At 39.9% G+C, this 72089-nt stretch overlaps 1 protein-coding gene and 2 non-coding genes across 3 annotated transcripts; 1 reads left to right on the forward strand and 2 right to left on the reverse strand.

Moving 5' to 3' along the window:
- Window positions 1–5423: 5423 nt before the first annotated feature.
- LOC124788689 (UPF0692 protein C19orf54 homolog) lies at window positions 5424–55594 on the reverse strand. The gene is made up of 4 exons (XM_047255973.1): window positions 55083–55594; window positions 47546–47800; window positions 37832–38027; window positions 5424–8105 (listed from the first exon to the last, which is right to left on the reverse strand). Exons 1-4 carry the CDS (start codon window positions 55343–55345, stop codon window positions 8010–8012), a joined length of 810 nt encoding a protein of 269 aa, XP_047111929.1. The 5' UTR covers window positions 55346–55594; the 3' UTR covers window positions 5424–8009.
- Window positions 45868–45942, reverse strand: Trnas-cga. Its single transcript has one exon. It is a non-coding gene; the product is annotated as a tRNA-Ser (tRNA).
- Window positions 46134–46208, forward strand: Trnas-cga. The gene has a single exon. It is a non-coding gene; the product is annotated as a tRNA-Ser (tRNA).
- Window positions 55595–72089: the final 16495 nt, after the last annotated feature.

Raw genomic sequence — 72089 nt, forward strand, 5'->3', positions numbered from 1 at the left:
GGAATGCAAGTCCAGTGTGCTGACCACTACACCACTTTGCTCGGTCACACAGCATGTTATGGCAGAGGTTGCTGCTGTTCTTTTCTGTTTTTGAGCTCATTTCTGTCAACACCCAAAGTGAAATTAAAAAAACATTCCTTTCCATAAACTCCTCTACCACCCTCAAAAGAGATTTTTATGTTATCATGTCTAGAGAACTTTTTGAGACCAAGGATGTCAGGAAGTATCACACATCCCATTTAGTATTGAGGCAGTGTGACATTGAGGAACTGATGTATGTTGTGGTGCCAGTGTAAAGCTCCATCCAACTGGAGCATGGAAAGTTGTGGAAAAAGTCACATCTGCAGCATTTTGTGATAAGTATCTGAAGTCCCCATGTACATACGTTAAGCTGGTTAGTTGGTTTGTGGGATTGAAGGGACCAGACTACTAGAGCCATCGATCTCTCTTTCCACAAACCTGAAACACCTACAAAGAATAAAAACAAACAATGGAGATGACAAGAAATGACAGAGAACAAGAAATGACAGAGAACAAGAAATGACAGAGAACAAGAAATGACAGAGAACAAGAAATGACAGAGAACAAGAAATGACAGAACAAGAAATGACAGAACAAGAAATGACAGAGAACAAGAAATGACAGAGGTCAAAAAAGACACAGACACCCGAAAAAAGGAATTAAAATCGCACCGAGTGTGACAGTGGTTGGCCGACAATAGAAACAAAAATGGAAAAGCCAACCACCAAGAAATGCACTAAAAACCCCAGTCTAAAATCGTAGGCCAAAGGCCAGACTCAACACAAAAACAGGACGAACACTTACATCAAGCGATAAAAATCCCCTGCACGAATAAAACTCAAAACTAAGTCTGCCATCGCAACGTCATCTGATAAAAGTGCAGGAACGTATCAGGCAGCGCAAAGCCTGTCTGAGCGGAGTTAAAAGCGGGCAGTCCAACAAGATGTGGGCCACCATCAAAGCTGACCCGCAGCGACATAAAGGTGGGTCCTCACAGCGCAATAAATACCTGTGTGTCATTCAAGTGTGGCCAATGCACAGCCGGCAGAGGACAACAGAGTCCTTGTGAGAGACCCGCAAGGAGGAGTGCCACGCACCGGTAGCCTCCTCGATGGCCCGAAGTTTGTTGGGTGAAGGAAGTGTGCGCCATTCTTCACCCCAGGTGCGAAGTACCTTCTGCCGCAAAACTGACCTGAGGTCATTCTTCGACAGGCCAATCTCCAAGGCTGGTGCACTGACAGCCTGTTTGGCCAGCGTGTCAACACGTCCATTTCCCGAGATGCCGACATGACCCGGGGTCCACACAAAGACCACAGAGTGGCCGCAATGGGCAAGAGTATGGAGGTACTCCTAGATAGCCATCACCACACGAGAGCGAGGGAAACACCGGTCGATAGCTCATAAACCACTCAGGGAGTCACTACAGATAACAAAGGTCTCACCTGAGCAGGAGCAGATATACTCTAGGGCGCGAGAGATGGTGACCAGCTCGGCAGTGAAAACAGTGCAGCCAGCCAGCAATGAGTGTTGTTCACAATGATCCCCTGGAGTAAGAGCATAACCAACAAGACCAGCAACCATCAAATCATCAGTATAGACAACATCAGAGCCTCGAAACGCGGCAAGGATTGAAAGAAAGCAGCAGCGGAGGGCCTCAGGAGGGACCGAGTCCATCGGGCCCTGTGCCAAATTGAGCCAAAGGCATGGGCAGGGCACGCACCACAGGGGTACACGCAGAGGGGCCTAGAAAAGAAGTGGAAGAGGGATAACCTCAAGGCCAGAGAGAAGAGCTCTGACGCGAACCGCAATCGTACACCCTGACCGGAGCCGCTGTTCCAGAAGATGGACGACAGACTGAGGGAACAGGAGATGGTAATTGGGATGCCCGGGCAAGCTGCAAACGTGTGAAGCGTAAGCGGCCAGTAATCGTTGGCGCTGGAATCGCAATGGAGGGACACCTGCCTCCACAAGTATGCTGTTGACAGGGCTTGTCCGGAAAGCTCCACTGGCGAGTTGGATCCCACTGTGAAGGATGGAATCTAGGAACTGCAATGCAGAAGGGGATACCGAACCATAAGCCAGGCTCCTATAATCTAGACAGGACTGAATTAACGCCTGGTACAGCTGTAGAAGGGTAGACCGATCGGCACCCCAGCTGATGTGACTCAAGCAACGAAGAGTGTTAAGCGTGCCACCAGCACATCTGTTTAAGCTGTCGAATATGAGGGAGCCAAGTCAACCGGGTATCAAAAACCAATCCCAAAAACCGATGCGTCTCCACCACAGCAAGAGGTTCGCCGTCAAGATAAAGCTGTGGCTCAGGGTGAACAGTGCGTCGCTGGCAGAAATGCGTAATGCAGGTCTTGGCAGCCAAAAACTTGAAGCCATGTGCTACAGCCCAAGACTGTGCCTTGCGGATAGCGCCCTGCAGCTGCCGTTCAGCAGCTGCCAGGACAGTGGAGCTAAAGTATAGGCATAAGTTGTCAGCATACAAGGAAGCTGAGACAGACGTTCACACCGCCACAGCAAGCCCATTAATTGCAATTAAAAAGAGGCAGACACTCAGGAGGAACTATGGGAGGCCCCAACTTGCACGCGGTAGGAATGAAGTGACAGACAATTTTGTATGAAAATCAGGAGCGGACCCCGAAGACCCCAACCATGAAGCGTAGAGAGGATGCGATGTCGCCATGTCGTATCGTATGCCTTCCGCATGTCAAGAAAGATGGCGACCAGATGCTGATGGCGGGCAAAGGCCGTACAGATGTCAGACTCCAGGCACACGAGATTATCAGTGACAGAGCGGCCCTTATGGAACCTACCCTGAGACAGAGCCAGAAGGCCCTGAGACTCTAGTAGCCAACTCAGCCTCTGGCTCACCATGCGTTCAAGCAACTTGCAAAGAACATTGGTGAGGCTAATGGGGCGGTAGCTGTCTACCTCCAGTGGGTCCTTGCCAGGTTTCAACACGGGGATTACGAAGCTTTCCCACCATTGTGACAGGAACTCACCCTCAACCCAGATACAGTTCAAAATGGTTCATATGGCTCTGAGCACTATGGGACTCAACATCTTAGATCATAAGTCCCCTAGAACTTAGAACTACTTAAACCTAACTAACCTAAGGACATCACACACACCCATGCCCGAGGCAGGATTCGAACCTGCGACCGTAGCAGTCCCGCGGTTCCGGACTGCAGCGCCAGAACCGTTAGACCACCGCGGCCGGCCCAGATACAGTTGAAAAGGTTTGGGAGGCATCACTGGCAGTCCACCGAGAGGTGTTTGAGCATCTGCATCCTCCCGAGTTCAGGAGAATGGGGTACCGCAAGGACCTGTCTTAAGTGTCTGCCTCTTTTTAATTGCAATTAATGGGCTCGCTGTGGCGGGGGGAACATCTGTCTCAGTTTCCTTGTATGCCGACTACTTATGCCTATACTTTTGCATCAGTGGATGCGATTTGGCTCGGGAGCCGTATCAGGGCAAGTGGTTAGGGCACTTTGGAATTCCCATCGACTGAATGGAGCATTGTACGATTCAGGGTGGCGCGTGTGAAATGAAAGGCTCCGACGTTCCAACCGCTCTTTCAGGGAGCGGAAGGCCAGTGGGTAATTCGCAGAAGCGGAACTCTGAGCAAAATGCTCTGGTAAGTGGTTTGCAATTGTGTCGGAATCAGTACAGACTGCTCCATTCAGTGAAAGTGCAGGTACGCCTAATCTTGGCCCAAACATGCGATGGAGAGGTACGGAGGCCAATACATACCTTTCCCAGCGTTGGCGAATAAGGTGGCGGGCTTGCGCACGGAGCTGTTTAAAGGCAATGAGGTGTACCAATGAGGGATGCTGCTTGTGACGCTGGAGTGCCTGCCTGCGACCTGTAATCGCCTCGGTGATCTCGGTTGACCACCAAGGCACAGTCCTCCGCCGAGGGGACCCAGAAGAACAGGGAATGGCAGATTCTCTGGCAGTAACAATGCTGGTGGTGACCAAGTGAACCACCGCATCAATGGCATCATTGGTAAGAGGCTCAATAGTGGCAATGGAGGTAACAAGTCCCAGTCAGCCTTATTCATAGCCCATCTGCATGGGCGCCCAGAAGAGTGACGTTGTGGCAGTGACAGAAAGATCGGAAAGTGGTCACTACCACACAAGTCATCATGCACACTCCATTGGACAGATGGTAATAGGCTAGGGCTGCAGATCGAAAGGTCAATGGCCGAGTACATGCCATACGCCACACTGAAATGTGTGAAGGCACCAGTATTTAAAAGAGAAAGATCAAGTTGTGACAATACTTGCTCAACAATGCTGCCTCGGCCTGTTGCCACTGATCCACCCCACAGAGGGTTATGGGCATTGAAGTCACCCAGTAACAGAAAAGGTGGCGGCAATTGGGCTACCAGCGCAGCCAAGACATGCTGCGGGACATCACCATCCGGTGGAAGATAGAGACTGCAGACAGTAACAGCCTGAGGCGTCCAACTTAACCGCCAACATGGAATTTGCTTCATCACCAAAAATCACCTGTAGTATAATTCATGTCTTCTTCTCCTCTTCCAAGTTTCTAAGACTGCACTGATGATGGCAACACATTTCCTTCCTTCCTCAACATGAAGAGCTTGCACTAACAGTAGCTGGTAGGATTTGCAGGCCAAATGTCACCTCATCACTCACCAGACAGTCATAGGGGATATTGCAAGTGCTCTGCTTGCATAGTGAATAGACTTTTGTGAACTCTACTCAAAGGTTTCCCAAATAAAAAGCAAGAGGTCAATCTTGAGTCTTAGCTTTGCACTGAAAACCTCTCTCTTCAAGCTGGCAAAAGAAATGACAATTTACTTCTTTTTTCCCTGCGGTGGGGGCAAACCATTTAAAAATCTAATAAAACAGAAACTGGATTGTAATCACCAAGTTACTCATTGAACTACATCAGACACAAAAACTTTTTGTTGACTCGACACTATGCCCCTTCAGATTGAAGTTATAAATATGATAAATGAATAAACTGGCATCTAGCAGTATTTCTCTAAAATTATACGCCACCTCATTCTATCAACACACATTTTCTTCCCACACTACTCATTGCATTGTAAATTTATATTGTTTTGCAATTGAATTTACAAACTGATCATAACACAGAAAAAAACTAAGATACGGTATTCTGGAATTTATCCTTGTTGTACAGCATGTATCAATAGATATAAATGGCTACAATCAGTTAATTCATTTTGAAACACCCTGTGCATCTGTCTTACGTATTTCTAGTTTTTGTTATTCAGTGATGGCTGTTTGCAGTTATAACATTACCCACTGCTTACCAGTGCTCTTACCTTATTATCATAAACTCAATGTCCAAAGAGAGTCTTTCAGCTCTAATAAGAAGTCAAAGTAGTAGACACCGACAAAAAAATAAAATATTTATTCCTTATATACATTTTCGAAGGATAATATACATTCAATATCAAGTATTAACTACAGTGCGTCAAATTTTCTTCCATTGTATTCTACAAAAACTCAAATATAAACAATCCAATACAGTACAGTACTTTGTTATTTTGGAAAGAAAGCAAATACTGTCCACTTGAATACCTTCTAATGCATGTATACAATGTTCATAAAACTTTTGTATCACAGACTGTTAATTATGAAAGGCAGATATGTTATAAAATACACGTATCATGGAAGAACAGTAACAATACAGGTTACACACACATCACAAATTCAAAACTAACACCCTGAAATTACACACAGCGAAAACAATTACTCGTCCAGTTGTCACAATAGGTAACATCAGGAAGATACAGTGCATATATTCTGTAAAAGCCAATTCTTCTAAAATTAAAATTGCTTTCTCTATGTGCGTAGGCCAGATTCATCAGCAACATCTTCAGATCACTTCCTGGTAAAGTAAAGGATATAGCCAATGAAGAGCTCGGTACTACCTCATCCCTCTAACTGTATATTTGTAATCGAAGTACTTGGAAACAAATAATTAACAAGTCAAGGAGGGGAGCAGGGTCAGAATGAAATGTAAATCACACTAGCCTTTAAACATATGTGGTGAAAGAGACCCTCAAGAAGAAGCAGGATTTACTATGTTGCACCAGGACACACAGCAACAGAATTTCTTGGTGCAGCAAGACGTGAATGTTCACTTACAAGCTAAGTATAGCAATATATCTGGACAATGATCCTGCAATTCAATTCTTCAGTAAAAATCTTTTGTCAAGTACAACCCACTCCTCCTTATGAATGACGAATCCAAAAACCCAAAAGATAGTGAAAAAGGATTTTACATGATCAGACTGCCGATACTCCATTGATGGAAGCCTTTAAAATGTGGCACAAACTGGTACTTTTAGTGTACAATATTATGACTAGAGTATGCTAATTTACAAATGGAAAGCAAAGCTGCAATACAATAAAACTCAGTACAGTTTTATATATTTTCTGTAAATAACATAAATGAGAATCAAATGCATTTTTATTCAACTCTACCTTAAATTTGAAACTAGCTTTAAATGAAGAAGAAGAAGAAGAAGAAGAAGCACGTTAACACCATCAGTTTCAAGGTGGTGGCATGTTCATTTCGTAAGGAAGAACGTGAGCTTAATTGACACCAGAGTATTTTTCTATAATGGTTCCACACCACTGAGAGCAACTGAAAAATGAGACATGCTCCAGGTGTAAGTAAAAAGTAAAACTGTCATCAACCTGAAGGTTGGTCTGAACACCACAGTACTTTATGAAGCATGGTCCTATTGGAGGTGATAAGTTGTTGCCTTCCTCAAACCTTTGAACTGACTTACAAATGTAAGGAGGCAATTAAAAAAAAGTAAAGAGAAGTTAAATGCAGGCTGAAGAACTGTATGGTTATGATACTCAGTGGTGCACAATTTCAAATCACATTATGAGAAAAATGTATTTCAACAGGAATACAAACTTTGAAGTAATTCCTTTTCATATATTTGCAAGTTCTCATTCACAATGACAAAAACTCTTGATTGCAGCATTGCAAATGTTAATGGTGATGCAAACCAAAAATCACTCAAGTCATCACATTCATGTGATCCCAGAAACCAAAAAAAGAATGGCCAAAAGAGAAATTTTTGCAACAATATAGTGTCACAGCTAGAAATGCTGCTTTTAATTGCTATTCGGTGAGTATTATACGTCTATCAATGAGTCCAAAAATTCCATTACACACGACTATTCAGTTTCATACTGCACAACACGTTGAAATATTACAATACACGACTTAAAAATCTGCAAATTGCAGTATTGTCTTCTAATCGACCCAGAAACTTTTTTACATTTAAGACAGATGAGAAAATTACATACCACAAAATAAAAAAGAATATTTTAGTTTACATGTTTGTCGTCATTAACTTGTAGCATCAGACTAGTTCAGTTTAACAATGTAAGCTGGTTTACATTTAAGTGTTCACAAAGTTGGCACATACAGCAACTAAAAAAATTAAATGACATTAAGCTGCATGTGAAGGTAAGCCATTACCTATCCCAATAATCAATGTACCTGCAATGCCTACTACACATAGTGTAACTGTACTTATTTCAATATACCCAAAATAATGCAGCCACAGAAGAAACAAGGCAACCAGACAAGTGACATCAGTACCAAAATATTACATGATAAATCCACTGTCTAAATGCCACAAATTAACGCCTGTGAGGTAAAAAATCTTGATCCATGATAAGAACAGAAATAAATTCAAATAATACCTTAAATAATAAAAGCATGGTTCTGTAAAGAATTCATTTTGCCCCTATCTTTATCTCTCTCCTTATAAGCAGGAAGTTAACTCTAAGCAACACACAACTGTGAATGAAGAACTTCAGTGAACACTAATAATTTAAAAGAACTACTATTTGTATCAGTAACATCAACCGTGACAACCATCAGTAAGCAGCAATGCCCAGCACAAAAGGATGGATTATGGCACTGGTGTGCACAAAATATCTAGTAAACTAATTGAGGCCATGTAAGAGAATGGCACGTCCACGTAATCCTGCTGCGACACCACCATGAGGCAATACATATCCACGGCCATCAGCTGCTCGTATCTGTAACAGGCACATATCCAAGTGTAAGCTTATACGACATCACAAATGCTGTTTGCAATCCAATTTGAAGAACATTTAAAATGGTCAGCCCAAAACACAGAACCATCAGGTTATAGTTAAAGGCATTGTTGTTGGTCATTTTTTAACTACTCCAGCTTTATTTGAAGTTGAAAAGCTTTATTCATAACTGTATCAAATTGGCTTTGGTCATTACATTTGCAGCATTACGGCATTTAAAATTACGGAATTTTTTAGGTGTCAGTTGTCTTATATACCAATAGTAGGGTTAAGTGACTGCCATACTAAATCTTTAGTGCAAAATAATTTGAATATATCTCTATAGGTTCCACTGCTTTCACAAAAACTGTAAAGACTCTGCAATTTGATAAATTTCATTATCTGCTACACCATCAATCACACAGTAGCAAAATGCACATTTTTAAAATGAATAATGGCTGAGTAGCAGTGAGTACTGCAACTAGCTGTTGTTATCCTCCAACTTAAAAGACTTTTCTGGGTATACTGTAATGGGAAGTTATGTACCACATGTTTAGTTGTTTGCTCTTATCTTCAAACAAAATGTCTAAAATTTACTTGCTACCTTCTTTTTTGTTGCCTTATCCCATGTCTTCAGGGGGTCTGCTTGTTATTCTGAATTTGGTATTGTCTGTGGAAGGGGGTGGCCATATACCTTCCACCCTGGGATGGAATTCGTGTACCCAACCTGTTTGTATCTAGCGTTAGCCTGCGCAGAAGTGTGAGAACGTTTTTGAAATATTTGTGAATTGTGTAACATGCGCGCCAGCTGGATATTTGCATAGCTGGATGTGAGACACTGCCTAAAAATGACATACAGTGTGGCCAGCACAGTCCTCATCATTAATCCGCTAGGCGAATTTGATCCAACATCTGTGTGCCTCTGTAAAGCCTGGAAGCGGCATGCTAAAGCACATGGTTAACCACATGGCTTCACAATTGCCTTGCTATATATTACCCAAACTGTGCTGCCTGACCATGCCTATGGATGCTTGTGTAATTCAGTACTGAAATTAAAGAAGACGCATTTCACTAGCAGTAAATTTTTGGCTTGCCATTTTAGCACAAGACTCAACTTGAATATGTTGCTGTTGCATCTCTATCACTGTAAATTTCTTTTTTCAAGTTGCACCCACCAGTAGCAAACATTACACCTTCTGCCAACATTTTTTGGTACTACTACACATGTACTTCTCAAATAATGTAAGCTGCTATAACCTGACATGATATATTGGACAGTATTTCTTAAACATCCTTCAGTGAGTCATGCATGGAACTTCAAGAACCCATACGTGATTGCTGTCAATCAAAGGCTTTTTTTTTGTGGGGGTGGCTGCATTTTTGACAGTGCGATTACCTGAAGCATCTTACCACCAGTTTTTGTGTACCACACTCACGGAACTGTTTGACCATCAGCTGAGTGCAGTAGCTTCTGGTTCCACTGTGATGGAGAATCAGCATATTTCAGTGTTGATTCATAAACACAGTTTACTGTTTTTGGATAATGGTGGATGAGACTAGCAAGACCTGTTGGCGAGGCTGTGTGTTTAACTGATGGAAACATATTCGAATTTTTTTTCTTTGGGGGCATCCCAAGAGTTGGTTACGCATTACTCAAATCACCAACAGAGTTGAACTGGTCACATTAATTAGTGCTCCCTTTCACAAAAAAAAAAAAAAAAAAATAAAATAAAATCCTACAATACTCAATAAATCTGCACAACTACTGTGCAAAGGTTTTCCTTGACAAAGGCTGAGCACCTGTAGTGAATTGATTTAGATATGCCTTAAAAATGTAATTTCTGTGTGAAATTATTCATTCTCAGTACTTTTTGAACTAATTTTCAAAACAAAACATGAACAGGGCGTATCAATCTGCATCTACAGATACAAACATACTCCACAAGCCAGGGTATTGTGAATGGTGGTGGGTACCTTTTACTATTACAAGTAATTTACTTTTCTGGTCACACTTTTTTTCTGTTTTTCATGAGCAAAAAAACCTGTTACAGCTCGGAACTGAGTGCACAGCAAATCAAAGTTGTGAAAAATGGTACTGGGTGCCGCCACAACAAACTTTTGCCGTTGAATACAAGAGCGCTACATATGCACGCTTTGCAGGAGCGAGGCTAAATACTGGCACCAAAACTTCTACATTAGTAAAAATAAATAAAAAAGTAGAAGACGAGACTACTTTATTCTAGTTTCAATCATTGAATTTTAATAGAGCTTTCAACAAAGAAACATAAATTCAGTGTTGCTCATCTTCAAGTGTCAATATGGATGACACTACATCCCCGTGACAAGAGATGTCGCCTATGAATGTTGAATCGCACACACTTTGTGCTATAAGAATGTAAATGTTATGCCATGTAATTTTACATACTAACTGTTACCTCATTTAAATCCTGTCCACCTAACAAACTAGAGTGAGAAAACAGCAAACACAAAAGAAAATACATGTCATTTAATGTTTACATTTGTATTATTGTTATGCTGAATAGCGATATAGTCACGAATGTAGCATGACAACTGACTTCTCGCACTGATTTTTCAATCTTCTACGACTGGAAATTCTATGCAGACAATTTAAGTGGTTTTAAATGTCTGAAAGCGTAAATTAATCTACGAAATAAGTTTCGACTGCTAAACTTATCAGTCAAACACAACTATTGTAGCTCTACCTTGATCCATTCTATCTAATTTGTATCTTGTGTTAGAATGAACCAACTTTGTTTTGGTTTTGAAGTGTGGCCCATAACTTTCTCCCCCCTGAATTTCGAGTCTTTTTTTTTATGCGGCTTATACTCAGGCATTTTTTTTTTCCTCCTTCAGGTGCAGCTTAGATTCGGGTAAATATGGTAGAGTGAGGGAAAAAATGAATTTACGCCTCAAGGAAATGTACTCTGGTAGCATTACAGTCATTCTGCAGTCTGCTTCAAATGCCAGTTCTTTAAATTTTTCCAGTAGTGTTCCACACAAAGATCATTGTCTTCCCTCTAGGGATTCTCATCCGAGTTCACTAAGCATATCCGTAACATTCGCGTGTTGATCGAACCAACTGGTAACAAATCTAACAGCCCGCTTCTGAATTGCTTCTATGCCTTCCTTTAGTCTGACCTGCCGGGAATCCTCAAAATTCTAGCAGTACCGAGGAATAGGTCGCTCTAGTGTTCTACACACAGTCTCCTCTTCTAATAAACATTAAGTTGACAATATGCCTTCCCTACTTCCATCCTTAGGTGCACATTCCATCTCATCTTTCTTTGGAGCATAATGCCTAGACATTTAATTAACGTGACTGTGCCAAGCAGCACACAACTAATGCTTTATTCAAACATTATGGGATGTTTTTCATACTCATCTGCATTAACTTAAGTTTAGAGAGAGCTGCCAGTCATCACAATGAATTTTGCAAAAGTCATCTTATATCCTCCAACTGTCACTCAATGACGACACCTTTCTGCCATTAAACTAACCCAATGAAGATGCAGTTTCCAACGGGTGTTGCAAGTAGAGTGAGGGATGGAAAGAGTATCAGAGATAAGCATCAGTTCAATGTGTGTGTACAAGTGCTGGCCACACAGCTACACTAATGTAGAACATGCAGATACTGTGTGCGTTGGGGCTTCTACAATGATAAGACTCCTGCTGCTGTCGAAGAACACCATTGGAGCTTTCAGCCATATTGAATCCCTTATTACAGAGTGTTTACCAGACTTTTGAATTTTGTCATTTGTTAAATAACAATCATTATTTGCTATTCACTGATGAAGTCACATTGGAATCAACAACACACTTAATCATAAAGGGCCACAGGAAAATCCATGCACTACAGTGGAAAGCAACTTCCAAGTTCATTTTTCGAACAACGTTTGGTACAACACGGTCGGTAACATGTTGACAGGTCCAGCCATTTTCAAAAAGGGAGTGATGAGACAGAATTACATTTTTTTAAGAGAATTTGTACATTGTGGTAGTACAATTAACAGGCCACCAAGATTGCAAGATTTTACACGATTAGATTTTTGTTTAAGAGGTTGGATAGTCTGCGGTGTACAAACAAATGCTGACTATGTAAGATTAATTGCTTGGTCACATCATGGATGCTGCTGCCACCATTAGAGAATGTATAGAGGCACTACGACAAGCAGCTCACCATATTCTCCCAAGATTGCATTGAATTTATTATTGATTGTATGCGTATACATACAATTCATGGCAATATTTTCACACCAAACTATAAAAGAGATATGCAAAAGCTCTAGTCTCAATTGACCTTACAGAGTGATGTTCAAGAGAGGTTATCCATTCCAACGTTGCTGGAGAAGCATCAAACATATCCTCTCAGTCTCCACTGAAACATCTCTTGGGACACTCCTCAAAAATGTGGCCAATAATGGTCTGCTCTGAAGCTTCACACTCACGTAATGCAGAGTAGCTATTTATACATGGAGGACTTAGTTCTTCCAAATCAGATTCTGTTCCGTTTACACCAAGTTGTTCTATGTAGTTGCAAGCCTGATATAAGCGTAGCGTGTTCTACTTTGGAAACAATTCAGAGTGGGGCATATGTCCATATGAAGTTTTTTTTATTTCAAATTATTGTTCCTGTCATATTCCTGAACACTGACCATTCCTCCTGGGACATCCTGTACATGTAGATGTAGTAGGCAAATGCTGAATTTGTATAGTAAAATTACCTTGAGTAATGAGAGTAAATCACATAGCAGCCAAATTGTCCAACCATTTAGACTCAATGGTACAGATCTTATGGCGAAAAATCACAATTTGTGAACATAATTCAGATTATAGTCCTTCCTTTACTTCAGGAACTCTGCAGTACTTAAATCTTTGAGGGAGGCAGTCTGTTCTGTGGTTGAACAAAGTAGGAAGCATGCTTTTTTCAACAATTATGAATCCAATTCCTTTTATGGAACATGGAAAAGATTTACTGAGTTTCCTGTTAGTTTTATATCCCTTTTTTCTTATCTCTACTCTGCCTTCTGTTTCTATCTGAAAGTGTTTCTTCTTTCTAAATAAACTTTGTAAACAGTTTGTATTATTTTGGTTGCAGTGAGATTTTTATGTATTAGTAAATCTGTCAAACCAGCAAAATCTTTCTCATTTTAAATGCTGTTATGTGTACAGGCCACTTTATAGCAAAACAAAGTAAACTGCAAATTTATGAAAGAACCAAACTTAATAAAATAATATGAACTAAAATGTTTCCGTAAAAAAAAATTTATGCCTAAACTGCAATTTTCAATATGCAACTACAGCACAATGAGTAATTCTGGTTGTTTTCTACAACTATCTTCTGATTAAATTATTTCTTTTGGAATATTGTTCTAGGAAAAACAGCAATCTATTAATATTTAAACTTATTTCGATGCACACTATCACAATCATATTTAAGTTGTCTACTTTCATTTTTAAATGACCGGTTTTGATCTATCTTCTATGAGATCATCTTCAGATCTTACATTCCTTTATGACTACAGGAACTGTTGGTGGGGAGCAGCTGTGAGGCATGGAGAACACTGCCAGAACTCCAGTCTGCCTGGCCTACACATTTTTTGCCAGGCAGAATGAACTAGTGCCATTTCACATTTTATAAAGGTGACTATTTCATGACCCATGCTGGATCACTCCTTTGAATGCCAGGCTGTGGAACAGCAGACAATTCTTGTACCATTGCATATATTGTTCTCACTATAATTACAACTGTACAATTACAAATCATGGGCATGTGATGCAAGTTTTAGTAATGCAACCAGCAATTTTCATTCTCTATTACCATCATCTTGCAAGATTATCATTCACAAACTGGCTTGCTCATGACGAAGTTTCTGATCACACACTGTCAGTGTTGTTGGCACACATTTTGAATGCATTTCATTGTGTGACTACAGTTAATGATGATGTTCTTCATCACTTTTTTATGATTTGAACAATCTGAAGACAGTTGTAGAAAACAACTGAAACTAATTGTCATTCTATAATTGTACACTGAAAATTGTGGTCTAGGTATAAACAGTTTTTTTGCATAATTTTTTTATGTTAATAAATTACATTAAGACTGCTGTCTCCTTCCTGACAATATCAGACTTCACTAACTTCATGTTGGTTAATGTCTCTAGCGAAGAATTTCACTTTCTTTTCCTCCTACATTATTCTGCAAAATATAAGCAGAAACATGCGCTCACACACATTAAGTCTAATAAAATGCAAGCTACAGTACATTAAGAAAAATAATTAAAAATCATGTGGAAGATAAATTTAGTTGCAGGCTTACTAGGCAGAAAGGGGTAGGCCTGCCACTTGTTAATAAATTAAAGAATTTACTCCAACAGTTATGGGGCTGTTAAGACAGGTATAAAACTTTTAAATATGATTAACACTTATATGATCTCATCTCATCACATTCTGTAAACCCCAATTCAGTTTTAGAATTGCTCTCTTATCCAAAACAAATAAGCACTTGTTTAAAATAATTTACCTTGGAATGTTTACATTGTAAGTACAATGAATTGGTGGGAAATAGATCAGAGTATAATGCCATGTTTTGAAGAGCAGTACCGCATATAAAGACAAATCATGGCACATCTGACAATCAAGAGTATGCTGTGGTAAGACTGTGTTGGTTTTACTAACCTCATCTTCTTGTTCCTCACCTCCACTCTTCCTCCAACAGACACATGGCTTTCTGACAACACTGATATATTATCCTGCAAGGGAATGGCAAATTGTGCAACAGTGTTTCCCTGGAAGTCTCCTTGGTTGATATATCATTTTGCTCACTTCCCTGGCTTACAATATGTCCTGAAACCCAGCAAAACCACATAGTCTTAGCCTCTTTTTGAAGCAAGAAAAAGTTGTCCATGGTGTTTAAGACCATTTTGTCTGCTGGATGAATCTGATGAACTTTGAGGAACAGAGAGAACTGAAGTAGGTGAAAACATTGCTCCATACATCAATTCTCATTTATTTCAGATTGTGTGATCTGGTACAGCTCCTCATTGTACACTAAACTGATTAGGAAGGAGATTCTTAAAAACAATGTAGCTAAAATGTCTTACCAACAATTAGTTCACAAGAAATAAAGCACATTAATTAAAGACAAATAGCAAAACAAACCACCTATAGCTTGGAGGAAAATTAATCCCATAATTTGCCTAATATGATTTACATTACCTATTTGAACACAACTCCTCCTAAATTTGCCTTCATTCTCACGAACACTGTATTCCATCTAGCTCTGCAGTTCTAGCAGGCATATTCAAGGCCAAGAACTAAACAATTCTCTACATAAACCATATTCCATATATTCAGAAGAAAAGAGAGACATAAAAACAATAACAAAGTTCACACTCTGTTACAGGGTGCACACTGAAATGAAACTACCATTGAAATGAAACTACCTACACACTGTGACAGGGTGCATACTGAAATGAAACTACCTGCAAACTTCAGAAGAGAGCCATAGTGTAACGTAATAGGTTTACATTGGATATAAATTTTGAATGTGCCAGGAACTTCACTGCAGCAGACAGTCCTATTGCGCAGTGAAATATTTGTTGAGAAAACTGCACCTAAGTGCAGCTAAGTCATTCTACGTCATAACCTCCAAGTTTTAATGTCAGAATGTTCTTCATGAATTAAATATTGAATGTATTCCTTTGTAAGACTGTCCAGTTTACAACATTTCTGAATCTCTCTTGCGGCCAGAGATTGTTAGTTCAAACTTCATGGAAATATCAATGTTTTCTTCATCTAATTCTACAATGTGCATATTGAAGCAGACAATCTCGTGATGTACTGACCAGGTGACACAGCACTCCCATACAATAGCCACCTAAGAAAGGCACTGGTTGCACCTTTTGTAGGCACGGGCCCAGGGCCGAGGGGCCCCTGGGACATTTCACCCGGTCACTATTGTATGGCACGAGAATAAACATTCTTAACACTCTTCGCAGATGTCTTCCTGCTATGATGAGTGTGGGAGATGTAGCCAACTCAAACAAACATTGTCAGCCTGGAAAAAAAGGGAATTATCAGATGCAGAGGTGGAGGTGGCAGCTGGGCAACTCCACAGGATGTGAGGCATCAATGTTAAATGGATGACTGCAATTTGCCAGGTGAGAGGACACCTTGTCAGAAATAGCCTTTTTAGCATCTGCATGTACTCTCCTGCCAAGAGAATTCTGAGAATTATTGCAGAGCCAAAACACTATCAAGCTGAAGTGAATAGAGATGTTGGCAGTGGCAGAGGTGACAAATGGGTACGCTGGCAGGTCATAGGACGTCCATTCTTGATTGACAACTTGCAGTTTGATAGGCAAGAGGAATTCCAGCTACAGTAATGTGCATGTGGTTGTCCAGCCATGGGAATTGTGGTGGTTACAAAGCTTTTAACAATGATACTGAACAGTAATTTGACTGGCCATAGGATGAGTTAGCCAATCGAGTGTATGGCCACACCCAGGGAGAGAGCTCTGGAGAACAACACAAGATTGCCCTGGAGGACACTTTTCATCGATACAGCAAAGAACACACCAGTTGCTGAGACAGCAAAGGAGACATTTTCCTGGCAGAGAGACAAGAGGGGACATTTGGCCTCTTGAGTGCCACTGTTGCAAAGTGGGACATCCAAGCCTGGTCGCTGCCAACAGACATGTACTGCTGCTGCATCCATGCCACCACTGGTACACACACACACACACACACACACACACACACACACACACACACACACACACACACACACATCCTGCCTTCACACCACCACAAGATGTCACGAACCTCCAGTTCTGCTGCCAGCAGCCTTATCATCACCTGGTAAAATGCATTTGAAACCCAGGTAATGATGATCAGAATCTTTTTACTGAAAATAGGCAAGCTATTGTTTCATTTCATTAATAATAATAAGTTATAAATTGTACCTGTAGAGCTGCATTCCAAAAGCACTTTTGTTCCTAAAAAAATAAAAGTTCATGACTGATCATCATGCATTCTTGTGGCTGGCACTCTCAATCCTTTATTTAGTGTGCAAATGCCACACTAAGTGCAATTTAATATACCTTCATTATCAAATGCCGAGGTACTTTATATTGGCTCACCTATTATTGAACATGCTAAGGTCAGGTGTTGGTAAATCCAAGTATATGCTTGTCAAATGGGAACTTTCCAAGAAACTGGTTCAATTTGAATGCAGAAGAGAACAGACAATAGATCACCAGTACCAATTTCCATGCTGTCTTGTGTCATGTGGTGATAAAGAGTAAACTAAGGATGAAGGCAGTATTGTTGTTGTTGCTCACTCCTGTGTTAATATCATTTAGTTTATTATGTATACTATCTACACAGTAAATGACAAATTATTGTTTTAGTAGTATTCCCATTAATATTGTAGTCACATGATTTAGTTTTGTGCTACTTCTGACTCATGTAAATAAAATAAAATTACCGAATGCTAAAAAAATTTTATCACTACTTAAATTGTGCCCAACATGAGGCACGTTTTGTTGTTAGCTGCCCATTGGTGATTTTGTGTTTTTATGCACATTTCTTAATGCTTTGAAACACTGTTTTTCTAAAGTAATGTAATTTTTGTGTAATATTAACATAAATTACCAGAAAAACATGGCAAGTAGTTATCAACATATTTATGGACAAGATGTATAATTGCATGTCGTATGTTATCCGAAAGTGGTTATCATCTGAAGTACTGTTTCAATTGTAATTTGCTGTGTTTGTGTTTGATATTCTGTACGATTTGTGTCATTTCAGCATTGCATATCAGCATTGTGTTGATTTTTTTTTTTTTTTTTTTTTTTGAGGAAATTAGCAACCTTTTTGTGTTTAATATTTCCAGTAGCCTAGCAGAACATAGTTAATGATTATGAGACATGGAACTGAAATCAACAAGCATTCAGACGAAGCAATGCTTGACATGAATGTGATGGAGACTCAGTATTCAAGAAGTTTGATGGACAGTACAGGACAGAAAGAGTGGCAAGAGTAGAATTAAATAAATCATGGGGATACAAAAATTTAATGTGGAACAAAAAGTTACGAGAGTTGTTTGCAATGTTGAAGGACAATGCTGATCGTAGGGATGCACAGTTCATAGAACACAATAATTTGCAATACGTAAAGACAAAGAGAGACTTTGCCAGAGGTATGAAAGATTTCTGGAAGAAACTGACAGGAACTCTAAGCAAGAGCAGAAGGCAAATCTACGGGCGGAAACCCAACAACAAGAAAGTGAACACACACTGGCGACTGAAAAGAAAGAAGAGAATTATGATAGAAGTGTAAGAAAGACACAGAGCAAAATCGCTGTCAGTGTAAATGTACTTAACAAAGCCTCTGCATATATTACTGTAGCACGAGATTTTTATAGGCCCTCACAGAGCTCCAATAAGAGGTCTTTATGATGGAAGATAGTGTTGTGAACGAAAATAACTATGATGGAAGACAGTGTTGTGAACAAAAATAACCATAGATGCACCCTTTTTAAGTATCCCAGCAATTTAAATTCGTTTACCTAGATACAGGCGTACAGAAATTTTAACCCAAAAGCACTTCTCATAAATCTTGAGGCATATTTTCACTTAAAAGGAATTACTGAGGAATAAGATGTTAGTAATCTAACAAGCATTAGACTGCAAGGTATGTGCGTGGTTCGCAGCCTCATCTTTAAAGCAAGCAATGTACCAAGGACTTAAGGTTAAGTTCTTGGCAACATATTGGAACATTTACAAATTTAGACAACATAGTCTAGAGAGAACAGTGACCTGATTCTATATTAAACTTAGAATGAACACTAATGATCACAGTAATATTTGTTTATTTACTGATTTCAACTTACGTAAAAGCCATCTTCAGAATTTTTGGCACCCCAAGGCTGGTGGTGGCAGCTCCTCGGTTGTCTCATGATACCATAATCATACACTCAATTGTACGACTGTGGTATCACAAGACAACCGAGGAGCTGCCAGCACCGGCCATAGGAGCTACGAATTCTGAAGATGGCTTTTACATAAACCGAAGCCGGTAAATAAACAAATATTATTTTGATCTCAACTGCTCATTCTAACTTAATTATATTGGAACATTTCTGCACAGTTAGCCATAAAACGGACAATACAATGCAGATTCAAGGCAGAATATGGCAATCTATGTCTCTTCACTTCGCCATTCTTGCAGGTCATTTGCATTGTAAAACATCTGAACAAGAGTGATGTGATGCTACCAGGTCACTTTTCCAGACAATGTGCACTTGTTGGCACAAAACCAATCAATGACATTATTGAAGAGCTTAGATCTTTGGATGGCTTGAAGCATACAAGTGGTCAGTAGTTGCGAAATTACATAACCAAGGAGGACGTACAAGACTACAAAGATTCATCCACAATAATAACAATAGTTCCCGTAGCATCTCTTGTGACAGAAGACAGGAATTGAATGGAAGTGTCCCGCGAAATTTCAGCAGAGGTTATAGAGATTGAAACATGACATACAGAAATCATCAGTCTATGAATACTAAGTGCAGACAGGAGGGATGTGACGTGGAAAAATACCAGGGGTTCGCCTCTACATGAAGGAGGCAACAGTTTTCTGTTCAGTCAAAGTAGAGTATTGAAAGGGGACATCCAGGAAACACCATTAGTAATGCACATAACAAGAGTGAAATATTGGAAAGCACAGGCACAAAGCAAAGATATAGGTCATCTAGATTGCGAAACAAATGAAGTGGTCCAAAACTAAATGTCCTCAGATTCAGATGAACACCAATGGCATTGAAGTAACAACTTACAATGACAATAGATCAGACATGACAGCAATATCCAAAGCTCTTTTAAGAGAATAAAGGTTACATACCAGACAAAAAACAACACACACTTACAAGAGGTATAATACTGCTACCAGGATTAGGAGATAAAAACAGTACGACAAGTTTGCAGCACTGATTAGATTAGAAGTCAGGTGGAAGTGATAGCACCAGTATACATGCAGTGAAGAGCAGGGATGGAAAATGGACTATGGGAGCAACATTTGCTTAAACAAGGTGATCAAAAAACACCCACACAAATTTTCATATGTACCAGGAAAAACTGAGGGAATGTCACACAAATTTCATTTTATTGAAGGCAAAGATCTACATATCAAATCGTATTCTTTTACTGTCAAATAACAGAGAAACAGCCTGAGACACAATACAGGTAATGGAGCAGACAATCTCTCATGCCACATAAGGATATGTAAACCTGATCACAGTTGTGTCAAAAAAGGATGGGAGTGTCCGATGTTATTTAGATGCAAAAGAACTGAATGAATGGTTATAAACATACAGCATGCAACCTGAACCTTTACAACATATCCTCCATCAGTTTTAATGAAAAGTACGGTTGACCACTCTAGACATTATGCTGCATTCAACCAAGTGGAGTTGGACACATCATGCCAAAAATACAATGCACTTTTGTTCTTGAATGAAACCAATGTGTGTACAACAGAGTTCCACTGGCATAAAAGACTAGAGTTGGACATCTGAGTGAGCAATAATGAAATTCCTAATATTAGAACTAAAAACATTCTGCACAGTGTATATTGATGACATTGTAATTGCATTGCCTACTTTTGACAATCATTTGCACCATCTGGGTGAGATTTTTGACATTCTCAGAGCATGTGGAGTCACACTGAGACCACGTAATCCCAGGCTATGCATTAACATTTCAAATTCCTCAGATTTGAAATTTCACAAAAGGACATTAGTCCTGCAAAGAAAAGATCACCAAACTAGTTAACATGAAAAGACCATTGAGAAAGGAGGGCATCGCCAGCTTTTAGGATCATGCTGTTTTTATCCAGAACATGTGCTGAATTTTACTGTTATTGACTCTACTGGACGAGCTACTCAAACAGGGGAGGAATTGGACATGGAGTGAGGAGCAAGAGGAGACTTTTAGTAACACCAAGGGAGCATTTAAGGACTGTGTGTGTTTGGGACAGCCACACTACACAAAACCTTTCCATCTCTATTGGGATGCAAGCATTACAGGGTTTGGTGTGTGCTTACAACACATTGATGATGTAGGAAATTTGTTGGTAGGAGTGACATGCAGGCAAAAACTACCAAGATGTGAAAAGGCAGTATTCCACAATAAAATTAGAAATACTGGCCACAGTGTTTGCTATCAAGCAATTCAGAAATTATATGGTGGAAAGAAAGATGTATCTTGATACCAACCGCCATGAGCTGATGTTTATAAAGTCTGTCAGATTCACAAGCAGCTGTGTCACGCATTGGGTAATGCTGATCCAAGATTACGACCTAGAGATTTTATTCTCTGAAGGTAAACAAAACAAGCTAGCTGACTGGCTCAGCTGTAACCCAGTGCAGGGCACTGGTAATAATAAGTATTTGTGGCATAGTGATGAGGTGTTCATGGTAATGACAAAGTGGGACCATACCTGCTTTCCATAATTAGGGAAGGAAGAGTGTTACAGTACAACACCTACAGCCAAACATAAGAAGGATAAAAGACTTCATTCACAACTGTGTCTGGTGGTGCAGATTTATGGCTCTAAAAATGGCTTTAATGTGCAAAATTAAGAGATGTACCTGCCTCACATAGAATGTGATGGATCGAAGCCACCAGAGGAATTAGTAAAGGATGTTGAAAGAATGTACCATCGTCACCTTTGTCACATCAGTACCAAAAACTTGTAAGAACTATTTGTATTGAAAGGGAATGCAAGGCACTACAAAACTGGATCGCAACAATCATTAACAGCTGTGACCTGCATCAGCATATGTAGCATACACTGTGATTTGTGGTAAGTTTCAGGCTACAAAACCATGTGCGCCGAAAGAGTTTCTCTGCTCGGATTTCTATAGACCACTACCAAAAGGGCAATTTGGAGGACATCACTTCTTTGTATTTTGGATACATTCACTAAATACTCACAACTGTATGCAACTAACTGTTCCACAATGACATGGTATCTCCAGATTCTGAAACTGTGCATACCAGAATGCAGGACGCCAAAATGTAGTTTCCAAGATTAAGTCACAATATTTACACAGTCAATGTGGAAGAATGACTTGGCAAAGAATGGGATAAAAGTAAAATTTTCATTGATTTACATCATTCAATTGAATATGGCTGAAAGATATACACATCATTTGGGTGTATACTTTAGGATATTACTATGGGACAAGCACTCAAGCATGGGTCACATTTCTTCCAGAAATCAAGAGATATTTCAATAAAGTGTTCATTGCAGTACCAGATATGGCCACTCTATTTGCATTTCTTGAGATGAAATCAAACTATGGGCACAAAGCTTATAAACGGAGAAATGGGAAATGAAGGTGAAAATTTTGACGAGAGAATTGAAAAAGCATGACAATACATACTAAAGAAGGCTGACAAGAGAGAGAAAAGAGGGGGGAGGGGGGGGAGGGGGGGGTGCAGAAGATGACTTTCAAAGTGGGAGATCGTGTCCTCATCAAAAGTCATGAAGTATCTAAAAAATGCAAACAGAAATAGCAAAGTTATTCCATTTATGCACTGGGCCATATACAGTCCAAAAGGCTGTGGCACTGAATGCTTATCTGTTGGTAGAAGGTATGAGGCAAGTAGAAACCTTTAGTGCGAGAAACATGAGATAATATTTCCTAGCATAACGGCATATTTACGAAAGGCAGGTTAATATCAAGTAGAAATGAGGCAGCATTATATCTACTGATACTTTGTAAGTTCATGATATGAAGGTTGTACGTTTGCAGTATTAAACCGATGGATGAATAAAGTTTTGTAAGTCTATGATTGCCGCACATGAAGAGAGCAAAGCCCATCAGCAAATAGTGTAAAGTGCAATTCCTTGTAACAACTAATACACTGAGGTGTCAAATCACAAAACAGCTCCTCATATAGTGCCAGATATCCTTTTGCCCAACCCTGTGCGGCAACTTGACATGCCATGGACTCAACAAGTCATCTGAAGCCCCTGCAGAAATACTGAGCCGTGCTGCCTCTATAGTGTCCGTAATTGTGAAAGTGTTGCTGGTGCAGGATTTTGTGCACCAACTTAACTCTTTATTACGTCCTATAAATGTTCAATGGGATTCATGTTCGCCGGTCTGGGTGGTCAAATCATTCACTTCCATTATCCAAAATGTTCCTCAAACCAATCGCGAACAACTGCAAGCCAGTGACATGGCGCACTGTCATCCATAAAAATTCCATTGTTCTTTGGGACCATGAAGTCCATGAATTCTGCCAGTGGTCTCCAAGGAACTGAACATAACTATTTCCAATCAATGATAGGTTCAGTTGGACCAGAGGACCCAGTCCATTCCATATAAACACAGGCCACACCATTATGGATCCACCACCAGCTTGCACAGTGGTCTGTCGACAACTTGGGTCCATGACTTTGTGGCATCTGTGCCATACTCAAACCCTATCATCAGCTCCTACCAACTGAAATTGGGACTCATCTGACAAGGCTACAGTTTTACAGTCATCTAGAGTCCAACCGATATGATCATGGGCCCAGGGAGCTGCTGCAGGTGGTGTCATGTTGTTAGCAAAGGCACTTGCATCAGTCTGCTGCCGTAGCCTATTAACATCAAATTTCACCACGCTGTCCTAATTGATACGTTCATTATACATCTCACATTTATTTCTGCAATTATTCCATGCAGTGTTAATTGTCCGTTAGCACTGACAACTCTATGCAAATGTTGTTGCTCTGGGTTTTTAAGTGAAGGCTGCCAGCCACTGCATCATGTGTGGTGAGAGGTAATGCCTAAAATTTGATATTCTCAGCACACACTAGTCATTTTGTATGTCTGAATACTGAATTCCCTAATGATTTCCGAAACCAAATGTCCCACAAGTCTAGCTCTATCTACCATTTCACATTCGAAGTCTTAATTCCTGCCTTGCGGACATAATTACATTGGACACCTTTTCAGATGAATCACCTGTGTACAAATGACAGCTGAGTCAACACACAGCACTTTTATATCTTGTGTACATGGTACTACCGCCATCTGTTTATGTGCATATCACTATACCATAACTTTTGTCACCTCAGTGTGTAGATCAATAAACATTTTAAGTAAGAAAACAGTACAAATGACAGCAAAAGGACTGTTACTTGTGCTTACTTATGAGTGTTAATTATTAATTAATACGTTTAATTTTTGCTTGAATTTTGTTGCATTATTGTATTTATTTTCATTTACATATCTTTATTTTTGATTCTTATTGTGTTTCTTTCATTTCCATTTTATAACAAAATGGTACGTATGTAAACACTGGGGGTGAAAATGTCGCTACAACACATGCAAAATATTTTGATTCAATGTAAACTGTATCTAGACCTTGGGCCATGGAACTTAGGAGCATTCTTGTTTTCACGCTGTACGTGTCTACAGCTACTTCTACATACACATGCTGCAAGCCACCAAATGGTGCATGGTAGAGGGTACCTTGCACTATCATTAGTCATTTCCATTCACAGGAGAAAACTACAGTCTGTACACCTCTGTACTACCCGTAATATCTCTTCTCTTCATGGTCCGTATGCAAAATGTACATTGGTGGCAGTAGAATCATTCTGCAGTCTGCTTCAAATACCAGTTCTCTACATTTTCTCAATAACATTCCATCTTCCCTCCAAGGATTCTCACTGAAGTTCACGAAACATCTCTGTAATACTCACATGTTGACTGAAGCTACTGGTAACAAATCTAGCAGCCCATCTCCCAATTGCTGCAATGTCTTCCTTTAATATGACCTGGTGGGGATCCCAAACAATCTTAACACCTCTCAAGAACTGGTAACACTACTGTTCCCAACATAGCCTCCTTCACAGACAAATCACAGTTTCCTAAAATTCTCGCAATAAACAGAAGTTGATCACTGCCTTCTCTACCACCATCCTTATGCACTAGTTACATTTCGTATGACTTTGCAACATTACACCTAAATACTTAATCAAAAAAATCTACTCACCACGCAGCGGCAGGAGAAGACACATGTAAAGGTATTAAAGTTTGCAAGCTTCCAGAGCCAATGGCTGCTCCTCCTAGAACAAGGGTTGAAGAGGAAGGAAGAGGAGTGAAGTAGAAGGACTGGTGAGGCCAAGGAAAAGGGACACAGTTCAGAAGAGTCACGCAGAACACCGGGTCTGCAGAGACTTACCAGACAGGATGAGAAGGAAAGACTGACTGTCAGCGGCTGCACCGACAGAGATTTGAAAACCTGAGAAGCTTAAGCGTGGAAGATACGGTACTATGCAAGACAGAGATTACTGCCAAAACATCGTGTATGAGTTAATAAGAGCATATAGGTGGGAGAACGGCAGTGAAAAACAGACAAGTCAGAAATATTTACACACACACACACACACACACACACACACACACACACACACACACACAAAGTGTAGCTGGAGTCAGCCCACACAAATATTGCTCATTCCTATGCCCATTTTACAGAGCAGACTCAAAGTAATCCAGTGTGATATTCACTTTATCCGTACATATTAACAAGGACAATAAAACAAGAAGTATCACCAGTACATTAGTGGCACTCCTGCATAGCGTTAGTAGTCAGCGCACGCCAGGGCAATGCTGTCACAGCTGGAGTACTGGTTATTCTCCATGTTTTATTGCCACTGTTAATACATACCAGTTAAATAAATATTGTACTAAACAGTTTTAGGACTGCTCTGTTGAATTGGTACATAAAATTCCACTTCAAAACCCAGTTTCTTTATAACAAGAAACAAATCTGTGCTTTCTGTTGACAGTAAGTGACTTGATGAGCAGAATTTGGGCAGACTCCAGATACACATTGCAAAAACAAAATTGCAAATATCTGCCAAAACACCCGAGAAAATGTGCCCATTATCTCTTAAGGGAGGCAGGGAGAGAGAGAGAGAAAAAGAGAGAGGGAGAGATGGAGAGACAGAGAGAGAGACAGAGAGAGAGAGAGAGAGAGAGAGAGAGAGAGAGAGAGAGAGAGAGGGTGGAGTCCTCTCTGACTTTCCTGGGGCACTTCTGATGACATCCGTATCTCTGATGATAACTTGCCCTCGAAGACAACGTACTGTGTTCTATTACTTAAGAAGTCTTCAATCCACTCACTTATCTGGTAACTTATTCCATATACTCGGATGTTTATCAACAGGACAAAGGAAGCACCATGTCAAATGCTTTCCGGAAAGTTATGAATATGGTATCTGCCTGTTGACCTTCATTCATGGTTCACAGGATATCATGTGATAAAAGGGAAAACTGAGCCCAGAATGAATTTTTCACTCAGGTAGCAGAGCATTCACTAATATGACTTTCTGGCAGTTTAAAACTGTGTGCCAGACCAGCACTCGAACCGATGATTTTGGCCTTCCATGGGCAAGTTTGTAAACTGAGCTACCTAAGCACAACACACAGCCCAACCTCACAGCTTTATTTCCACCAGTACTTGACTTCATCTCCAACCCTCCAAACTTCACAGAGGCCCTCCCACAAATCTTGCAGAAGCAGTACTCCTGGCAGAAAGATATTGGGAGATGTGCCTTAACCACAGCCTGGGGGGAGGGGGGGGGGGGGTATTTCTAGAATGAATTATTCACCCTGCAGTGGTGTGGGCAACGATTATATACAGATGCACTAATCGGCCAGAACATTATGACCACTGACCTACTATCAGTATAAACCGATCCAGGCGATAAGCAGTGTTACCTGGCAAGGAATGGCTGCTAGTCAGACACACGCACGGTGTATGTAGTATCATTGAGCGTTCTGTGCATATGTAGTATGAGGAAGGTGTGAATTCTATCCGGGTTTGACCAAGGGCAAATTGTGGCAGTCCAAAGGCTCGGCATGAGCATTTCAGACACTGCACAACTTGTCGGGTGTTCGAGGAGTGCGGCGATAAATGTCTCCAAACAGCAAAATCAAAATGAAATCATGTCCAGATGTCATGGGGTCGGGCAGCCACCACTCATTAGAGATGTCGGACGTCGTAGGCTAGGCAGACTGCTAGAACAGGATAGGTGGCGAACTGTGATGGAACTAACATCAGACTTTAATGCTGGGAAGAGTACTAGTGTGAACACACAGTGCACTGAATGCTCCTAAAAATGGGCCTCTGCAGACAATGACCCAAGCATGCACCAATGCCGATGGGAGTGCGTGAATCTGTCCTCTTCCAGGAGAGCAGCTCCTTCATACCTGAACAGCAGGACGGAGACTAGCTGGTGGTGGCTCCATCATGCTCTGGGAAACATTCATGTGGGTGTCCACGGTTCCAGTGGAGCTTGTGCAATGTCCTAGGAGTACCATACAGAGGTTGCAGACCACATACACCCCTTTATGATGCACATGTTTACCGAAGGCAGTGGCATTTTTCAACAAGATAATGTGCCATGTCACAACACCAGGAGTGCGATAGCGTGGTTTGAGGAACACAGTGGCCAGTTCCCACTGACGTGCCGGCCCTCTCATTCGCCAAGTCTGAATCCAATCAAACACAACTGGGATGTGATTGAACATGGCAGCAGAGCTCGTCACCCCCCTTCCCCCCAGAATTTACAGGAATTAGGTGTGGCTTCTGTGTGTAGATGTGGTGCCAACTACTTCCAGTGACCCACCAAGGCCTCATTGCTTCCATGCCACGATTTGTCACCGCTGTTACCATGCAAAGGTGGACATACTGACTATCAGGTACGTGGTCATAAAGTTCTGGCTGATGGGTGTGTGTATACGTTTTTTTATGTATTTCTGACGATGTTTGCCTAAGACTCATGAATGGCTGACCATTTATGTATTTCTAAGAATGTTCAAATTTTGTGTTGCTGCACAGGTAAACATATAATTTTCTTTATAATGCTACAAACAGTAAGAGATGCCCTAGTTCAGAGACATATCTCCACAATGGCTATGTTAAGTGCAGACCTGGATCTCTTTTAGACAAACATGAAATGCAAATAGTTACATGTGAGTTGAAAGATAATTTACAATTTTATTTGCAGACCTCTGCAGCCTAAATGGAAGATATTTTGAAGTCCTTAAAATTAAAGTTTAGAGTTGTTGGATACTATTTATGTAGTGATACTTTTTTTAGGATTTGATAATAACAGTATATTAAAATGCATTCGAGTGCATCATTTGGACATTAAATTATGGATTGGGAGCACTAGCTGAAATAACATATGGAGTCTCATCATGAACCTTTCTTTTTTATTAACAGAAGTGCTTTTGGACGACAGTTCTAGAAGTACAATTTACAAATTACTATTATAAATTAAATTACATATTAGTTTTCCTATTATCAGCAAAAAAATACTCAGCGTTACCAGGGTTTCAAGTTGTGGTTGTTAAGACACATACTGAACTGGCAGGCAGACTTGGATGACAGACCTGTAGTGCACTTTACCAGGTGATGATAATGCTGCTGGCAGGAACTGAAGGCGCATTGGAGTTGGTTAATAGCATCTTGTGGTGGCATAAAGGCAGTGTGAGTGTGGGCTGAGGTTGGATGTCATCATCTGCCAATGGTGGCATGGATGTGGTAGCAGTCCATATCTTTTGACAGCCGCTATCTTGGATGTTCTGCTTTTGGAGCTGTCACACTCAGAAGCCAAGTGCCCTCTCTCAACTCTCGCCAGGAAGATGTTCCATTTGCCAGGGTGTTTTTAACATATCGATGAGGATTGTCCTCCAGGACAATCTCTTCTTGTTCTTCAGAATTCTCTCCCTGGGTGTGGCCATACACTCAGCTGACCAGCTCATATTCTCCTATGGCCTATCAAATTATCGTCCAATATCATGTTAAAAAGTTCTGTACCACCCACAATTCCCACAGCTGGATGACCACATGCACTTTACTATAGCCAACGTTTCTCTTGCCTATCAAACTGCATGTTCAATTAAGAGTGGATGTCCTGCAACCTACAACTTGTCTATTTGTTTCCTATGCCACTGCTATAATCTCTTTTCACTTCAGCTTGACAATTTGTTTGGTCTGTGATCAATCCCTTTTTTTTTAAACACATACAGACGCTAAAAAGGATATTTTGAATATGTGTTTCCTAACCTGCATACTACCCATTTAAGTTTGGGTCTGGCCAGGAGTGGTGCAGCACGGATAGCCAAATGGTAAGGCGCCTGCTCGCAATAAGTGGGAAATCTGGATTTGAGTCCCAGTCCGGTACAAATTTTCATTATCATCTCATTCTACAGCTGATGGTAGTCATTATTTGCAACTGTGAATTCATCTTATGTATTTAACATTGATATCCCGCAGTCTGTGGATTTGCCCAATTGTCACCTCCACCCATCAATATGATAACATCCCCTTTTCTCCAGCTTGACAATGTGTGCGTGAGTTGGCAACTTCTGCCACACTCCTCACAGCAGAAAGACATCCATATGCGGTGTTAAGAATTTTCACTTTCCTGCTGTCAGTGGCAGCTGGGTAAATCACACTGGGGGTCCCTCACGTGTGGCTGCAATACGTGCTGCCAGTCCCTTTCTTCAACAGCTACTGTATGTTAGCACTGTATCATCTGGTCAATAAACCACAACCTCTATCTAGTCGATATGTCCTATAGCCTAAAATTTAGAATTTTGGACTGCTTTATGGCATCAAGTCTGCAGATTCTTTTGGTTTGATACTAAGGGAAGCATACAAACATGTGATACCTAAAAACCTCACTGAATCTATAAACAAATGCACAACTTTGCAGATGATAAAGTGAAACTAGTTCTGTCTATCCAGTTCTCCTGACTTCTAACTGTCCATGGTCACTGACATGTCACTGCTGACAACCTGATGTGGAACAGAACATATAGTTGTTCATAAATGTAAACAATGGCCATTTACCATATTTTACAAAATTCACCGCAACAGCAGAAACAGTTACAGATAAAGTACTATCTTGACGTATCATTCTCAAACAAATCTGAAAAGGTATTTTAAATTTGGGGTATCTAAAATACATCTGAGATAGAAAAACCACAGAAATATGCAAAGACAGTCTTCAATGATATGGATGCCAGGTGTCTAACGATACTATGCTCCAGCAAGTATCACAGAGCATTTAAAGGTGAAAGGAAATACTTAACGGTTAACCCCTGCATAGAAAATCATGTAGCACAATGAAAACCAACTGTCTACCAATACTGTCTTAATTTTTTATCATTACCAGGTGGCCACAAGCATCTAATTTGCCTTACTGAGAACTAATTTCAGTTGCTCAAAATGGTAAGTGAGAAGTGTCCAGTGGAATATCACATGCTGAATGCACTCGTGAATGAAATGTCAGTTACAGTAGTAAGTAATCTCCTTACTTGTTTGTAATACATCTTTCACTTCAGTGAATATGCAAATTTCTGATGTATACACTCCATAAAACAGTAAACAATGATCAGGCTTTTATACCCATCAGTCACTATACAGCCATCTTGGCATCCTGAACAGGACTGAGGTCAAATGAAGCTAAGAGCCAAACAAGTATCCTCATGTCTGAGTGTTTGCAGACACATAATGTGGTGTCACCGCCAGACACCACACTTGCTAGGTGGCAGCCTTTAAATCGGTCGCGGTCCGTTAGTATACGTCGGACCCGCGTGTCGCCACTGTCAGTGATTGCAGACCGAGCGCCGCCACACGGCAGGTCTAGAGAGATGTCCTAGCACTCGCCCCAGTTGTACAGCAGACTTTGCCAGAGATGGATCACTGACAAATACGCTCTCATTTGCTGAGACGATAGTTAGCATAGCCTTCAGATACGTCATTTGCTACGACCTAGCAAGGCGCCATTACCAGTTTATATTGAGATTGTAATTAATGTATCAAGAAGAGCGATGTTCTCCAATTGTGGATTAAAGTTAAGTATTCCAAGAGCTTCGTACTTTATTTATTAGACTCAACTCCTTTAACTGTTCCAGACCTCACGCCAGCCTGTGTGAGCTTAAACGCGTGCATTTCGGCCTCCTCTAGCAACACGGTGTTGGCTCTTCTGCCAACACATCACATAAGATAGGATTGAGTTGTGCATTATCTTGTTAAATCCATTTATCTAGGGCAGTGTGTTGCAGACAAACAAATAGTGTGTTTGGTCTGCCAGTTGATTCCTATATTTTTCACTACTGACTGATGATAGCAGATCTACTTTCCCCGCAGTTTCTTTGCCACATTGAGAGGAGAATGCAAGGAGCAAAGTGATGAAGTCTCATCCCAATTTACAAAATATTGCACACAGAGATGCAGTGTGGATGGGCAAGGTGCATATTGCTCATATACTGATGGTAACAAAAGTTAAAATGACATACAGAACTTGCACACATTTGCCTGTCAATGTTACTGATGATAGAAATGCCTTTTTAATTAGCATAATGTAATATTGTTATACTACATCCTCTACTGTCAAAGTATTACTTTGCTGCAAATGTCGTCAGTTTCTGGTGCAGGGGTGCTATCTGTAAGAGATAATTTCTACTGTCAAGAACTGTTGAGCTGAAGCACATAGAAATTAGAGTGCAGGTAATATCCTTGGTACTCTCTCATCTGATATTAAAAAAGTATCGAGTGAGGACACAACTACTAATCTGTGCTCTCCTCTGCTTGCAAGAGAAATCCATCTCCTCGTACTGTGTCATTCACACATTTCAAATGATAACATGATATGTCCATCTAGGCAATGTTCTCTCTCTCTCTCTCTCTCTCTCTCTCTCTCTCTCTCTCTACACGGCAGGGTTCCTGTACTCGTGCTTAACTCTGCAAGCTGTAGCATATGATGAATGCAAGTGCTCATGTTGTCTGTCAGTGGCTTCCATGTTCCAAAGCAAGCTGATGTTTCTGCGTAGTCTAGTTGCTACCACATTTTTGTTATTCTTCTAGTATAACACTTAATTAGCAAATAATTTGTCAGGGTGTCTGACTCAATCAACTGTAGTCACTATAAGAGCTATGTAGTAGCAATCAATATTATTCACATGCTTTTCACCAAGGCACCTGACCTGTTGGTAGTAGTTCCAGCAGAAGGAAAGTACTTGTGGCAGACCCTTGACACAACTGCCCATGGACAGTCCAGTATTGGTGATTTAGCCATGGTCAAATGCAATAAAATCTCACATCTTTCCCATCCTACAGATCACTGTCATACAGCTGGTCAAAATAAAGTTTTACAACACCATTTTGCTTTGCTGCATTAACTATTCCATTCATCATGCAGATACAAGAGATCCCTCTTAATAAAGAAACTATCTCCAATGCAACTGTTCATCAATTTAAATCTGACATTTTCCTTTGTCCACTGTTTACAATCATAATAATGTTTTTCATTCCCAAGTCACTTCCCCTCTTTCCCATTTTTGTTTTCATTTATTAAGAGAAAGTCAGTAATTGAATTTTTGTGAAAAGATCTTGCTGCAATGGAAAATGTTTGCCACCCCAACTAATGTATTGTATTTGTGCCACACTTTCCCCTATTTCACTATAATACAAAATGAGCTGCCCTTCTTTAAACTTTTTCCATGCTCTCTGTCAATCCTATATGGTAAGGATCCCATACTCCAGAAGACCGACAAGCGCATTGTTGCAGCTCCTATAAGTTCTGCCAATAGAACACAGTCTTGGGTTTGATTTCCACACGACATTTTCCATGTCGTCATTCCAATTTAAGTTGTTTGTAATTGTAATCCTATTAATCAAAACAGATACATTTAACCAAAGTTCAACATGTAGTGAATGAAGCAAAATGATAGTAGAGGGAGCAGCACTAATAAAGTCATGGAATTGTCCTGGATACATTCTCAGAAGGCATTCTTTGACAATATGCTCACTGGTTTGTTATTGCAAACTGCAGGCTGCAAAGTTTTGGAGCCCCCACTTGTGCTGCATAGCACTGAATCTGGTGCAACCAGCTATTCTGTCTTGTCCACTCCTCTTCAGATCAAATCCTGGTACGCTGGCTGATGGATATTTTAACTCTTTATTGTTTTATTGTTGAAGCATTCCATCTCTTGCACCACATTTCTTTAAAGTAAAACTACCTGTTGTTTCTTCCATTATGCCACAGGTTGTTTCTTCCATTATGCCACAGTGGAGTGCATGATATCAAGCAGTCAGGAGGGGGAACATTTAAGACTGTATGAACTGGAACATCTTGGGAGTAGTAAGGGTTATGCAACTTTCTCAACTGTTTGCTTCTTGGCATCACAATTCAGATGGTGAAACTTTACTGATGGCTTGCAGCCAAGACATCAGTGTGGATTTTAGTGTACCTGTAATAATTCTCACTGCTCCATTCAGATGCATGTCTAGTTTCCTTACATGAGCACTGTGTTGCCATATTAGGGCATGGTATTGACTATGTGCTGACAGATTGTTTTCTTCAAGTTAATTCATGATGTTTGAACAAAGTATATGTTCTAAAGTTCTAATACAAATCAATGTCAGTGATATTGTATTTCAGCAGATTACTTCTGTTTCCTTTCTTGTATACTGATATGACTTTTAAAACTTCCTAGTTGATACATATAAATCTTTCGCTAAGCAAGCAGCTTTACACATTGTTACATCAGCACACTGTGAAAGAAACCTAATTGGTATACAGTCTGAAATGGAAGATTTGTCCTTATTAATTAATTCACATTACTTTGCTACAAAGAGGGTGTCTACTTCTGCTGTTCTTGGGCTTTATAAAGCTCCATCACAGCTGAGCAATTATGAAGCAAATTAACTTCTGTCTCTGTGTAGCCCAGAAGGGAGTTTACTACTGTGTCATCTTGCAATACTCCAAAAATCTTCCTGAATGTATTATAGCAACACTTATTTCCACGATTTTGTACTTCAGGTCCACCAAAATTTCATCAGCAAGATCAAGTGTGACTGTCTCTGCACAGCAGCCTTTACACAAAATAAACTAAGAAGTTGTCAACAATGTATTGACTGGGATGTATCACAGTCCATTTTCTCAACTTGTGATGGCTGTAATGACATTTCCCTATCCTAATTTCATCCATTTCAACTAATGATAGTGTGTGCACTCACAAAATTACCGTATTTACTCGAATCTAAGCCGCACCTGAAAAATGAGATCCAAATCAAGGGAAAAAATTTTTCCCGAATCTAAGCCGCACCAGAAATTTGAGACTCGAAATTCAAGGGGAGAGAAACGTTTTAGGCTGCATCTCCAAATCAAAACAAAGTTGGTCCTTTGTAATATGAGACACAATTTAGGTCGTATGAATGACAATACAGCTACAATAGTTTGGTTCGAGTCGTAAGCTTAGCAGTTAAGCTTTACCAGGTAGCCATTGCTATGCGTCAGGCGGTCCATCCGTATTTGTACGGGTACCCTTCCTTTTTCACGTGCTTCATCTGGTTTGAATTGATTGCTTATTTTTCTTTGATCTAAGAAGCGCCATTTTCTTTGTTATAGGTGTTTACGTCACTCTAAGCTGAAAATGCATTACTGTACTGTGTCTTGCATTGTTTATCGCATTATGGAATTATGGAAACAATGGCAAGAGACTGCTATTTGTTGTTACTTACACTGCTGCTTTCTTTGATAATGATCAACAAGAACCAAATAATAGACTGCGTATGATAGAAGATGTTCTGAACGAGAGTTTTGCGAAAATTTTTCTCCTTTTGAAAATCTTTGCAGGCGCCTCTTTAGAACATTACATTCTGCACAGAAATTAGAGTCATCTTAGATTTAAAAATCTAGTCAATTGCTGTGCTTCATTTCTGACTGTATCACTATTAGGCATAAGAATAATACGAATATAAACATGACATGATACATATATTCTTCCGCATTTGCTGTTGACTCACTCTAGTTTCGTAGTTTATTAGGCAGACAGGATTTAAATGAGATAGCAGCAAACACGAAACAATACATGGCAAAATGTTTATATTCGTATTATTCTTATGGTGAACGGAATACTGCATGTGATTCACAATTCATAAAAGTTCCTATTAGCAACCATCTCTTCTCACAGGTAGGAAAAAATTCAGAACGTAGAGTTGGCCATATCGACAAACATACCAAACAGTCTTGCCAGTCGGATTTTCGTAGTACATTGAAATGCTGCTACATTCGAAGATAAACAATATGGAATTTGTATTCACTTCATTGGATAATCTATGAAAATGCAGTGGTCGAAACTTGGGGCAGAGAAAAAAGCTCGTCTTCCGCCTTTGTTTTTTTTTTTAATTTATTTACTAAAGCTGAGGATTTGGTGTCAGTATTTATCTTTGTGCCTACAAAGCATGCCTGTGTAGCGCTACATATATTCAACGGCAGAAGTTAGTTGTGGCGGCACCCACAAACATTTTTCAGAACTTCTGCTTGCTTTGCACTCGATTCTAAGCCGCAGGCGGTTTTTTGGATTACAAAAACCGGAAAAAAAGTGCGGCTTAGATTCGAGTAAATACGGTACCATGAATTAGTATGTTTAGTTAATTTGGAACTACAATGGCCTGAAAGTAAAGAATCATACTTTAATACACAGAGCAAAAGAACTGACTTCATCCTCACTGAGAAAACTTACAGTTCAGATTAATATAAGGGTCACTTTTAAGTTTTTAGAAATACCCACAAGATAGTCCCACTGAAATGTGGCACAACTATCATTTTAAAATTTGTCATTTGTTATTGTTTCAATGATGATAGCTTAAAACACTGGGTAATTTGTTTACAGTGAGTTTTTAATGTGGAAATTTCACAGGAAAGTTGCTTCTGGATTTGTTTTTACAATTTTCGTAAAGGCCTTACTGAACTACAATGCCACAAATTCATTCGTTCAACTTTTGGTAATCAGCTACTTATAGAAATGACTGTTTGCAATTGGTATACATGATTTCGTCACAGCTGTGCTTCTGTCAATAATTAATTTCATGAAACAAGGAAAGAAGATTAGAGTTTAACACCCCATCGCCATCGAGGTCATTACAAATGGAGCACAACCTCTGACTGTTTCAAGGATGGGGAAGGTAATTAGCTGTGCCCTTTCAATCATCCAGCATTTACCTGGAGTCATTTAGGGAGATCACGGAAAACCTAAATCTGGATGGTCAGACGCGGAATGGAGCCAGCATCATCACAAACGTGAGTGTGCTAACTGCTATGCCACCACACTTGGTAACTCTACCAAAATCTGTGGCTGTTACAAAAAATATGAGTGTTGGGTGCAAGATGATTGAAGAAGATCAATGCATGACTCACCGTAGGGGTACAGGTATACTTCAGCATATTTAAGACTTGCAAATTTGTTTGCCACAGGTCATCAACAAAATCAGTAAAAACAACCTAAGATGCTGTACCTTTCTCCACAATGCTGTCACATAGCATGTCAAACAACTGAATATTTAACTGAAGACTTTGTTGGCAATTTAAATTCTTTTGGCTCTAATCGGGTACAGTCATTCATACTACACAACTTTTCAGGTGCCATTAGTTGGCCCACTGCTTATTCCTCTTAAAAAAGGGTACACAAATGGCCCCACTCTCCCCATTCCTCAGCAGTTCATTGAGGATGTCAGCAAGACTTCTTGTTGAAAATTTGTATGACATTAATGACTACTGGCTGAATACCCAAGAACAATTAAAATGGTTACTTGACAGATAAAAATGACACATCAGTAAATAATTGCTTTCTTTTGTTCCCTTATTTAAAAAATTGTGGACAGTGAGATTAACCATACCAGAAAGCTGCTGAATCTTTTCAAAACAATGTTGTTATGTACCATCATCAGAGTAGATAAACTCAGAGTATTTTTTAATGCATGCAAAAGTGTGTAAATTTTGAAGGCAAATAGGCTGAGAAATAATTTGCACCAAAAACATATTTTATCTACACCTTCAATCTAGAGACGATGGAAATGTATATCACAGGGAACTGTCCACTGTACCACAAAGTACAATTTCTCCCCATTCCACTTGTTTGGCTCATCCTTTAATGTTGCTCAGTTGTGTGGAACCAAACAGGACTAATAGGAGATATTGAACAGCTACATAGAATACTAGGACGAATGGTCACAGGTTTATTTCACACTAGGGATAATGTCACAAACATGGTAAAAAAAAAAAAAAGAGCTGGCAGATTTTTAACGATAGACACAAACTATCCAATGAAAATCAATTTACATATCACTTCCACAGAGAACGCGAAGACAAGATTAGATTAATGTGTGAATGGAACTAATAACTGGTACAATGGGATGTACCCTTTATCATGCAATTAACAGTGGTTTGCAGAGTAAATATGTACATGTTGTGGAAGTATATGTATATGGAAATGGAAAGAATGATTGCTTAAATGCCACTATGCACACTGTAATTAGTCTAGTCTTAATTTCATGGTACCTGCAGGAGCACTTTATATAGATGGTTGCGGTATATTCCTGACTTCACTGTAATTATTTTTTTTTTTAATAACTTATAATATAACCCTCATATTCATTCTCTTATATTCTCTATACACGAACAGCACATGAAAACTAAATTTCTATGGATAATATCATTTCACAATTTCAACTTTTTTACACAATCTGAAGCAACAGTTATATTGTAACATGCAATTAATGTGTTATTTAAATGGATGTAGCATGATGCACAAGACTAAAAATTCAACAAACCGGATCAAGCTCAATGAGGTTCTCATTGCTGAGGCGGAGTTCTTCATATGACCACAAAGCCAGTCGACGACTCTTTCCCTGTCGAGCAACTACATAAACAGCAGATGAGTCCAGTCTTACTGCCCCACACACAGCAGCCCAGTGAGCTTTGTGTCCACGTCTAAGACATGGTGCGTGGTTAGCATCTGCATCATAGCTAGGAGAAGGTAAGGATTACAACTTCTTCACAGGCAATAAAAAAATATTTTTCAAACTTATTGTTTGACATTTAGTTTAAAAAATGGGGTGGATTTTTAATCCATCTGAAAATGGACAGTTACTTACAAACAACACAAAATAGCTCACTACTATAAACACTGTGCATTAACTCACAACATTATGGGATCATAATAGAAACAATGTGCTCAGAATATATTTCATTTTTTAATTCCCTGAATTCCTCTTCACTGTCATCAGTTTTATTGTGCACCACATATTCTGTCATTTTAGATTCTACACTGTGTCACTTTTACGATCACAGCATAATTCTATAACGCCCCATCTAATTTCACAGAAATGCTATTTCATGTAGCAGTTGAGAGAAATCTACTGTGTTCATGTGAAAATGGTAATGCTGGTTTATCTTAACACGTACTAGTGACCACCACTATGATCTGGTGGCTAGTGTTACTGGTGCCTGACGCAAAACGAAACAGGGTCAAATCCACAGATCCACCTCAGCTCAGAGAGAGGTCTGGAAGCGACCAATGACAAGTTGCTTCTGGATCGAACACAAGTGCAGTGGTAATGTAGGAAAGATTGTATATGGTGTGGGTTCTTTGGCAGGTGCTCTGCTTCTGATGAGGCAGAAAACAAAAGTGACAGGGCTGTAATAGAAGCCAGTGGGCAGATCAATGGAAGATGGCTTGCACCTGGGTCTGCCACAAGGATATGACCCATGGATCAAGATTTGAGAGTACGAAGGACATTATGACAGAAAATGATATTCCATAGGTAGAGTGTAATAGCACTTTTACAGGGATGCAAATAAAAGTTATGAAGGACATACACCAGGTGGGGAGGCTATATGCCAGAGATAATCAATGCCTAGCAGAGTGTATGGTTTAGCGTTTTCAGTTGTAACATTGCATGTATTTAGGTGAGAATTGACCATCCAGTATTAATTCAAGATGAGATGAATTTGTTGCACGACTGAACACTAGCAGGCCTAGGTTTCAGGGCATGCCATGGCAGGTCCGACTAGGTGACTGGTACAGTTAAAGAGCTTGGAGACTTAGGAGAGAGCTGAGAGAATCTGAGCAGATTACGTACTGTATCCGCTGATGGCGGCGGATGTAGTGGACAGCCTGGAGAACAGCGTAAAGCTCCGCAGTATAAACCGAACACTGGTCGGGAAGCCGAAAGTGATTTGGGGTGTCGCCAACAATATAGGCACTCCCTACACCTAACGATGTTTTGCGAGCCGTCGGTGTAAATAAATGTGGCGTCAGTCATTTGTGCACATAGAGCAGCAAATGCCCGACGGTAAACAAGTGTAGGGGTACCATGCTTGGGAAACTGACATAGGTCACGGAGCAAGCAGATCCGGGGACGGAGTCAAGGCGGTGCTGTACCCCAAGTTGTCAAGAAGGTTTTAGGAAAGCAGAAGGAAAGAGAATGGAGCAGTCACCTGCAGTTGACGGAAGCGGACTCCCGGGGGTAGTAGGGAGGAGGAGCGGCCTGCATACCCTACATCAAAGGAGGCGTCGAAAAAAAGGTCATGGGCTGGATTAGCAGGCATGGAAGACAGATGGCTAGCATAACGACTCAGAAGGACTGCCGGCCGATTGGACAGCAGAGGTTCAGCAGTCTCAGCATAAAGGCTTTCCACAGGGCTGGTGTAAAAAGCTCCAGACACTAAACGTAATCCACGGTGGTGGATAGAGTCGAGACGCCGAAGAATAGACGGCCGAGCAGAGGAGTAGACTATGCTTCCATAATCCAATTTCGAGCGCACTAAGGCGCGATAGAGGCGGAGAAGGACCACTTGGTCCGCTCCCCAGGAGGTACCATTCAGGACACGGAGGGTGTTAAGGGAATGCAGACAGCGAGCCGAAAGATAGGAAACGTGGGAGGACCAGCACAGTTTTCTGTCAAACATAAGACCCAAGAATTTAGCGACGTTGGAAAACGGAAGGTTGACAGGACCTAGATGTAAGGAGGGCGAAAGAAACTCCTTACGTCGCCAAAAATTAACGCAAACGGTCTTACTGGGTGAGAAACGGAAGCCGGTTTCGATGCTCCACGAGTGGAGGCGATCGAGACATCCTTGAAGACGTCATTCAATAAGGCTTGTCCGTTGAGAGCTGTAGTAGATCGCAAAATCGTCCACAAAGAGGGAGCCCGAGACATCAGGAAGGAGACAATCCATAATTGGATTTATGGCGATGGCAAAAAGTACAACACTTAGCACGGAGCCCTGGGGTACCCCGTTTTCTTGGGAGAAAGTACGGGAGAGAGTAGTGTTCACCCGCACCCTAAATGTGCGCTCTGCCACAAATTCGCGAAGAAAAAGGGGCAGCCGGCCTCGAAAGCCCCAAGAGAACAGTGTGCGGAGGATGCCTGTCCTCCAACAGGTATCGTATGCTCTCTCCAGATCAAAAAATATGGCTACCGTTTGGCGTTTCTGGAGAAAATTGTTCACGATATAAGTGGAGAGAGCAACAAGATGGTCAACTGCAGAACGATGCTTTCGGAATCCGCATTGGGCAGGTGTTAAAAGACTGCGGGATTCCAGCCACCAAGCTAAACGGTAATTCACCATACACTCTAAAACCTTACAGACACTACTCGTGAGAGAAATGGGGCGATAGCTAGAGGGGAGATGTTTGTCCTTTCCAGGTTTCGGAACGGGAACGACGATAGCTTCCCGCCATTGTCTGGGAAAAGAACTGTCGGTCCAAATTCGATTATAAAGGCGAAGGAGGAAACGCAGACTATGGGTGGATAAATGCAGCAACATTTGGACATGGATACCATACGGACCTGGGGCGGAGGAGCGAGAAGAAGAGAGGGTATGTTGGAGTTCCCGCATGGAGAAAACAGTATTGTAGCTTTCGTGATTTTGAGAGGAGAAAGCAAGATGTCGCACTTCCGCTGCACGTTTCTTCGGGAGAAATGCTGGCGGGTAATTGGAAGAGCTCGAAATCTCAGCAAAGTGCTGACCCAATGAGTTAGAAATTGCGACGGGGTCCACTAAGGTATCATGCGCGACAGTGAGCCCAGAGACCGGGGAGAAACTAGGCGCGCCTGAGAACCGTCGAAGCCGACTCCAAACTTCCGAGGAGGGAGTGAAGGTGTTAAATGAGCTAATAAAGAATTTCCAGCTTGCCTTCTTGCTATCGCGGATGACGCGACGGCATCGCGCACGGAGCTGCTTATAGCGGATACAGTTGGCCAAAGTAGGATGGTGACGGAAAATGCGAAGAGCACATCGTCGCTCACGTATTGCGTCATGGCATGCCTCGTTCCACCAAGGAACTGGGGGGCGCCGGGGCAATTCGGAGGTGCGTGGTATTGAATGTTCCGCAGCTGTAAGAATAACAGCGGTAATAAGTGTGACCTCATCGTCGACGCTGGGAAAGCGACGGTCATCGAATGTCGCTAGAGACGAAAAAAGTGTCCAATCGGCTTGGGCAAACTTCCAGCGTCGCGGGCGCATATATGGCAGTTGAGGCTGCAGTCTAAGGACACATGGAAAGTGGTCACTCGAGTGTGTATCATCAAGGGCGAACCATTCGAAGCGCCGAGCTAGCGGAACAGTACCGACCGCAAGGTCCAAATGAGATAAATGTGTCGTGGAGGCAGACAAAAATGTGGGGGCCCCAGTGTTGAGGCAAACTAGATCCGCTTGGTGGAAGACGTCTAGCAATAGGGAGCCACGTGGACAAGGATGTGGAGATCCCCAAAGCGGGTGGTGGCCATTGAAGTCCCCAACCAGCAACTAGGGGGGTGGAAGCTGACCAAGAAGATGAAGGAGATCAGCTCGTGCCATTGGTGTGGACGATGGAATGTATACAGTACAAAGAGAGAACGTGTATCCAGAAAGAGAAAGACGGACGGCGACAGCTTGGAAGGAACTGTTTAAGGGGATTGGGTGATAATGGAGAGTTTCATGGAGAAGAATCATGAGTCCTCCATGTGCTGGGGTGCCTTCAACAGAGGGGAGGTCATATCGGACGGACTGAAAATGAGGGAGAACAAAGCGGTCATGGGGACGCAGCTTTGTTTCCTGAAGACAGAAGATGACCGGCGAGTAGGATCGTAAGAGGATCGACAATTCATCCCGATTGGCTCGAATGCCGCGGATATTCCAGTGGATAATGGACATAGGGTGAACAGAAAATTGAGGACTGTGACCAAGGTCGCTGTCAACTCAACGACTGCTCAGAGCTTGCAACCGACAGCATGGAATGGCATTCAGCCGAAGGCAGAAGATCCTGATCCATAGGTTGGTCAGGAGCAGCTCCTGCCACCAGCGATCGGCCGGTTGACCGGCCGCCAGCAGTGCGCCTCGGCGACACAGAGGACGACCGAGGGCGATTTCCGCCAGGTGGTGCTGTAGATGGGACACGCCTTGGCGGAGAAGGAGAGGAACTGGGTTTCTTTGTAGCCTTCTTGGAAGTATGATGTTTAGATGAAGGAGGAACCGATGGTTGTGAAGTTGCGGTACGTAAAAACTCTTCACGAGTATGCTCTGTTTTCGAAGACTTCGTGTCTGACTTGTGGGCTCGAGATTTAGCAGAACCCGACGAAGGGTGAGCCATAGAGTGGGCAGGCGAAAGCGGGAAGGTTGAACGGGCGATCTTTGCACTGGCCGATCTGACGACCGTGGCACTAAAAGTGAGGTCGCAAGTCTGCGTGGCTGCCTCCTTTGTTGGCCGAGGAGAAGCAAGGACAGTGCTGTATTTTCCTTTCTGAGGCACGGTGGGCTGTCGACTGGCGAATAATTTTCGAGCAGCAAAGGTCGACACCTTTTCCTTTACTCTGATCTCCTGGATGAGCTTTTCGTCCTTGAAAACGGGACAATCTCGAGAGGAAGCAGCGTGGTCACCCATACAGTTGATGCAGCGAGGGGATGGAGGTGGACAAGCACCCTCATGGGCATCCCTGCCACACGTAACACATTTGGCCGGATTGGAACAGGACTGGCTGGTGTGATTGAACCGCTGACACCGATAGCAACGCGTAGGGTTTGGGACGTAAGGGCGAACGGAAATTATCTCATAGCCTGCCTTTATCTTTGATGGGAGTTGAACTCTGTCAAATGTCAAGAAGACAGTGCGGGTTGGAATGATGTTTGTGTCAACCCTCTTCATAACCCTACGAACAGCCGTTACGCCCTGGTCAGACAGGTAGTGCTGAATTTCTTCGTCAGACAAGCCATCGAGGGAGCGTGTATAAACGACTCCACGCGAGGAATTTAAAGTACGGTGCGGTTCCACCCGGACGGGGAAGGTGTGTAGTAGTGAGGTACGCAGCAATTTTTGTGCCTGGAGGGCACTGACTGTTTCTAACAACAGGGTGCCATTCCGTAATCTGGAACAAGACTTCACAGGACCTGCAATTGCGTCGACACCTTTCTGAATAATGAAAGGGTTGACCGTGGAGAAGTCGTGACCTTCGTCAGACCGAGAAACAACAAGGAACTGTGGCAACGATGGAAGAACTGACTGTGGCTGAGACTCAGTGAACTTACGTTTGTGAGCAGACAAAGTGGAAGGTGAGGAAACCATTGCGGAAGAATCCCCCATGATTACCGGCGTCTCCGATGGTGCGCTCCTCCCTTGTGGGGGCCCTCTCTGAGGGCACTCCCGCCTTAGGTGATTGTTCACACCTCAGGTCACACCTCCCGACAAACGGACGGAGGGACCAATCGGCACTTTCGGAAGGTATCAGCTCGGGTAATCACCCCTCCCTGGGCCTGGCCGTTACCAGGGGGTACGTACGTGTCCTACCTGTCTACCCGGGGCGGGGAATTACGCGTTACCCCGTCACCGGCTACGCATGGAAGTGCGTGGGTCGGCCTTCAGACACGCACAGGGAGGAAGAAAGAGAAAGGGAAAGGAAAGAAGAGAGGTCTCAAACGCCGCAGCGGAGAAAAGGGTAAAGAGAAGAGGTAAGGAAAAGAGAAGGACAAAGGAAGGAAGGAGACATACAAGCAAGGAAGGCGAAGAATGCGGTACATTTACAAGCGTCCGTCTCCGGACGTAGGCGCAAACCATACTCCCAGAGGGGGAGAAAGTGAAGGAAAGAGCCAGAGGTTGGGGGGGGGGGGGGGGGGCGAAGACAGGGGATGGGGAAGGATGCGGAAAGGGAAGGTATGCAGCCCGGAAAGGAAGGAAGGCCACATTAGCTCGGGGCCCCGTGCTCGCTACGCACGTATCCACAAAAGAGTTGTGGATCCCCAGGGGGGACCAGTAGTCCTGCCATCATATTCAAGTCTTTTTTTTACTTTCTATTCTTCAACTTTCTACTCCAGCTACGATTACAAACTGTGAATCATTACACACATTAATGTTTCAATTCAACTTGTGAAACTGTATGCTTTCGCTCCTGCTTTCACTTGTGCTTATAACCACATAAGAAAATGTGTTCGCAGCAACATGTTTTGGGGTCAAAACTATAAAGAGAAGACAAGTAAGAACTCTTGGAAGATGTGAACAGATGGCAGTTGAAAAGGATGGAAAAAATATGAAAACAGTTCTAAAGATATAACTACGTTTGACTGAAGATAACTACAAAGGGAAAACTGTAAGTTTGGTATGATATGTTTCTGAAGATATAATCCTATGCAAATAAAATCAATGATAAGTGTTATCACATGGCTTAATGGCTGCATATAACTCTAAAGTATGAGGTGTGACTATAAAATAACAGGACTGAGGCTGCCATAGAGTATGTATGCATGTACCAAAGATTTACAAACCAATAGCTGAGTAGCATGAAGCTTTCTCAGTCAAATGCAGCATCACTGGTATCTGTAGACAAATCAGTGTGGCCATGGTCTCCATTTGTGTGAGAGCTCTTACTTTGTTTTCCCAGAAAAATGGTAAATGTAACAATAGAGCAATGAATTGTCTTGAAGTTTCACACGAAACTTTGAAAAAGGGTTACTGAAACATTTCTTTTACTAAAATAACTGTATGCTAAAGACTGTTTATCACATACATAAGTTCCTGAGTAGTTCAAGTATTTTCAAGATGACCGCCGATCGATTGATGAAACCGTAAGAACTGATACAGAATGCATAAGGCAAATTTTACATAACCAATTTAAAATAAGAAAAATGTGTGCAAAACTGGTGCCGAAAATTCTCATATTGCACAAAAACCTCCTGAAAATGTATCCAGAAACTTCACTGAGAGCGAGAGAAATTCAAATGAGCAAATCAAGATTCAAAGAGGTGGTGAATGATTGGGGTTTTTTTCCCCAAGACTTCAGTGTTCATGTAACGGTATCTCCACTGGGTTTCCGAACGTCAAACTATGAGGTTGTTGCTCCATGAGAAAATAAGAACAACCTGAATTGTGGAAGGACAGGGCATCGTTTCTGCATTAAGACACAACACCAGCTCATACTGTACTTTCTGGTAAGAGGTTCATGGTGAAGTACAGCATCCCAATGTCAAACCATCTACCTTATTTGCCTGATCTAATGCCACATGACTTATCTATCCCCCAAGGTCAAATCTGCTTAATCAGCCCACTGAAGCAGTGAAAGAAAAAATGACAGGTGTCATCAAGACACTCACATGGGAGGATTCCAGCACTATTTCCAGTAATGGAAAATTCACATGAAGTGTTGTAAGGGTAAAGGTGGGGTGTACATTGAGGATGACAATAATTGCATATGTATGTTTTTGAAATTAAATATTTTACCACAATAGTCCCATTATTTAATAGCCACATCTCTTATAGCATATAATTCCTTCGCTTTTAAAACCAATGAATACAAACAGAATAAGAGGTGAAAACTTCCTGGCAGATTAAAACTGTGTGCCCGACCGAGACTCGAACTCGGGACCTTTGCCTTTCGCGGGCAAGCGCTCTACCAACTGAGCTACCGAAGCACGACTCACGCCCGGTCTCACAGCTTTACTTCTGCCAGTATCTCGTCTCCTACCTTCCAAACTTTACAGAAGCTTTACTTCTGCCAGTATCTCGTCTCCTACCTTCCAAACTTTACAGAAGCTTCTGTAAAGTTTGGAAGGTAGGAGACGAGATACTGGCAGAAGTAAAGCTGTGAGACCGGGCGCAAGTCGTGCTTCGGTAGCTCAGTTGGTAGAGCGCTTGCCCGCGAAAGGCAAAGGTCCCGAGTTCGAGTCTCGGTCGGGCACACAGTTTTAATCTGCCAGGAAATTTCATATCAGCGCACACTCCGCTGCAGAGTGAAAATCTCATTCTAGAATAAGAGGTAGTTAACCAAGTCTGGGGGCCACCTCTGTAGCTTGAATATCAGCCTACGACTGATAAGTGGGGGACTTCAATTTGAATTCACTTACTTATGAAGACTGGTACTTACTGGAAGATTATTCGCTGGGTTTAATCAGCTTCACATAGATTAATAAAAGAACTACCTGAAGGAGAAGTAATGGCTCTGGTTTGATGAAGATGGTATTAATTGCCAGGATTGCAGAGTGCTAACAAAGTGACATCCAATGATATTGCTAGATTATGACGAAGTGACCGACTGACAGCACAACACTGGTCGATTGTCGATGTTTTTAGTTCTTGTGTGCGAAGTCGATGGTATGCTACAGGAACAACAAGTTCATCAAGTGGAAGAAAAAAGCAATACGAATTACAAATTAAACAGACTATTGAAAATTAAAGGAAACCACACACTGATTGGATGAAAAAGTTGAAAGAAGCAAAAAAGCGACAGAAGAAATAAAAAACAGAAGTATCAGAGGAGAGGACAGAATTTATGCTGTAGGGATTTTTTTTATGATTTCACATCTTCTGATACAGTTATTATAACTCTAATTTTCCTTGTGCTTGGCAAACCATCATTTAATTAATACTATAGTCAGTTAAGTCTTTCACCAATACATTTTTCATCAAATGTATCCCAGAAAACAGATAACTCTTCTATTTCCTAATACCCTAACATACCACAACCAGGTTAGCATCACTGCCTGTAGACTGCGGGGTCCCAGAATCGATTCCCAGCTTGTTTGAAGATTTTCTTCATCTGGGTACTAAGTGTTGTTGCTGTCCTAATAATTTCATCCCATCTTCATCACAATGACGTGGACATCACCAGAGTGGCATCAAACAGAAAGAATTGAACCAGGCAACCGAACAACCGAAAAAATGAGGTATCCTGGTCAATAACACCATAAATATGATCATTTCAGCTTTACCTCCTCTGTTACTTTTATTCTCGGTTTTCTCTGTCATCACATTTTGGGAAAAGGAGGCACTGATTATTACTGTTCTTCACCATTTAAAACTCCAAAACAGCATTCTGCAGAATGTAAGGATTCTTGAAAACCCAATAAATATTTCACAAAATGTGGCAGATGCCTATCGTAGAAGCCTACAACATTACTGATGACAAAATTAAGACAAGTTACATGTAGTACAGATGCATTTCATATTTCAAAACTTACACTAAATACATACATAAAATGTCTTAACAAACAAATTCAATGAATTGAGAAAAGGATACGGGACAAGAAGAATTGCACCATGAGCAAGATGACCTAAAATGTATGTCACATCATGACCAAGTCCTCTGTTCAGTACCTCAACTTGCTGACAACTGTCTTGCAATGTTTCTGCTGCTAGTGCTGCCATATTGTCCACAGAAAACATCTCTCCATGGTGACTGAAGCCACGATTAACTGCCTTCCAGAAAAGTTGCTCCACAGACAGCGGCTGCCTTGTCAAAGTCGAAGCCATACTGAGAGCGACAAGCCCACATCTAAGGATTAAATAAGTTGTTATACTAACAACAACAACAACAATGAACAACCACCACCACCACTATTGAAATTATTTTTCCCTGAAGCAACGCTACATTAAAAACATATCACACAGTCCTGCAAAATTTCTGCAAGTGTTGAAAACAGTAAAATGCAAACAAATATAAGGGGCCATCAAATAAAAATAATGACAGATGGAAAGAAGTAGGCAAACTGTTCATTATTTTTAAAGTTATCGCCGTAATTTCGCACTGTGAGACAAGATGGTCAATGTCTTCATACAAAAATGCTTGAGGTTGCCTATGGAACCATGATTGTATCCAGGCAGGCACCTCTTTGTCTGCAGTAAATCGACAACCATAATCGTCTTTCCTCAGGGCTCCAAAAATATGGAAACCGCTTGTGGGGAGATGGGGACTGTATGGAGAATGTGCAAGTGCTTCTCAGCGAAACTTCTGCAGCATTGTCTAAACAACCTTGGTGGCGTGGGCCCGCTAACATTTTTATATGAGTGCACTGATTATCTTGTCTCTAAGTAAGACAAATGTAGTAACAGTTATGTTGATTATTGTAGAAATACTACACAGTTTACTTAGGTTTTTCCCCATCTGTCTCATTTTCATTTGACTGCCCATTATGTCAGATAATGGTAGGTATTATTGTAAAGCCTCTGCTGTATACTATGACAAAAATGAATTGTGTAACAACTATCAACTCCTTTGATTATTAACTTTCTTCTCCATAGTTTGGAGAAAGGTATTGTATTTAAAGCTGGTTGAGCATATCTGCAAATATAACCTTCCGGGTGTCACAATTTGTATTACAAAAGGGCATCACCACTGTACATGTCATCTACCATTTCACTGATTATGTATTAAAACATCTGAATGATAAGATTTCACCTACCAGCACATTTTTGATCTGTCTACAGCACTTGACTGCACAAATCACAACATCCTTTTATAGAAATGTTAACGTTATGGATTTTGAGCCACTGTGTAATTGTATGTGATTCACTTCATAAATAACCGATAGGAAGAGCAAACTGTCATGTTAATTACCTTACACAGCTCTTGAGATGAATCTTCTTCTCAGTGGCAGAAATCACAACTGGTATTTCAAAGGGCTTAATTATGGAACCATTCCAGTTCTTTGTACATATAAATGACCTACCATCTTATATTGATAAAGCAGGAATAGTGCTCTCTGTTGTGATGCACGTATCATAACTACACCCACCAGGGCATCAAGAACAGGAGGTACATTAAACAAAATTATTCGCAAGTATTGACTGGCTCTTGATGAAAAGCATATCACTTAAGATAAGGAAAACATAGTTCATTCAATACTGTAAAAGGTAATTTGTTCAGAACTTGAATTGGGAATCACACAGAGCCTATCACAAACACTTTGGTCCAGCAATATTTACTGTACATGTAACCACTGATTTTTGGCAATGACAGCATTACAAAGTTAGCTTACTCTGCACACTTCCGTTCATTGTTGTGATACAAAATGATTTGCTGAGTCAATTTCACAAAGAGAGAAAGTATTCACTGCATAGAAAGTTACTGTAATATCTGCCATCTATCTTGAATGAAACTGTTCTGGCCAGCAATTCTGTCTCATAATGCCCAGTACATTTACAGGCCTATAAGGTTCGTTGAGAGGAACAAGGCACATGCTGATAAAATATCATTCATAAATTCAACATGAGTGACAAAAATAGCCTCCACTACTAACAACTTAACGTTAAATTTTCAAAGAGATAAGCTGATAATGCTGTCATAAAAAAATTTGACCATCTCCTTTAAGAATCAATCTAGAAAGAATAGTGATTACAAAACACTTGGCCACCTCATCCTAGACTACTGCCCAAGTGTGGGATGCTGAAAGAACTAAATTGGCAGACACTCAAAGACGAATGTAAAGTATTCCATGAAAGCTTACCTAGAAAGTATCTAGGAACAACTTTAAGTGGTGAATCTAAGAATATGCTGCAACCCACTACTTATCATTCCCACTGGGAGTGTGAAGAGAAGATTAGACTAATTGCATCTTGCACGTTAGATATGTATGGAATATGTAAATCAGCCTATCTCTGATTTTGTTGCTATTTAAGAAGAAGAATTTAGAAAGCTTCCTAGGCTGCTCAAGAATACAAATAAGGATTCCACATCATCTGCCTCAAAAGCAAGAATTCGAATTGTTTGCAGATGATGCAAGCATTGGTGTGAAGCTGAGCAAAGAATCAGCAGAAGAAATTGTAAATAATATTTTTTTGTGAATGTTACTGACTGGTTTTACACAGATTGGCTATTTTTAAACTTCTGGGAAAAAAATTGTCCAGTTTTATACTGTCAAAAATATCCTACCACATATTAACCTAGTTCACCAACAAGAAATAATAAACAGGGTAGAAAGTTCTGAAGTGTACATACTTGCAAACTTAAACCTGGAAAAACCATAGAGTGACTATTTTTGCATGTAAAATATGAGCTGAGTACATACAAATGGTGCCATTAACTGAGCATTAATTTCATCCCAATTAAAATTTTTTTGAAGAAGGAATTAATCAGTTCACACAATTTGCTTGGGTGCCAGCTCTGATTTTTTGTTCAAACCTTGTTTGATGTAATGTAACATAACTACAATAAGACAGTTGTTTGAATGGCTATACAAATGTTCGTTGGTATGGGCTAAACCAAAACCTTTTTACTTCGTGTTTCTAGTTCAAATAGGAACCAAGCACCAACATCCTTCCCCTAAAACAATGGTTTCAGACACTCTTGTTTCAGTACTTTCATGCTGTAGTGATACATATGATGTAGTTCATGATTCATTAATGTGGGAAAAGAGAAGAAAGAGAGCTTCATTTGATTATTGAAACAAATCGCCCAGGAAAGAGATGTAATAAGGAAACTAAGAGACTGCTATGCAGGGACTTATCTGACATGAAAGATGTTAAATTAAATGAACTACTGGTATGCATATAAATGAAATGTATACAGACTAATTCAGTTTTTTGTGTGTTATGTGGACCAATACAGATTCTTTCTGTTCTAACATTTATTTATAGAGTAGGTGGTGTTGTCATGCAGGTTTGATTTCATTTTGTTTTATTATCTGCTGGTGTTTTTATTCCAATTCTAGACTTTAATCTGGAAACCACTGTAAAGTGTTCGATACTGGGTACTTCCCATTCCACCAGTTATTTGGACTTTTTTGAGTTCTGTTCACATATGGTATGTGGGAAGAATGATTGCTCATATTTCTAATAGAATATTATGAGTGATACAATCAACGACCTTCAATAAGTCACAGATGATCTCAACTAGTGATATTTTATCATTTACATACGCTTACATATCGGCCATCACAGACCCTGAAGATCAAGTACTGACCTTAAAATGTTCCTCCATAGAGGGCAATCTTATACACTTTGGACCCACTTCGCATAGAAACCCAGTCACTGAAGATCCTACTGCAGTTTGTCCTTTCATCAGTTCCCTAGTTTTCTTGCTGGACGGGTTCCATGACGTTTTCGTGAAAGCAAAACTTTGGGGTAGTAAGTGTCCGGCCCCCTGGCAATGTGTCCCCAGTCTTATTCTACGTGTTCCCATTTTCAGCATGATGTTCAATTGTTTCATCAAGTTGCACAATTCCTAGTTCTTTCTACATCTCCATGTGTCCTATTCATGGGTTGGACAAAAGATTTTTCTGTTCATAAATCAAGAGGTTTCCTTCATCTTTTTCTGTTCAATATAAAAACACTAGTATTATCACTGCATTATAGGTTTCAAGTCTGGTTGTAATATATTTTTGATGACATCTCTGCTCCAGACAGATATAAGTTTCAGACTCAATGACAGTATGTTATTAACTTCTTGTTTTATGTAATTACGCCTGTTGAACCAGATGCCATCTACTCTGGCCACCTTCCTCACTCCTATGTGTAATGAAAGATTATTAGTGGCTTCCCTGAATACTCCATTTCTGCCTTCTTCGCATTAATGCTCAGTCCAACAATGGCATTATTTGCCAAGTCTACTATAGTTCCTGTCATCTCCTCCTCCGACTCCACTATGGTTGCAATGTCATCTGCATATTCCAATAGCTGTGTTCTTACATTTAGCTTCATTCCTTCGCCTTATCTTTTCATTTCCCAACTACTTTCTCCACGACCAAATTAAAAAGCAATGGAGAAATGGCATCACCTTGCCTCACAACTATACTGATGACAATTCCTTGGGCTGGTTCCCCTAGTATTTCACCTTAGCTTTTGTCTCAGCTGTACACACCTTCACCAAGTTAATTAGCTCCTTCAGTATGCCCTACTTCTTCAGGACATTGTACATACTTAATCTGTTTACAACATCATAAGCCTTTGAGAAATTTACAAATGTTACCAGAAACCAGTAGGTTAATTCCAAGTACTTCTCACAAATTTGTCTCATGATGAAAAATTCATCCACAGTTGACCTTCCTGCCTGAAAACCTGCCTGGTACACTCCAACAATTTCTTCAGCAAAAGGCTTCAGTTTTCAAGAATTATTAATCATAACACTTTGTTTTGTACAGTCAGCAGAGATAGCCCTCTATAATAGCTACAATTCATTTTATTGTTCTTTTTGTGCAGTGAGACAATGCCCACAATCATTTCCTTGTCTGTCAGCATATTTCCATCCTGATCATTAAAAACCAACATTGCATTGTTATCATTCATAGATCTTACTATGTGCTCATCAAATGTACAAATACCTGTCTCAGTAGAGTGGCCCTTTTGAAATCCAGCACTGACTGGCTAAGTATCTCATTACTACACAGGTAGGTGATAACCCTGGTGTCCATTAGTTTCCAGATATTCTAGTAAACAATGTAAGGAATGACACTGGGTGGTAGTTACTGATATCTGTGGAAAAATCTTCTTACAGAGAGGCCCAAGAATGACGAATTTTAACCTGTGTAGGAAAACCCCTTGAATTAATTGCATTACATACATGACTAATAACATGACATGTTATTGGGACACAAGTTTATAGTGAGTTATTGGATCTGTTGTGCACCCCATAGCAAAAATTTATTTTTTAGTGTCCTGGTGACCTTTCTTGTTTCAGATGCGGAAGTGAAATTAATTTTTATTTCATTAAATGTTCTCTGTATCACTTCATTGGTTTTCTGTTTGTTATATCTCCTGAACTACTTGCACCAATTTTCTCACTTATTTCTAAAAAGTGATTATCACATCTGCTACACATCACACATCAACTGCCTTTCAATATGTTCCCACTGTCTTTCATAGAAACAGTGTCATATTCTATAGCTTCTTTCCCTGTCTTTCTTACCAATATTCCATATTAACCTGATTTTACTGTCTGATCTGTTGATCTCAGACAAAATGTTAAGCAACACAGATAAGCAGTAGAAACAGCAACATAGATAACAACTCTCTCTGCCACAACAATTGACCAGATATATACAAACACAACTAAGACGTATGACCATAATCTTGATGACTGGTTTAGAAGACCACACTGCTGCCAAACATTTCTGCTGAATTAAATGCTTATTTCGAAACACAGTTACGACACAGACCCGGCCACCACACGAACCAAAACACCCTCCATGAATACCACCCAATACAAAACAAAAATACATTTGATTACAATGTGCATGCATGCCATGCTCATAACAAAACAGCTCACACACACACTTTTTTTTCTTTGGATCTGTATTCTCAGGGATGTAGGTTAGGGTGACAGACTGGTCTGTAGCACAGCCCAATATCTAGATTAGGTTGAAATGTGAGAGTTTGGTTGAGAGCCGGCAAAGCATAAGTGATGGGTTCAGTTGCCCAAATTATCAATCCTGTTCAAAAAGTATTGAATTTGCATATGATACAAATCTACTAATTTAAAGGAAGACTGTAGATCCTACTGAATGAACAGTGGTGTGTGTATCACAGATTGCTGTGTGGTTATCCTAAAACTAGCCGTTTAAGGAAAAAAGTTGCAACGTGTTTGTGTCTCTCACGAAGGTTGAACCATATACCATAAATAATAAATTAAGAACCAATCGGTATTGTATGAAAAAATGTGTACTGTGCACAGACAAGACTTCTTGTTAAGATGTTGATTTATTTTGTTTACGGAAATTTTCATTTCAGTGGATGATTTTAACACAAAAAGATAATTATTTGAAAGAGACCATCCAGAAACTCGTGCAACCATTGTTTTAAAAATTACAATTTCTTACACTGCCTTGCTTATGTATCTTGGAGATCACATAATTTGTGAAAATAATTATGAGGAACAAACACAGCCTTGTTCATACAAAACAAGATGTTCACACATACGATACTGTGTGAAAGATGCATTTACACAGACAACACAAACAAAAATTAAGGAAAAGTACCACTGTAAACAAGTAACCAGTTTTATAAAAAATATTAACTGACGAAATTACAGCACTACATCTACCTTTCTAAATAAGTTCTATAATAATAATAATGATGATTTTTTAATGGAACTTAATAGGCTAATTGATATTGGTGACCTTCCAGACTTTCCTGTATATCCTAATGTTTCAAATAGGCTACTTTGTAAATTTTTAACCTTGACACAGTATATTTTTCTACTGGCTGTAAAAGCTGTAAAGTGGCAACTGGAATTTCCAACTGTGATTACAAAGGAAGATGCTACAGCTGTGTCAAACAACAAAAACAATGATACACTAACAGAACACGGAAGGATACCAGCTGTTAATGATTTGGTTGAAACACAGACAAACAAACTTCTGCATGAAAATTATTTTCAGCTATCATATAACGAGGCAACAGTTTATATATACAGACACAAGTATCAACAACAGCTGGATTCATCTGAGTTACAGCTTTTGTGTCGCTTTTCACAATCCACCACAAAACCAAACAACTTTATTGGTTAGTAATCAACTACTATTCAGTCTAAATTTATTTATAATTCCTGATAGTCCTTTGAGCACAATGGTTGGTTCAAATGGCTCTGAGCACTATGGGACTCAACTGCTGTGGTCATAAGTCCCCTAGAACTTAGAACTACTTAAACCTAACCAACCTAAGGACATCACACACATCCATGCCCGAGGCAGGATTCGAACCTGCGACCGTAGCGGTCGTGCGGTTCCAGACTGTAGCGCCTTTAACAGCTCGGCCACTCCGGCCGGCTGAGCACAATGGTCGTGCATTCGCTATACCTTCAATTCTGAGTAAGATAGATAAAATTTTTGTGCCAGAAAACTTACTTTGGTCCATCTTGAAGTATTGGCTGTATGTGGTTGTAACATAATACTTCTGGAGGATATTCGCTTCTTTCTCGTTCCCACAGCAGTCTCGTTGCCTCAAATAACTCTTGCTCCGGATGCTGAAATCCGCATGGTATTACACTGACTGGTACAGTAATGAAGCCACACGCACTAATCGGATTTATCGGCGGGATGCTATTGAGCAAAACAGGCATAACAGGTGGAGGTGGCGGTGGGAAGTACATGTCATCTCTTCCAGACATCTGAGCAGCTTTATACAGGGATGACGGCAGCTAACAATTTGATTTATAGTGTCAAACGCTGTCAGCTAAAAACATTACATTTAAATGTCTGCCGATGAAGCGCGCCGTAGCCATCAGACATATAAAAATCAATTCATAACAATGAAACTTGTGATCTACATTATTCAAAAAATATATACACCATTTACTCTAGTATTCACTATTCACCTACACTCTTCTTGCATGCTATTTGACACCTCCACCACTGCATCCCACTCTCAAAGAGATAACAACTAAATCTCAGAAATCGAACAATGTTGTTTGAATTGTGACTGCATCTCTTCATAAAGAAACGCTTTGCTAGCTGTTTCAAATCCACAATCGACGTTCTCACCCACTCTCTACTACTCAACCGAAACTTAATTCCTATAAAATAACGATAAAAAGTCATAACTCCTGATTTTGACCCCTGGCAAACTGACGTCAATATTTCCTTTTAGAAGGGTTATAAATCGACTGCAACTAAACAGCATATTTACAGTCCGCCTCCACTTCCCTATGGAAAAATCAGTAAATTTTATTGTAAGTTTTTCATTCAGTTTCCTGATCGGTTTTGTCACGAACAGTCACTATGGCAACAACGAAATAAAGAAGTATACATTTCGTTCTACGAATAGATCGATAACTAAAGGGTGGAAGCCAATTAAGTAAAACATTTTATTTTAAGCAAACTAGCCACACGTGCGTGCAAACACACACAGAATGTCGTTGTATAAGTTTTCACTGAAAAAATGTGTAGAAATGAATAAAGCAGGAACAGGACCAGCAGCAGTGTCCAACGAGGTTAGCAGAAAGAAAGATTTGCCTCCTTCCCACCTGAATAATTTTTATTAGGAATCAGACTAGAGAAGAGCATAGGAAAATGATAGTCAGGATGTTATATGAGGTAAGTGGTTCATCAGAAGTGACTAGAAGTAGTAGTCACAATAAGCAACACAAAACCAACTTTCTCCCATTTCATACAACACTCGTACAATACATCATAATGTTCAATCATATTACAAGAAACTGCAAATAATACTAGACTCCGATCTGAAAGTTAATATCTGCGTAACAGAGCACCGACTAAAGAAACAGCAAATAGAAACTGTATACGATCCCTATACAAAAGCCAATGCCAGGATATCAACCTATCAGAAAAGTGTTCTTCATGCAGACAAGCAATTATATAATCATGACCCCCAACATCAATAAATTGTTAAAGGAAGGAAGCTTATTGAAAAATGAAGCTGATGCACCACAATTTCCAGTATTTAAATGAATTCTTCACTGACAGAAATGGAATCTTATTATGTAAAATTACCAAACATAATACAGGAATTTGTGTGATACATCACACTAACTGCGTATATGATACTGTATTAACATAACCATTTTCATTTACATCACACTTCAAAACAGTCACTTGTAATCAATTCTATTATTGTTATTATATACATATGTAATCTTGATCTTCTCTGTATTTTTATTACCACATATATATCTTTATAAGATGTCACAGGACCAAAAGTAAGTAAATAAATTGTTATGTTGTCATTTGACCTAGAGTTTTATGGCATCATCAGACATACATTATATTAGAGCTGTCAGAAATCTAGATAGCACTGTGCAAGGTTATCACTAACTAATCATCTTGGGACTCTGATAGCCATGGACAATAAACTGTGTAGCGACATAGACTGTGACAGTTCAGTGAACTATTTATCTGAATTAATGAATTAGTCATTAAAATTAGATGACATAATCTGTCTCTCCGAACATCATGTGATTCAACAGTATAGATGTAACAAGTGTTACCAGATTTAAGTTAACATCTCACTTCCGTGCAACAGAAATGGAGAAAGGAGGAGTTCCCAGATTCGTCAGGAATTGCCATAAATTTAAGAAAATAGACATCTGTAAATTCTGCTGAGATCATCATATGGAAGCATGTCTGACAGAAGCAGATATCATAATAAATCCTTTGTAATAGTTAGTGAATACTGGGCACAAGCTGGTAATTTTAATGTGTTCATAAACCACCTTGAAGCTCTAATAGTGTATTTAATAGTAAAAAACAAGGAAATAGTGGTTGCTGGTAGTTTTAATGTAGAATTTCTCGTTAACTTTTTTTTTAGCAAGAATTCATTTCAGTCACTAGTATTATCTACAATAATTAATTAATTAAAATTTGTACCAGCTCTGAGACTTGAAACCATGTCTCCTGCTTAATAGGCAGATGCACTATCCATTGCACCACACTGGGACTCAAGGCACTACACCTGCACAGACTACCTAGTATGTCCCCCCCACAGATAGCACAACTGCCTACTAAGCAAGAGACCTGGGTTCAGTTCCCAGCACTGGTAAAAAAATTTAATTCATTGTTTCAGCAAATATTATTATTGTAGATAAAAGTGAGACTCAATATGTCTGAGAAACACGAACTGTATATGGTTCATAGCATTACCATTGAGCTTAATTTCTACTGTAAACTACCCAATTAGGGCACCTAATTGCCCAAACACAGCAAATGATAACATCCTTATACAACGGTCTAATGGAAATCACTCTATTACAAAACCATAGTCAATTATCTCAGACCATGACATGCAGGTCCTATGGTTAAATGTTAATAGAGTACTGTCAGGATACAAAAACTCCCAGAACTGAGTTGCAGAGAGTAGTCAGTAGATTGTTTTAGAAAACTCCTAAAATACATGAGTGGGAATGACGCATGACAAGAATAAAAAATTCAACACTTTTTTAAATGACGTCCTTGCGTTATTTGAAAGCTGTTTTCCCCAAAAAGTTGTACAGATTAAATCATTGTCTACAAAGAAGACAAGTACTACTTGAGAAATAAAGATATCTTGTATGACAAAAAGGAAACTCTGTCAGTCGGAAAGAGCTGTAATATTGATGCTAAAACCCATTATAAGACATGAATGGGAGACACAGGGTAAACAATGGGTGATTGTCGACTGAACTTTGGTTATTTATCATATGTTCTCTGCTTCTGTTAAAAACATGAAAAATATATCATGCTGTGTAAAAGAACATTTTACAGAACAAATGGAAAAACTGTATTGTATATCTTCTGTAATGTAATTTTAAGATTTTATTTTAAGTTCAGGACAGTACATTATTATACTGTGGTGCAACACTGTGTATGTTTTATGCTACAGTACATACAGTATTTCCATATTTAGCTCACCTGAAATGAGACCTACTGGCCTTTTGTTTTTTGTGTGTCCCATTTTTTTCTTCAAAAGCTCGTTACATATAGTATACACATTTATAATTTGTGCAGTGTAGTACGATTTGTTGCTTTCAGAAATTTTGTAAGTGTATCAACAGCGGCAGTTGCTTCATTCCAGGTAGGTGGAGGTGTTGAGTTTGTTACATCAGTCCCTTCATCTTCATAGGATTTGATGTCTATTAGTTGAATTTTTGTTGTGGCCCTATATACTTTTTACTATCAGTTTGACTGATATTCGGCAGCTACAATTTCTTTATTGCCAGTGTCTTCATCTTGCAGGAAATTTATTTCATTTTGAGCAGCATCTAACATTTTAACAACAGCATCATTATCGAATGGAATAGTGGAGTCTGTTTCTTTTCCAAGACTTCTGAAGAGTAGCAGGTTTAACTTTATTCCACACCAAAGTGGTTCCAAAAATAGCGTATTTAATGTCAATTTTTCTTAATCTGCCTCTGAACAGTCTGAATTGATAACCTCTTGAAGAAAAGAAGCTGTGTAAAAACTTCTGAAATTTTGAATAACACCCTGTTTTACTAACTGAATCAGTGAAGTAACACTCACATCAACATAAGTCACAAATATATAACGTGAGATCAATTCAGAAGCTAGAGAGTGGGCTCTACACTTACCTAGCAACTGTAGAGCCCTTCTCTGTTTAGGCAAACAAAGTTCTTTTTCAATTGTCGTTCACAGAATGTACGAAATTATCGAAAAACTAGTCCTTATACAATTCTGAAGTCACCTATGCCTTGGAATGAGCTCCATAAATTACAGTAAAATTTAAAAGTTCTTGCATTTTTGGAATTGCCAATAATATAAGATGTCAACATATAGACACCTGAAGATCACTATGCATCTGTCAAGTAATACTTAAAAAAACCTGTGTCTCACTTTTCATCTTCACCTGCCACAGCTGAACTAGGCGAATGACGCCAAAGTAGCCTGTTTTGTTGGCATTGCATTGTAGATTTGACAGGAAGTTAAGTTATGGTGTCTAAACAAATTGCAAACAGTTTCTTTGCATTCTTCAGCTGCATTTTGATCTACCGATCATAACTCCCCACCTACAGCAGGCTTCTGAATTCCATGCCTAGTTCCGAATCAGTATAACCAACCATAAGAAAATACATCACGGTATTCCTTACTTTTTCCATAATCATAGCTCAGTTACAGGTTCCCTTCAGACCTTTTGGCACAGAAGCACTTGTACAAAATTTCATCCAGCTGATCTAGTTTGGGCTTTTTCAAAGAGTTTCGTGATTAAGTTTGCTTTACTGCAAATGCCTGTGGGGCAAACCGTTTTTTTGTGTGTCCTATTTTTTCTTCAAAAGCACATTACATATAGTATACATATTTATAATTTGTGCAGTGTTGTACGATTTGTTGCTTTCAGCAAATTTTGTAAGTGTATCAACAGCAGCAGCTGCTTCATTCCAGGTAGATGGAATGATGACCGTAATTTTTTTTAATATCACAGATTTTTGAAGAACCACCTTTGTACTCTTCTATAATCTTATTTCTATTCTCACCTTTCTCAGCCTGATTAATGATGTCAAGCTTTTGTCATATTATAAGCATAGCATATTTACATTTCACTTTCACTTTGTTTGAGAGAGGTTTGGTTGAGAAAACATTCCCATAATAATACACAGCGCCACTGTAATTGCAATATAGAACAGCTATAATGATGATTACATCATGATTACACTTTAAAATATCACTTTTGAACTGCTGTGGACTATTTGTACATTACAGTAGCTGTCTGGCAGGTTACTGAAACTATTGTTGGCACTACACAACTCGAAATTTATGAACAAGACCAATTTACGCCAAACACATCTGAAATACTCAGTACATACAAGACAGTGGATTACTGAATGTTGGATTATTGCCAGATACGAGACAGACTGGCAGATACCAGTAAATTATTGAACATGATGGACTGCCAGATGCCAGATTAACAGGTTTTTACTGCAATATGAAAATTATCTTCCTCACACCAGTATACATAATACCCACAATAAATCTTTAAAACCAAGAAAATTTAATTAGTTATGATAAAATATCAACATAGTTAATTAAAAAGTGTTCTTCTGAGTTTGTTCATTAAGTTATTTGCGCAACCAGTCATTTGCCAGTGGAACATTTATCAAACATATGAAATTTGCTGAAGTTAAGCTTTTGTATAAGAAACGAGGTAAAGAAATACTGTCAAATTTCACTTTTGGCAGCATTCGTCAAAATTTTAGAAAATATGTTGTAGAGGCACCTGACTAAATGTACTATATTCTCAAAATCATAGGTTCCTAAAGGATTCTGATATTGAGGTTACTTAAACATACAGTGAGAATGTACTTCATTTCTTAGACAATACATTACAAGGTGTCAGTGTAGCCTGTGAAATTCCCAAGGCATATGACTGTGTAAACCACAAAATCGTTTTAAGTAATTTAAAATGTTATGGTGTAATGGGAAAAGCTGCAAAATGGTTCAAATCCTGTCTCTCTAATGGGAAACAATGGATGTTAATAGGAAAGAGTTTTACCTCAAGATATAAGCTGTCATCCAGCTGTCAAAAAGTTACATATGGTGTCCCACAAGGTTCTATCTTGGTGACCTTATTTTTTCTTGTATACTATGTCAGTGACATTACCAGATGCCAAGTATGTTTTGTTTGCAAGTAATATAAACATGGAAATAAATAGAATGTCAAGTATAGTTTCAGGAAGGTCGATTAAGGGAATTGTCATGGAGATTAGTAAATGGCTCCTAACAAATTTTTTCTCACCAAAGTTCGAAAATCACATTTCTTCAGTTCAGAAGAGGTTTTCACAACTATATGCCTAAAATATCACAACAAGCAAGTAGAAGAAGACGGCAGTGTCAAAGTCTTGGGATTACCCCTTGACAATAAAATCAACTGGGAGCAGTACACCAAATAAATTTTGAAGCATGTAAAGCATCTCTGTTTGCAATGCAGATTTGTCATACAGGATGTCCTCACTATGAATCCATGCAATGAAAAGCACATCTAATCTAATCTAAGGGCCTCATTCTATTGACCTTGCAGAAAGCTGTGATAACAATAACAAGGCAGTGTAGACTTAGATAACGCAGAGCTGTTACACAACATTCAACTACTATTATTCTTGCATCAAATATGAACATCCTAGAATAAATGGACAAGTAGAACACCACATGTCATAGGTTATGAGTAATTTTTAAGCATGGAGGAAACTATGTTTATGTACTGCTTATAAACACTATGTTTATCCAACTTCACTGCAGTCCCCCTTCCACTAGTTCACTCCCTTAACGTTTCTAAGAGAATTGTGTTTATTTAATTATAAACAAATCCCATTATTAATGTGTTGTTATAACTGTGTATAGAAAGATGGAAATACAAGCAGTCTCAACATAAAAAAACGCTGCTGTGCTGACACTCTTAAATAAGTAATCAAAATTACATAAAAGTCATCTAATTATTAAATACATATACAGGGTGTCCAGAAAAGGACTCCCTGATTTCAAAATTGAATATCTTGAAAACAAAGATCGATAGAGGAATGCAGTAAACGGTATGTTTATTGTGAAAGCTGTAAGAAGTTTATACAGCAGTTTGAAATAATAGTTACAAAACCTGCTAACAGATGGCGCTGTAATCACCATACATAATGCCCAGTATAAATAGTGATCCGAAGCCCAGAGCGATCAGTTCCACTATTGAAACGTGAAAGGAGGTTAGCGTACCGAAGGAAGAGATTAAAACCATGTATTCCATTGAACAACGCGTTTTTCTGGTGCTAGAGTACCACAGGTTAGAAGAGAGTCCTATGGCAACAAGGCCAAGTTTTAAAGGACGATTTAATGTTCCAAAAGGACTCGATGCGAAAACCATTCGTACGCTCTTCGCAAAATTTCAACGAACAGGCAGCGTAACTGATGTTGGCGGCAAGCAAACCGCAGTTACGCCTGAAAATATCGCCACAGTTTCTGGACTTATTCAGCGAAATCCAATGTCATCCGTCCGTAGAATTGCATCTGAGACTGGTTGAAGCGTTCCAGCACGCAGAAAATACTGAGAAAGAGCCTACACATGTTTCCATTCAAAATTCAAACGCACCAGGCCACACCCGCACGAGCTGTGCAACAAAGAGTTGCCTTTGCAAATCAGACACTCACAATGGTTGATAGTGAAGGATTTGATGTTGGCTGCATCTGGTTTACAGATGAAGCACACTTCCACCTGAATGGATACGTGAATAAGCAGAACTGGCGATTTTGGGGTTCCGAAAAGCCATATAGATGTGAAGCGAAACCTCTGTATTCTCCTAAAGTTACTGTGTGGGCTGCAGTATGCAGCAGAGGCATTATTGGCCCTTTTTTCATTCGAGAAACGGTCACTGGTGCACGTTACGTTGCAATTTTGGAACAATTTGTCGCCACACAGCAAGCGTTAGAGGATCGACCAGGTACTGAATGGTTTATGCAAGATGGAGGCCGACCTCATCGGACCGAACAAGTGTTTCGCTATCTTGAGGAATACTTTGGGAATCGAGTCATTGCTTTGGAATATCCCAAATTTACTGGTGCAGGCATGGATTGGCCTCCATATTCGCCGGATTTGACTCCCTGTGACTTTTTTTTGTGGGGCACAGTGAAGTCATGGTCTACCCGAAGCATCCCGTCACGCTGGACGAGCTTGAATCGGCGATCTCTGTGGCATGTGATTCCATTTCGGTTGAGGCACTACAAAATGTGATGGTGGATTTCATTCTTCGTTTGCGCCACCTCTGTAGTGCCAATGGTGAACATTTTGAAAACACTGTGATGTGATTGTTTGCAAAGATTGTTTTCATACGATTATTTCACTTATGTATGCTGATATGAGCTGTACAGCGTACAGCGCCATCTGTTAGCAGCTTTTGTAACTATTATTTCAAACTGCTGTATAAACTTCTTACAGCTTTCACAATAAACATACCATTTACTGCATTCCTCTATCGATCTTTGTTTTCGAGATATTTAATTTTGAAATCAGAGAGCCCTTTTCTGGACACCCTGTACTTGTTTGTAATATGGGCCCACAGCTTCTCTAAAACTTTTAAATCTTGTCATCTTGCTTTCACTGGTTAGAATATTATTTTATGATTTGAAATTAATTACTGAATGCTCTATAAGATATTGAAATTTATAACTTCTTCAGAGAACAACCACAACACGTACTCTATTAAAAAACAGGCCTCAAAAATAAAAACTTTCTCGATTGTTTTAGACATTTACTCAATGTATTGTAAGTGCACACTCTTAAATACATGATATACGCAATCCATTCAAAACCACACAACATAAAATGAAATATTGACTAGTATTGCTGACTAGTTGTACCTTGATATGTTTATTATGCTGTTACCCCTGCCTAACGTAAACCTATATGTCACAATCTCATAAGTACAGTATGGGAATGTCAGAAAATTACAAAACTTGATTACATACTGTTTATACCACTTTAAATATTTCTCATTACATTGCATTACATTTAGAAAATGCCTGGAAATGGCTTAATGCCGACATTGCAATCATAAAATACAGTTCCAGTAATTGAAATTAAGGTGATGTTGTTTAAAAAATTATTAAATATATACACTAGTAGTGGGTAATATAGATTAGCAAATAGTCATGGCATGGCCACAGCTGATCAACATGTTTGCTAGAGAAAATATGAGATTTATGATTAGGGCCAACTAACACACACTGGTTGCTTACTAAAACTAAGGTAAGATAGGTGATTCAACATTAGTATGACACTGTAGAGGCCATTCATATGGAACTGAGATAAGTAACTGTAGTTAACACAGATGTAAAATGTAAATAAGGTTGGATGAAATTCACTCAGACAATTCTCCATGAGACATAATTCCTGAACAAATTAGGGATAAAAATTCTCCAAGTGTAGGCTACATTGAAACATCCAATTGTAAGCTATTATTTTTTAACATGCAAACTCTCACAAGATCATCTAGAACTGTTTCTTTTTTCTTGCATCAGATCTAGGTTTGGTTGGAACAATAATCCCCACCACATTACAGTTCCAGTCTGCTCTGAGGACAACCTTGTTGAAGAACAATGTTACTGCAAGAGACAAGAACAATGTAGATGTCATTGCGAAAGTGATCTCTTTCAGTGCTCATGAATTCATGTGCTATGAGAAGCAAAGTGATAAGTTCACTGATGATAGTGAAGACACTAGTTACTTTGAGGCTCTTGATTCAATACTACTCAGTAAATACCAGGAGAATACTGTTTGTTGCGTATCAGGATATGTTGTGAGAAAGATTGTGCAAATGCTAAGATTTGCTGAGTGCAAATAATTTATTACTGTTCCCTACATGTGCCCAAATGATCACACTTACTGAAAGATTCCTGTGTCAAACCAATTACCATTACTAGAAGGTTGACAGAGGTTGTTTGGTTCACCCATCTGTAGCAGTGTTTGAAATAGTGCGTCATACAGAAAAAGTCTTTCGTTCTGATCCAGTGAGACTTACCTTAAATTCAAACCATTTTTATGACAGGCTTATTAATTCTATTTGTTGTTTCTTTGGTGAACAAGTCAATGTATTTGGCAAAGTACGTTAGCTAGTCTCTACCATCGACTGTGAAGAGATGCATGAGTCACAGTTAATATGACACATTTTTCCTTCAGTTTATAGTAAAGGCACGCACAAAGAAAACAACTGCTACTGCACAGGGTAATTATTCTGGTATGGGATAGAGACTGAGGAAGCTAATTACATTTGTGAATGTATGACATGTGAATATATACTGAATAAAGCAAAAATATAAATAAAAATTAAAATTTGATATTTGATCACCCCGTTGCTTTCTCAAAGTCCTTGCCTTTAAACTACTAACATAACAACCTGTAAAGTGATTCATATTAACATTAAAGATTTTTACACTGTTAGCAGCTTAAGTTAGCAAAAAAACAATGGTTTAGCAGAATGAGATTTTCACTCTGCAGCAGAGTGTGCGCTGATACGAAACTTCCTGACAGATTAAAACTGTGTGCCGGACCGAGACTCGAACTCGGGACCTTCTGTTAAGTTTGGAAGGTAGGAGACGAGGTACTGGCAGAAGTAAAGCTGTGAGGACGGGGCGTGAGACGTGCTTGGGTAGCTCAGTTGGTAGAGCACTTGCCCGCGAAAGGCAAAGGTCCCGAGTTTGAGTCTCGGTCTGGCACACAGTTTTAATCTGCCAGGAAGTTTCAATGGTTTAGCAGTTTTGTTGCCTAATGATGTGTACAGAACTTTTCTCCTTAGGTGTAGATAGATATTTTTCTTCTTTAGGGCCAGCACCGTAATATATGTCTGACACAGTGGCGTAGCGTGAGGGGAGACTTTGAGACTTAGTCTCCCCTGTATTCGTGCTTAAAAAAGATGCAATAGTAATTCATAACAAAAATATAAACAACTTTCTACTGAGAGCACTAAATGTGTGAAGACACCAACTTTGTAGCCCGCACCGCCCCACCCTGAGTATTGGTGTATCTGCCTGCTTGAGGCTCGACTGCTCTGTCTCTGCCTCCCTTCCCTTACCTGGCTGTGTGTGCCTGCGCCCCCTCCACTTCACCTCTTCCGCGAAGGCCGGTGCGGTGCACTTGCTAGCTGGTATCGAGACTAGTCTCTGCCGCTTCTATGCTGGCTTTTAACGCAGAAGTGAAGTCGCGCGGTTTGTGTTCATAATCATTATTGTGTGATTTTAGTGCATATTTTCGTTGTGTCGCCAACATGAGTGAGCCAGCAACTGAACACCTTATATAATTTTTATTAAAAACGCCTTTTTCTACATTAACGTACGAAAAAAGTGAGAATTGAAGGACAAACGGTCTACTCCTATACTCAGTGTAGTTTTAAGTGAAGCCAAACAAAAACGCACTTTTCAGGCAGCCTGGTACGAAAAGTATGCTTGGCTGACTGCGAATGCAGTCAATAACATATTGTATTGTTATATATGTCTTCTGTTTAGTGGTGAAAAGGAATGATCCAATGAGGGCATTTCTACAATAAAGAACTTTGACAGGAAAGCACAAATTCATCAGATATCAAAACGTCACCTGCAGAACAAAGAATCATTTCAGTTATTGGGCAAAGTAGAACTGAGCACGCCCTTTCTGAAACAGCTCGTCTGACAGCAATAAAATACAACAAACAAGTTGCATCCAGCAGGAAAGTATTGGCTCGTCTTATTCAGGCAATTGTATTTCTTTGTAAAGAAGAACTAGCCTTTTGCAGCCACCGAGAAGACGAATCCTCCAGCAACAAAGGTAACTATCTGGAATTGTTGGATTTACTAGCTCAAGGAGAGCAGTTAATCCGAGACCATCTGTCATCATCTTCTACCTTTAAAGGAACTTCTCCAGATAAACAGAATGATGTAATAGAAATGATAACTCTGGCAGTTAATGAGAAAATAAAATCTCAAATTCAGAACTGAAATTTCATTTCGATTCAGGCTGATGAAACATTAGCCGTGTCATGCAAGAATCAAATGAGTATAGTATTCAGGTACTGTATTGCAGACTAAATTGAGGAAAGATTCGTTGGATTTTACGATGTTTCTGGCGATACAACTGCTGAAGGTTTGTCAAACACTGTTCATGCAGTATTGAAAGAATGGAATGTGGAAGGACAAGTGATTAGTCAAACATATGATGGCGCTTCACTAACGGCGGGCAGAGAAAGAGGATTATAACAATTGGTGAAGCAGTTCTGTCCCTATGCGATGTTTATTCATTGTTATGCACACCAACTGAATTTTGTACTGTTACATTCCTCCAAAATCAAGCGATAAGTAGGCATGTTTGTAAGTGATCTTACTGCATTCCATTCGGTTTTCAGCAAATCATCAAAACGAACTGTATTGCTAACTGAGAAAGGATTTAAACTGCCACATGCGAGCAACACTCGCTGGAACTTTCGTTCCAGGGCAGTTTCAACAACATCTAGTCATTTCTCAGGGCTATATAGTGTTTTTAATTATATATTTGACGATACAGACTCTCGGTGGGACCCAGAATCTTTGAGCTGTGCTGTGGGAATGAAACAACAGATGGATGATCCTACGTTTGTCTACTTGCTTTGCTTCTACCGAGGGTGCTTTGTTTATGTTGATCATCTCTTTAATGTTCTTCAGTCAACATCTGTCAGTATAATTGCTTGTCAAGACGAAATAAGAAATTTTTTGAGAAACTTACGACAATTAAGAACAGAAACATTCGTTGATGAATGCATTAAATGCAGCTTGTGTTTGAATGGCAAGTTATCATTCTGTGACAGTCAAAAGACATCTCTATGGACACTAACTTACGAGATACTGGATTTGCAAATTGCTCAGACGGAAAGAAGGTTTCAAGACTTTCCCCAAATTCAGTTTGTTGAACTTTTGAACGAAAAGTGTTTCCCGAACTATCAAAAAGAATTCCCAAAGTTGAAATTCCTTCAGTTATTAGAAGAGTACCCTTTTTTCAAACAAGAAGAACTTGAAAACGAACTGTGGAGCATATACACTGATGAGAAAAAACACTATCTCCAAGAATCCTCTTGAAGTACATTGTCAACAATGATTTAGACTCCGTTTATGAAGTAACAACGAAGTTCCTGCGTATGGTTTTGACCTTACCCGCAACTACAGCAAGCAGTGAGCGAAGCATGAGTACTCTTAAACGAGTGAAGAATTATTTAAGGCAGGGCTTCCCAACGTGTGGTCCGCGGACCCCTCAGGGGTCCGCCGGCTCTTTCTAGGGGGTTCGCAGCCACCCTTCACCAAATCGTGTAAACTAATGAGTAAAATTATTTAATAAAAAAGTGAAAATCAAATTAATCACAGTTTTTCGTGTGCAAAACATGTGTACTTTTACTTCAGGTCGTATTCCCAAGCAGCCTTTGCGGTTCCTAAGTGAGAACACATACACAGTTTAGTGCTGGAGAATGCAGCTCCTCTGATTGTTTCGCAACAATACGGGGGTCGTTTGTGCACCAGCACACGGCGGTAGATGCGCTGAAACCTTTTATGCATGCGCAGAGCGAGCTTTGTCGACCAATCACAGCGCCCGCTGGCATGTATGCGGCCCCAGGCATCATTAAACGTTAAACTTGCTTTGTCAGTGGACTACCTATTCCGTAAGTCGATTTTTGGGCTTCAAGTTGTTTTCATACATCTCTAAACCAAAGACTATTGATACTTCGGGGTGGGTTCAAAATGGTTCAAATGGCTCTGAGCACTATGGGACTTAACATCTATCGTCATCAGTCCCCTAGAACTTAGAACTACTTAAACCTAATTAACCTAAGGACAGCACACAACACCCAGCCATCACGAGGCAGAGAAAATCCCTGACCCCACCGGGAATCGAACCCGGGAACCCGGGCATGGGAAGCGAGAACGCTACCGCACGACCACGAGATGCGTGCCTTCGGGTGGGGGGGGGGGGGTTCATTGGGAACATGGAACTTGCATTAAGAAGCTTCCAGTTCCCATAGGTTTCGCTCTGAAATTTAAAGTTACTGTGCTCTTGACTGACTAGGGGTCCGCCATGGAATTTCTACTGAAGAAGTGGTCCACCAGCTGAAAAGGTTGGGAAGCCCTGGTTTAAGGAATTCAATGTCCAACATCCAGCTGTCGTGTTTGAGCACGTAGGAATAGAAAAGACACTATTTGGAGAGCTATCCAGTGATCAGATCTTTGTAGACCGAGTTATAGACTTATTCATGGAAAGAAAAGAGAGGCGCATTGCACTTGTGTCCAAGAAAATATAAGTGGTTCTTCTCTTGCTGCTGGAGCTCTACAAATTTGTCATCGTTCCTTGAACAAGTTATTATTATTATTAGTGTCGGTGGTAGTGGTAGTAGTAGTAGTTGTTGTTTTATTTGATGCACTTTGTTTCATTTGTTTAAATTATTGTTTATTGCAGCATTTTGTCTCCCTATAACCTCTGCAGAGTTTCTGCAACCTTTTCAACCACGCTACGCTACTGGTCTGATAACGACATGATTGTTAGAGTAGATACATCAAATAGCTGCTTACAACAAGTAATCTTTATTTATTCAAGATCTGCAATTACAATTTTGATGAGAACAAGTAAAGATGCCAATGTCATTGATATTAAAGTAGATGTCTTGTTCTCACATCTAGATTGATGTGACATCTATATTGCGTCGTTAGTGGACTGTTTTGTAACTGTCCCAGCTTTAATGAGATTGTAAATGTTGTCAAGATGTAGAAATTAAATGTTAATTACAACGTGAAAGCAGTTTGACAGTTCCACTCTTATGATGCTATATGTTGACAAATATTGTGCAGATGAACAGCGATATTATTTTATTAACTAAAATTTGTTACAATTATCTTTGGATGTTGCATGTGTTACTTCCGATTTATCCATTTCCGTGTTCCAAAAGTTCAATAAGTTGTAAGGTAGTACTTGTGTCTAAATTCTGGGGTCTACTGAAGAACAAGGTACAACCCATCCTTTGACCAATCACGTCAGAATTTGCCAGAGACCATTTATGACACAGATGTAACAGCTGAGAGGAGTGTTCAGAAACAAAGGAATACAGGAGACAAAAAATATGGTAGACATATATCAAGTCGAGTAATATTTTGACTTTAATGTTAAGGATATTGCTAGTTTGTGTCCTAGCACTTCTGTGGAAAATACAGGGGAAAAAAGGAATAGAAGAAGCAGTAACATAGAATACCTCACGTCTCATATATATGAATTGTATCTCGATCTGCAGTCGAGTTGTATAGCTTAATTGCAGACGGGATACAAATTTAACATACGTCGATTTCTTCCTTTTCGTTAGCATTAGTATCCTGATGTTCAGGTGAGCTATATAGGTCAACTGAAGTGTGGGATACAAATTTTACATGTATTGCTTCTTTCACCTCCGCTACCACTGGCAGTCTGTTCTTACATAGATAGTAGTACTACTGGCGGCGGAAAGATTTATGTACATAATATTTGCATCACATACTTCAGTTGACCTATATATATATATATATATATACCGCTAACGAAAATGAGGAAATCGATGTATGTTACATTGTACCTCACTTGAACTACGCAAAGGTGCAAGAAGACGACACACGCTAATTTTGTATCCCATAATTCAGTATGGGATAATTTTTTTTTTTTTTTTTTTTTTTTTTTTTTTTTTTTTTTTTTTTTTTTTTGCTAATACTATCGACTAAAAGCTATAGTCTTGCTAGCGACGACAAGGAAACCAACAGCAGTGAAATTTGTATCCCATTATTTATCTGAGTCATATAGGTCAACTGAAGAATATAAAAGTAGTGCTAGCGAATGGGAAATAACATTTATTACATGCACATTCCGTACTTCAATTGACCTATGTACCTCAATTGAAGAATAGGATACTAGTGCTACAGAAGACGAAAAATAGCGCCTTACATAAATTTTGTATCCTGCTATTCAGTTGACCTATATAGGTAAATCGCATCAGTGTTACATATATCGCTCTTTTCGTCTAGGTAGTACCAGTATTCCATACTTCAGTTGACGTTTATACGTCAACTGAACTACAAATTTTACTTGTGTTGGTCTTTTCAACTTTAGTAGTGTTAGTATAGACTCGAAAAAATCGTGCTGATACTAGTGCTGGGAAAGGGAAGAAGAGCAACAGCTGCAAAATTTGTATTACTTACTGCAGTTGACGAATACATACGCAACGGTGTAACACAACAATGAAATACATCAAAATAGACAAATACAGTAAAACTAAAAAATAAAAAACTGAACTCACCACATGGAAATTCCTCCACAAGAAAACTGAAGCTCGCCTAGAATGACGTCAATGAAAACGAAATAGCCACATACACAAGAAACACAAAATTACGAAAGCACACACAGACACACACACACACACACACACACACACACACACACACACACATACAGAGAGAGAGAGAGAGACAGACAGACAGACATTCACCCCCCACCCCCCATCCCAATTTGAAATTAGCTAACAAATTTTGGATGATACATTTGCCCAACACGTTTAAGAAAACACTTAAATGGGCAATATGTATTGGGTACACTACGTTTCCATGAATATTCGTCTAAGTTACTTTGTAGTGTCGAAATCCGTCATTTCTCCCTCAGTACAACAGATTATATAGCTGACCTACAACCTTTCATGCTATTTATACAAGCCCCAGAGGATAAAGATCTGAATTTAATATTGTGATCAACAACAAGATGCTGATAACCCCTATTCCCCAAATCCTTATATGAAGAAAAACCATTTGAAATCACTACGGAACCCTCTGCAACATGATCTTATTTAATGTGACTAAAACTTCCTTTTTTCGATTGGAAACTACTTTAAATACTACATTGTCACATTCTTGACCTGAAGCTAAAGCCCTCCCAAACCC

Source organism: Schistocerca piceifrons, chromosome 1 (genome assembly GCF_021461385.2).
Source record: "Schistocerca piceifrons isolate TAMUIC-IGC-003096 chromosome 1, iqSchPice1.1, whole genome shotgun sequence".
Lineage (NCBI taxonomy): Eukaryota > Metazoa > Arthropoda > Insecta > Orthoptera > Acrididae > Schistocerca > Schistocerca piceifrons.

What these genes read in the sequence shown, in the direction of transcription:
- LOC124788689 (XM_047255973.1), bottom strand. Translation starts at nt 55,345, where the DNA reads ATGTCTGGAAGAGATGACATGTACTTCCCACCGCCACCTCCACCTGTT. An exon ending in GGTGCAATTCTTCTTGTCCC is followed by an intron (nt 38,028 to 47,545) that starts GTATCCTTTTCT and finishes ACCTTCTCCTAG; the next exon opens with CTATGATGCAGATGCTAACC. An exon ending in ACCTCATTGAGCTTGATCCG is followed by an intron (nt 8,106 to 37,831) that starts GTTTGTTGAATT and finishes TGCCTGTTACAG; the next exon opens with ATACGAGCAGCTGATGGCCG.